At 48.3% G+C, this 70,977-nt stretch overlaps 2 protein-coding genes across 2 annotated transcripts in view; one reads left to right on the top strand and one right to left on the bottom strand.

Moving 5' to 3' along the window:
• Hspb1 (heat shock protein family B (small) member 1) overlaps window positions 1–1,668 on the top strand; it is a 1,757-nt gene extending 89 nt beyond the window's left edge. The window contains exons 1-3 of the mRNA XM_036172150.1: window positions 1–481; window positions 1,170–1,233; window positions 1,357–1,668. The exon at window positions 1–481 is cut by the window's left edge and continues 89 nt beyond it. Coding sequence (XP_036028043.1) covers window positions 82–481; window positions 1,170–1,233; window positions 1,357–1,546 — 654 coding nt within the window. The 5' untranslated portion in view covers window positions 1–81 and the 3' untranslated portion in view covers window positions 1,547–1,668. The remainder of the gene's footprint in view (window positions 482–1,169; window positions 1,234–1,356) is intronic.
• Window positions 1,669–25,676: 24,008 nt separating this feature from the next.
• Window positions 25,677–49,115, bottom strand: Ywhag (tyrosine 3-monooxygenase/tryptophan 5-monooxygenase activation protein gamma). The gene is made up of 2 exons (XM_036172217.1): window positions 48,788–49,115; window positions 25,677–28,994 (listed from the first exon to the last, which is right to left on the bottom strand). The coding sequence occupies exons 1-2, from the start codon at window positions 48,872–48,874 to the stop codon at window positions 28,338–28,340; spliced, it is 744 nt and encodes a 247-aa protein (XP_036028110.1). The 5' UTR covers window positions 48,875–49,115; the 3' UTR covers window positions 25,677–28,337.
• Window positions 49,116–70,977: the final 21,862 nt, after the last annotated feature.

Raw genomic sequence — 70,977 nt, 5'->3', positions numbered from 1 at the left:
CCGGCTCCAGCTCGGCACTTCTCGGATCCTCCTCAGCCCTGTGCTTCTTGATCCTCAACCCTGACCAGCACAGCCAAGAACATGACCGAGCGCCGCGTGCCCTTCTCGCTGCTGCGGAGTCCCAGCTGGGAACCATTCCGGGACTGGTACCCGGCCCACAGCCGCCTCTTCGATCAAGCCTTTGGGGTGCCTCGCTTGCCGGATGAGTGGTCGCAGTGGTTCAGCTCCACCGGTTGGCCCGGCTACATGCGCCCGCTGCCCGCCGCGGCCGCCGAGGCCCCCGCTGCCGTGGCCCTGGCTGCGCCCCTGGCCGCGCCCCTGGCCGCGACCCCCTTCACTCGTGTGCTCAGCCGGCAGCTGAGTAGCGGCGTCTCGGAGATCCGGCAGACGGCCGATCGCTGGCGTGTGTCCCTGGACGTCAACCACTTCGCTCCGGAGGAGCTCACGGTCAAGACCAAGGAAGGCGTGGTGGAGATCACCGGTGAGTCTCCCTTGCTCCCCACAGGGGAAGAAGCTAGCGGGCTGAGCGCCATGGTGGCTGTAGGACCGGGTGGGTGAGGCGGGGGGCGCGGGGGAGGCTGAAACCAAGAGGGATGGGAGCCTGGAAAGTTAGGAATGAGCTCAAGGACCCGCAGGCCAGCGTCGTTCTTCCTAGCCAGCTTCCCTTGCTCCGGGAACCCAGGGCGCAGGTTGCTCCTAAGAGCCCTGTCATCCTGGATGACAAGGACCAACAGCTGGAGATGCCTCGCCTGGCCAACGGGAGGCCCTGGGTTCTACCCATAGCACAGAAAAAAAAAAAAAAAAAAAAAAAAAAAAAAAAAGAAGACGCAATGCACCTCCTGGAAGACCCCATTCCCAAATAAGGAAGTGCTGGGACTCCTGCCAGGGCCCCTAGTCCCAGCAGCGGAGGGGGTGTGCACACAGCTCTGAGTGCGCCTGCGCTGGTGTCCAGCCTGGGCCAGAGCCAAGCCCAACGCCGCGCGGCCCCTCGCATCCCAAATCCCAGAAACGAACTTTCCGGGAAGTTTTAAGATTCCAGACTGTCAGGCATCTCACCGCACTCTGATGTGTGTACTGTCTTAAGAGCCCCAGCCTCTCTTTTATCAGGTGGTGGGGCCTGCTAAGGCAGCAGAGGGTTGCCTCTGACCTCCTTCTGTCCCCACCCATAGGCAAGCACGAAGAAAGGCAGGATGAACATGGCTACATCTCTCGGTGCTTTACCCGGAAATACACGTGAGTTCTGATGCCTTACATGGACGGGTGGGGGAAAGCGGATCCAGGGAGGTGAGCAGAGGGCCGAGGGGCTGGAGGGATGGATGTGTGTGTAACCTTTATCCTGTTTTCCTTTGTGTCCAGGCTGCCTCCCGGTGTGGACCCCACCCTGGTGTCCTCTTCCCTATCCCCCGAGGGCACACTTACCGTGGAGGCTCCGCTGCCCAAAGCAGCCACACAATCAGCGGAGATCACCATTCCGGTCACTTTCGAGGCCCGTGCCCAAATTGGGGGCTCCGAAGCTGGGAAGTCGGAACAGTCTGCAGCCAAGTAGAAGCCATCAGCCTGCTGCCCATCCCCAATAATCCGCACTAGACACCCCACCCCTCAATCTGTATGCTCTTTTGATACATGTACTTTCTGTTTTTCTCAAATAAAAGTTGGAAGCCACTGCTTGCCAGTCTCAGACCCCCGTGTTTATGGCGGGCTAGGGATGAACGCTCTAAACTGGAGCGTCCTTTGGTGTCTTTGCGTTGGGCTCGGCCCCTTCCTGGGTCCAGCCTAACATTTCCCTAGGAAGAGGAGGAAAAAATGGTAATGTGGAGATCAAAAATTTACCAGGGTGGGGCTGGGCATGATGGCTTGTGGCTGTAATTCCAGCACCCAGAAGCTGATGCAGGAGCATGGTGAAGTTGAGGCCAGCTTGGGCTTCAGAGTGAGTTCCAGGAGTGCCTGGGCCACATACTTGCTGTCTCCAAAGCAAAACAAAACAGAGAAACAGGAGCTCGGGATGTATTTCGGTAGTGTGACTGTATATCGCTCATGAAGCACCCAGTTTGATCCCCCACATCGAATAAACTGGTCATAGTGGTGCACACCTGTAAGTCCAGCACTCCAGAAGTGGAGGATCAGAAGTTCAAGGTTATCCTTGACAACATAGCTAGTTTGAGGCTAGCCTGGGACACATGAAAACTATGTCTCAAAAGTAAAATAATAAGGAGCTGGAGAGATGGCTCAGCTGTTAAGAGCACTGGCTGCTCTTCCAGAGGACCCAGGTTCAATTCCCAGCACCCACATGGCAGCTCACAACTGTCTATAACCCCAGTTCCAGGGGACCTGGCACCCTCACACAGACATACATGCAGGCAAAACACTAACGTTCATAAAATAAAAAATAAATAAAAATTTTAAAAGTAAAATAATAAAGAGCCAGGCAGACCTACCACATGTCAGGTCCAAAGGGAAACGCCTCTCCCGCAAATTCTGGCACCATACCCCTATATTAAAGGAGCAATTTCCTTCTATCAGCATATCAAAGTGCATGCTGGCCTCTAGTCTCCCTCACTGTGACAAGTACCTGTGAGTACCTGTGGTTCTTTTTCAGCTCTTCTCATCCCACCCCTACCCTAAACTTCTCCAACTCATGGACACCCCCCCCCCCCACCCCTCCACCCGAGCTTCTCATTCCCCTATGTCTCTTTCTCTCTCTCTCTCTCTCTCTCTCTCTCTCTCTCTCTCTCTCTCTCTCTCTCCCTCTCTTCCTCTCCCTGCCCCCTCCTCTCAGGCTGGGTCCAGTGTGCTGACCATTTTCAATCTGTACTTGCCCTCTCTGCTCTAGACTCTTCCACATGCCTGGGCTTACTCTCCCTCATACCTACAACAAAAAACCTTCCCTTGAGTCATGCCGTCAACACCTTGCGTCGGTCATGCTCCCCACCCCACCCCCCACACAATCTGCTGCCAAAATCCTTAGTTTATGCACTAGTTCACACCTATGATCGCAGCACTTAGGAGGCATAGGCAAGAGGATCAGGAGTTCAAAGTCAGCCTCGGCAATCGGGCACGTTCAAAACCAGCCTGTTTGTCAGAGGCTCTGTCAATACAGAAACAACAACAACAAATAAAAATTAAAAATACTATTGAAAGCAACAATCTCCAAGGGCCAAGTGTAGAGGAGGAGGGTCATAAAGAAGGTACAGGAGGTTGGCAGATCCAGGCAGCTTTCTGAGGTGTTGGCCTAGTCAACCCCACCCCTGTGCAGATGCCTATAGAACGGAAACCGGGCTGTCAGCTCTGAGCAGAGAACGTGGATTGTGTTTGACATTTTGGTCATGACTGACCGTGATCCTGGCATCCGCTTGCTCTGGAGTGCTTGACTTGACTAGCCCAGATCAAAGTAATTACACAGGCTTTAGCTCTCCCCGAACCCCCCCCCCTTTTTTTGGCTTGGCTCTATCCATCCATCATCCTCCAGGAGGTCCGGGGAGAGATTTGAGGGACCTGAGGGGGATTTGGAGCCCAATGCCACACAATCTAAGGAACAGGGACTGGAGGGTTGCTCACTGTCTGCTCTTTCAGAGGATCTGAGTTCAGGTCTCAGACCCACTTCCCATGGTTCACATTCTCCTGTAGCTCCAGTTCCGGAAAACGTATGCCTCTGGCCTCTGAAGGCATCCACACACACTTATGCACACGCACACATATGCATGGAATTTTTAAAAAGCCTTTTAAAAAAAGAAGGAGGAAGAGGAAGAAGAAGAAGAATTCCAGGGACGCAGCCAGGTGTGGTGGTACAGGTCTGTAATCGTAGCACTCAGGAGTCAGAGGCAAGAGGATGTAATACTCCAGACTAATCTGAGCTACATGGTAAGACCTGTCTCAAAAAAGCCAAACGTGATGACCTGAATTCAGTCCTCTAAATCCCACATAGTAGAAGAGAACCTACCTCCAAAAACTGTCCTCTAGGGCTGGAGAGATGGCTCAGGTAAAAAACACTGACTGCTCTTCCAGAGGTCCTGAGTTCAATTCCCAGCACCCACATGGTGGCTCACAACCATCTGTAATGAGATCTGGCACCCTTTTCTGTGTACATAATAAATAAATAAATCTTTAAAAAAAAAACAACTGTCCTCTAACCTTCACATGCCCACCAAGGCACACTCACACTCATGTCCATGCATACACAAGCATTCAAAGTAAGTAAACAAACAATAAGAAGAAAAAAAGCCGGGCAGTGGTGGCACATGACTTTAATCCCAGCCCTCGGGAGGCAGAGGCAGGTGGATCTCTGTGAGTTCGAGGCCAGCCTGGTTTACAGAGCAAGATCCAGGACAGGCACCAAAACTACGTTAAGAAACCCTGTCTTGAAAACAAAAAGAAGGAGGAGGAGAAGGAGAAGCAGAAGGAGAAGGAAAAAGCCAAACTAGGTTTAGTATGTAGGTTGGTGGCTGAGTGCTTGCCCTGGGTTCTATCCTCAGCACCACATCAACTGAGTGTGATGGTGTATATATGTATATCTGGAATCAGCACTGCCAGCCCAGGTATTAGATTCTGGAGTTCAATGCCAGCCTGAGCTACAAATCAAGTTAGAGGCCATCTTGAGCTATATAAAATTGTCTCAAAAAAAATAAATAAATAAACAAGAGCTCTATGTGATGGTGCATGCCTGGAATCCTAGTGCCTAGAAGCCAAAGACAGGAGGACCTTGAGTTCAAGGCTAGTCTGGGAAACATAATGAAGGGCAGGGGGGATGGCTCAGTGGTTAAACTTGGCTGTGCAAGTTTAAGGACCAGAGTTCAGATCTCCAGAATCCACACAATGCCTGAGTCCACATGTAATCCCAGCCTTGGAAGGTGGGGACTTTCATGGCTAGGGCAATCTGGCTTAGAAGACCAGCCACATCCAGAGCTCTGGGTTTGATTAAGCTATGTCTCAATGATTAAGGTAGAAAAGCAATGGAGACTGATTCCCAGCCTCAATCTCAGGCCTCCACATATGCACACAACTACATGCATTCACACCAACACATACAATCGCCCTCAAATGTGCAACACACACACACACACACACACACACACACACACACACACACACTCCTTCCTAAACCCACAGCCCTGCTTTCCCAGGGTCCATGGGAGGAGCAGGTTCCTACAGAGACCTATCTGACACACCCTGTCCCTGCCACCACCAACTCCCCAACTCTCTCAGCTTCTTGACATGTAAGCTCCTTGCCGGGCAGCCTCAGGATCGGAACACCTGGAGCAGGCACGAAGCCAGGGCAGGTCCTAGCAGAAGGAATCATTCTGGTCCAGCTGGTAGTACTAGTCTGAGCCTGTCATTCAGAGCTCCGCCACACCTTACTGCTTCCACTCACTGGCCAGGGCTGCTTAGTCCAGGTCCATCTTGAGATCCTAAGCGGCCTCACTTTGTGTAAGACATCTCTCCGCCTGTCGTCTCCTGGTTGACTCCATGCCCGTGGCAGAACCTGGAGAATCAGGCTGGCAGGGTCCCAGGCTGGATCTGTGGGCCAGCTGTCTTGTGGCTGGCAGGGAGGCTGTCTGGCTTGCAGAGGTGGGACTCCATCCGAGATGGTTACAGCAAGGCTGCCCTGAGGTGCCCTTGGAGTGTCTCCTCAGATTAACTCTGCAGCGAGGTATAGTCACTCCCACTTAACAACGGGGTACACAGAGAGAAACAACTGGGTACAGCAAGACTCCAAATGACAGGCTTGCTGACAAGAAGACAGATTAGCCCAGGTTCAGAAGCAGAGGAACTCAAGAACAGGCCCTGCAATTTGAAATGCAAATGTACACACACACACACACACACACACACACACTATCGGGGACTATGGAGGTCCAGCCCCTCAATAGTCCCCACCCAGGGTCCAGCAAGAATCTACAACCAGGTGATAATTAATCTTTGAAGAAAGGAAATGAATCTATGTACACGAAACTCCTTAGTCCACACACTTTATTATTCTGTGTCGGTTCTCTCTCTACAAGCTTACACTCTGCTCTGGATTTTAGCTCCTTTCTTGCCCAATTTCTCTTTACATTTATCTGCTGTCCCCTCTAGGTTCTATCTTAATTCCTTCATCTGAGTTCTGTCCCTTCTAGGTTCTCATCCATCTAGTTCTTTCCCCTATCAGCTCTTCTCTCTCATCTTGTTCTTCCCCATCTGGCTCTTCCTCATCTTCATCTCGTTCTTCTAGTACTCTCTTCTTGCCCTTCAATCTAGTTCTTCCCCATCTCAGTTTGTTCCTCTCCAGTTCTTACCCATCTAGTTCTTCCATTCTCTTTTCTCCTCTCTGTCCTCCATGTGCCCTGGGGAGTCCTGGTATATATACACTTACAAGGAGTATTCCCTTGGCGGTGCAAAGCCAGGCTTCCAGGGCAAACGGAGGGGTGATAAGAATCACATAGAGGGGCAATAACCGTTAATTATCATTTGCAACCCCAAAGGGAAGTGACCAATGGGGAAATTAATTAACTAAAGGCTAAATTTGGATAATATCTAAGAGGGATCTTATGTGCTCCACTATAGTCATAAATGTGATTGGTAAAAAATGTTAATCTATAAGTTGCTGGGTCAATTGGGAGAAAATAAAACTGCCTTCTTTTTTCCTGTGGCTCCGATCTGTCCAGGCTATCTGCCGTTTATCTGCAGGGTGGGGCAAAGTGTGCTCGGTCGCTAGGCAACCTGTGTACAGGCAGATGCCTCTGGTGATAGAGGAAGATCTGGAACTAGAGGTAAGGTTTGGGAAAGGAGGAAGTTAAGCTTAATTGGCACATCCGCCAGTGCTGCGGGCCGCAGGAATATATCATAAGAACTCAGCTGGTTATGGCAAAGTCACTACCTAGAGGGATCAAGGATTTTTTTCCAGAGGAAGCCAAATTCCAAGGAGTTTTTGGTGTTATTTGGCTTGTTATATATCAGCTGTATTCTGTTATGAAAATCATTTATTGGGCACCATTGTCCCTCATAGGTCAGAAGAGGGCATCACATTCCCTGGAACTGGAGCTAGAGATGGTGGTGAGCCACTATGTGTGTGCTGGGAATCAAACCCAGGTCCTCTGGAAGAATGACAAGCACTTTTTTATTTTCAAGACAGGGTTTCTCTGTGTAGCCCTGGCTGTCCTGGAACTCACTCTGTAGACCAGGCTGATCTCGAACTCAGAGATCCACCTGCCTCTGCCTCCTGAGTGCTGGGATTAAAGATGTGTGCCACTACTGATGGTCTGGCTGCAACAACACTCTTAATCACCTCTCCAGGCCCTGGATATATTCTTTAAAATGTTTTCACTTGGGCCGAGTGGTGGTGGCACACGCCTTTAATCCCAGCACTCGGGAGGCAGAGGTGGACAGATCTCTGTGAGTTCAAGGCCAGCCTGGTCTCCAAAGCGAGTTCCAGGAAAGGCGCAAAGCTACACAGAGAAACCCTGTCTCGAAAAACAAAACAAAACAAAAACAAAAACAAAGACAAAAATAAAAAATGTTTTTACATGGCACACAAGTTTTCCAAATGGACAAGAGGAGTTAGTCTCACATATAGCATCTTATCATCTGCTGTCTTTGGGCGGCAGCTTCAGTGATTCCAGCTCAGCTCCCTTGAGACATTCATCCAGAAAATGTGCTACAGTGGAGATGAAAGCTTAGATGGGATGTGGGAGCGAGGTTAGGCTTTCTTGGAGATTAATTGGTGTACCGCTGTCTTCCCGAGGCTCTCGAAGGATGACCTTGGACCTTGATGCTGTGGGGAAGATGGCGGACATTCAGACTATGTGCTTCCCAAAAGATCTTTCAAAACAAGAGGTGGATTCTGCTGAAACTGATAAGGAGAAACTCCCATGGTACAAAAAACATTAGTCTAGGTTTCAAGATGCCCAAGGAGGCCATCGAGGGCACCTACATAGACAAGAAACGCCCCTTCACTGGTGACACCTCCGTCCGAGGTCAGATCCTGTCTGGACCAAGATGAAGATGCCAAGGACCACTGTCATTCTCCGGGACTGTCTCTACTACATCCCAGAGTCCAATTGCTCTGAGAAGTGCCACAAGAACCTATCTCCGGGGCTGGAGAGATGGCTCAGTGGTTAAGAGCACTGGATGTTCTTCCATTGGACCTGGTTTCAATTCTCCAGAACCTGCATAGCAGCTCACATCTGTCTGTAACTCCAGTTCCAGGGACCCCAGAGACACATGCCTACAGAACACCAATGCACATAAAATAAAAAAATGAATCACTTAAAAAAAAGAAAGAAAGAATATAGCTCCTGTCTCCCTGTTTCAGGGATGTACAGATCGGTGACCTTGTCACCCTGGGAGAGTGCCTGCCCCTGAGCAAGACGCTTCGATGTGCACAAGGTCACCAAGACTGTTGGCAGCAAGAAGTTCCAGAAGTTCTGGGGGACTCTGGACGACTCCCTAGAACAAATAAAGTTATTTTCCAACTTAAAAAAAAAAAAAAGAAAGAAAAGAAACACTGTCTCGATTCACATTACTTCTTGTAACAAATCTAACAGAGGAGAGGGCAGCTTCTGTACATTTAGACCCAGCTTTTTTTAAGTTTCATAGAATGGAACTTGATTAAGCAAATGACGATAATAAAGGTGAAATGGTGGGGGAGGGGAGATCCCTCCTCTGTATCCAGTGGCTGCTAGGGACACAGCCACTGGCCGCCACAGCCATAAAAACTACTTCGTAGTCAACTGCTTGTGACCAGGGTCAATCAGAGACAAGGCCAAGGTTACCTCTTGATTTTTTGCCTCAACTTCTAACATTCTTAGAATGTGCATAGTCCAGGGTTCAGTCCCCCACACCAGAGATAAATAAATTATAATTCAGCTTGTTAGCCTGGATGGATGGAAAAAGTAAGAGATATCATCTCCAAGTCCTGGCTGGGCATCCAAACGGGGAGAGAGAGCTCCCTTCCCAAACCTCAGTGAGATCCCTGGATTTCATGCCCAGAGGCTTTGTCCCATCAAAGAAGTAGGGTTTGTGTCAGGGGGACCCAATGGCCTCTCCAGAGTGCAGCATGAGGATCTTGAGAGGAGAATCTAGAGATGGTAAGATCTCCAACATCTGCTGTTTCCCTTGCACCTGGAGTCGGGACTGCTGGGATGTCTCTGTGGCTTCAGGAGGCCTTGCTTAGCACCACATAGTCACATCAGCTATACGAAGCTGTTGGGTCCTAGGGGTGGCCGAAGGGGACAGCTCAGTCTCTCTAAAAAGCAAAAGAATCCTGCTTGGGGACACCCTAAGATCAGCTCCATTCTGAAGGGGCTCCCATATTCCAACAGGCAAGCTGACCAGGTCGAGAGGAAAAAGCCAAGGTCTCTGAGGCAAGCCAGCTCCCTCCACCAGGCCCACCTCATCATCTAGGTGCTGAGGGGCTGGGTGCTGGTACTGTCCCCAGCCCAGGTTGGATCAGAAACCTTGTAGGCACTTACGCCCTCACTTCTGCTAACCTGCTGGTCACTGTCGCCCACAAATCCATCAGCACCATGTTGAAAATTCTCTGCAGGCAACCCAAGCCCCTGCACCTCAGGATCTTGGGCCCCGACTCTTTCCAGGTTCCACCATCTCTCACGAGGTGTCCGCACACACCCTAGGACTACATTCTGTTTGGAGGCGGTATACCGTGCTTCCCTACCTTGTTCTAGGACCCCAATTATGGTCCCGTCCATCTTGTCTGTGTCAAGCTTTGTCATCCTCTAGACCCAGGGACCTGAGCAGGAGCGCTTTTCAATGTTCCCAGCTTTCAAGTTCCAGGGACCTCTACTCCTGAGCCTGTGGTGGCTGCCATCTTGAGTCTCCATGACCCCAAAGCCAGCTCCTTCTTCATCCCCTTGGGTACACAGGCCCATATGGCCTTATTTGGGTATTGTTGTTATCGTTATTGGTTGGTTGGTTTTCTGTCTTTTTGAGACAGGGTCTTTCTGTGTAGTCCAGGCTGGCCTTGAACTCATAGACATCCTTTTACCTCTGCCTCCCAAGTGCTAGGGTTAAAGTAAATGCATGCAGCATCTTAACTGAGCTGTTGTTTGAAATTATGATATGCATTTGCCTCCTTAGCCCAGTAGGTAGTCTGTCAGTCTTATAATTATTATGTATATATATGGGGAGGGAATAGATGCATGTGAGTGCAGTACCCACAGATTCCAGAAGATGGCATTGAATTCCCAGCCACTCAAAATAGGTGCTGGGAACTCGACTGGGGTTCTCTCCAAGATCAGCACACGCTTTTAACTACGGAGCCATCTCACCAGCCCCCTTTATAATGGCTTGCTTATTTGATGTATGTATGTAGGTGGGTGAGCATGTGCCACGGTACATTTATAAACACCAGAGGAAAACTATCAGAAATCAGTTCTCTCCTTCCACCATGGGTTGCCAGGCGTGGCAGCAAACCCCCTTACCTACTGAGTCATCTCACCCTAGCTTCAGGTTTTTGTTTTGAGACAGAGGCCCGTGTACCCAGGGTGGCCTCGAACTCACAATGTATCACAGGATGATCTTGAACTTCTGATTCTCTTACCTCCGCTTCTTGATTTTTTGGGATTATAGGCATGTGCTACTATGCCTGGTTTATGCAGGGCTGGGGTAGGACTCTAGGCAAGCACTCTACCAGCTGAGTATGGCTTTAACGTGTGTGTGTGTGTGTGTGTGTGTGTGTGTGTGTGTGTGTGTGTGTCTGTGTGTCTGTGTGTCTGTGTCTGTGTGTGTCTGTATGTGTATGCATGTGCCTACACACAGGCATATTACAACACATTCATATTTAGGTCAGAGGACAATTGTGGAGGTTGGTTCTCTCCTTCCATCATGTGGATCCTAGGCATCCAAACTCAGGTCCTTGGGTCAGCAGAAAGCACCCAGAAGTGCCATCTCTCTGCCCGCCCCAGCCTGTATCTCTTGTTTTCTTTTCTTTTAAGATTTATTTATTATTATTATGTATACAGAAGAGGGCACCCAATCTCATTACAGATGGTTGTGAGCCACATTGTGGTTGCTGGGAATTGAACTCAGGACCTCTGGAAGAGCAGTCGGTGCTCTTATCCTCTGAGCCATCTCTCCAGCCCATCTCTTGTTTTTTTTTTTTTTTTTTTTTTTCCCGAGACAGGGTTTCTCTGTGTAGCTTTGTGCCTTGATTTGCTTTTTAAAAAAATATTTATTTTATATATATGAATGCTTTATTTTCATTTATACCAGAAGAGGGCATCAGATCCCATTACAGATGGTTGGGAGCCACCATGTGGTTGCTGGAAATTGAACTCAGGACCTCTGGAAGAACAGCCAGTGCTCTTAACTGCTGAGCCATCTCTCCAGCCCCCTGTTCCTTTGTTTTTTAAAACCAGTTCTCATGTAGCCCACGCTGACTTTGAACTCACTGTGCTGAGGAGAATGGAGTACGATTCCCGATATTTCTGTCTCTTCCTCTTGAATGCTGGGATCACAAGCTTGTTTTGACACTGTTTTGAAGGTCATGTGTAGCTGGAGTTATCTCCAGTCCTGCCCAGCCCCAAAGCCACTCAGACCCAAATAAACACACCGACGCTTATATTATTTAAACTGTTTGGCCTAATGACCCAGGCTTCTTGCTATCTAGTTCTTACACCTTAAATTAACCCATTTCTATTCATCTATACCTTGCCACGTGGCTCGTGGCTTACTGGTATCTTTACATGTTGTTTCTCATGGCAGCGGCTGAGTCTCCTGACTCAGCCTTCCACTTCCCAGAATTCTCTTCTCTGCTTATCCCACCTATACAATACTTCCTGCCTGGCTGCTGACCAATCAGCGTTTTATTATCAATCAAACAGAGCAACACATTCACAGCATACAGACATCCACAGCAGTCGTGGGGCCTTTAGGAAGCAGAGCCTAGCTGGAGGGCCTTTGAAGGTCATAGCCCATTCTGAGCTCCATCCATACTCTCTCTTCTCCTTGGTCTGGCAACAGGTGAACAGCAGCTACCACACACCCCCACAAGCGTGCTGGGAAGGCTACGGTGGGCCACAAGGTCCAGAAACCTTGAGTTAAAGTCACTCTTTCTTCCTTAAGTTGTATTTTCAAGTGTTTTTTGTCACAACGACATGAAAGTCGCTAATGCAGTGTCCTCTGGTCCCTGGGAAAGGGTGGCAGGCCTAGCTTCCTTGTGGTTTCATGTTCCTGTGGCTGTTGCTCAAATGTCACTGGTTCTGGGTCTCCCTGGGACTCATGGGGCACCCAAGTCATCCTCAGTCCCAGCTGATCCATGGTATTATACTTTTCTTTTCCTTTTTTTTTTTTTCTTTTCTTTTGTTTGTTTTGGTTTTTTTGAGACAGGGTTTCTCTGTGTAGTCCTGACTGTCCTGGATCTCACTTTGTAAATCAGGCTGTTCTCGAACTCACGGAGTTCCCCCTGCCTCTGCCTCCTGAGTGCTGCAATTTAAGGTGTGCGCCACCACTGCCTGGCAGGTCCTGTACTTTTCTATGCCTCTCCTAGTGGTGACTTCTGCCTTCCAAGCCGGTATCTCCTCTGCACCTAGCACCCACCTGCTGTCCAAATCCATGCTCTTGCTGGAGCAGCTGAAGGACACCACTGAAGACAGGCATTATGGGAGGCTGGGGATAATTGGTAGAGTGCTTGTCCAGCATGCATGAAGTCCTGGGATCCAGGCCCAGACTTGTGATCCCTAAGGGTGCATAGACTGAGTCATCCTAGCACTCACTAGGTGGGGGCAGGAAGATCAGAAATCCAAGGCTGTCCTTTGGCTACATACAGGGTTTGAATCCAGTTTGGGCTGTGTGGGACCCCATTTCAAAAGGTACCTCCTCTTAGGTTTCAAACCTGGGGCAAATGGCTGAGATGTCTACTTCACATGTCAGAGTGAACCTGGCCTCCAGGTTCTCCCAGCATCCCTCAGTCTCTGCCTGTTACAGGGCCCTCCTGGCTGGCATGCCCTACCCCCTACCTTAAACATCTCCAGCACAGGAGCTGGGCTGCCCTTCCCCCAGCTGCCCTTCCCGATATAATCCAACCATTTTGTCTATCTAGCCTTTTCCTCTACTCTCTTCTTTTCTTCCTCCTGGCTGCTGCACCTGTTCCAGTCTCTCCCTTACCCTCCCCCTCTCCTCACATAGGGTCACGTCCACTCCGGACTCTCCCAGACGTCCCTGCCTCTGGCTGTGCTCTCCCTCATCTCTATAATAAGCCCTCTCCTCAACCACACCCAGCAGCTGTCATGGCCTCCATTTTTATTTCTTTTTTCATTCATTTGGTGCTGGAACCTGAGACCAGCCATGTTCCTTGTTCCCCCTCTCCCCTCGCCCCCCCCCCCCACTTTTTTGTGGTTTTTCGAGACAGGGTTTCTCTGTGTAGCCTTGGCTGTCCTGGAACTCTGTAACCCAGGCTGGTCTTGAACTCACAGAGATACACCTGCCTCTGCCTCCCGAGTGCTGGGATTAAAGTCGTGTGCCACCACTGCCTGGCCCCTTTTCCTTTTTATTTATTTACTTTTTTCTCCCAAACCTTTCTGTACCCATCCTGGCCATGGTTTGAATGGGAAAGGTCTCCGGTAGGCAAATGTGTTTAAACACTTGGTCCTCAGCAGGTGGCGCTATTTTGGCATCTTTTAGGAGCGGGGACCTTGCTGGAGGAGACATGCCCCAGAGTTCAGGCCTACCCTGAGTTCAGTTTTCTGACCTCTGATTGTCAGACTTGTCAGTCCCTTGCAAAGGCAGAAATGAGGCCGGTCGGAGTCTACACAGACCTCCCCTCTAAATTCGTCCCTTCTCTGGGTTCTCTTGGGCTCACTTCAGCTCTTGGTGAAGCCCGGACCTCCTCTGAACGCTGGTTCATCTCCCTCTGTCCCTCTCTGAGGTCCACCCACCTACTTAACTCTGTGCCAGCTCATGACATCAAGCTCCCGATGTTTTGCTGTTGTTGTTCTCTTGTTTGTTTATTGGACTTTTAAAAACTAACAGACTTGGCCCGGCAGTGGCGGCACACGCCTTTAATCCCAGCACTCGGGAGGCAGAGCCAGGCAGATCTCTGTGAGTTCGAGGCCAGCCTGGTCTACCAAGCGAGCTCCAGGAGAGGCGCAAAGCTACACAGAGAAACCTTGTCTCAAAAAACCAAGACCAAAACCAATAATAATAATAATAATAATAATAATAATAATAATAAAAACAAAGAAAAAAACTAACAGACTTAATGTATTCATTTATAGCTGGACAGATGGATGGATGGATGGATGGATGGATGGATGGATAGATAGATAGATAGATAGATAGATAGATAGATAGGATTTCTGTAGCCCAGGCTGCCCTCCAATTTGCTGTATAGCCAGGAGTATGACCCTGAACTTCTGACCCTCCCGCTTCCACCTGCTGAGCACAGGAATTAAAAGTTCCTGTCATTGTCCCTGATTTATCCAGTGCTGACGACAGGAGCTAGGGCTTTGTGCGTGCTGGGCCCTGTTTCTGCCTCCCAAGGGATTACAGGTGTGTGCCACCTTCCAAGACCAACCACCCTTTTAGCATCCCAGCCTTGGGCCTTGAATCCTGCTAGTATCTGAATTCAAGGGGCACAGGCCACGAAACCAAGATAAACAGGACAGTGGTGGTGCACCTCTTTAATCCCAGCATTCAGCAGGCAGAGGCAGGAGAATCTCTGTGAGTTCGAGGCCAGGTTGGTCTATAGAGCGAGATCCAGGACAGCCGAGGCTACCCAGAGAAACCCTGTCTGGAAAAACAATGAAAAGAAACCAAGATAGCCACTCTGTGGGTGGAAAGGGGAAAAGTTTATTCCAAACTGTCAAGGCTGTATCTCAGAAAAGCAGAGAGAATCTGCGGGGGTGGGGATGGGGGGGGGGGAGGATCTTCATGGTTATAAGAGAATGAGAGGAAGGGGAGCCTGTGAGCTGGGGCGGGGTACACTGAAGTATATAACAAGGTCTTGTAAGTGAGGACTGGGGGAGTCTGTAGGCTAGCATGGACCTTGTTATGCTGATAGGCACTGTGGGCATGTGCTAATGGAAGAGCAATGCGTCCCTCGGTTCTTTTGGACCAGACAGGATCCACATAGATTGATCTCTCAGGGGAGAGTCCTGAAGCCCGAGGGCCGGGGCCTCAGGGGAGGAGGAAGCTCTGGAGGAAAAGTCCCTGATCCTCAGACGGTAGGCTGAATGTCCCAGGGCTGAGCGAGTGGTACCCAGAGAAGACGTCTGCCTTCACCAGGCTTTGTGACTGCCCTGAATGATGTTCATATCCCTAGCTCTGCCACCACAAGTCTCCAGATACTCTACAGGGGAATCTCTGCTCAGCTTCTAGGTCTACCAGACTAGAGAGGAAATGGGGACAAGGGCCCAGTTTTAGGGTCTGGGAAGATAACCTAGCTGGTAAAGTGGTTGCATCGTAGCAAGCATGGGGACCTGAGTTCGATCCCTTTTAGGAGATTGTACCCATGGGAAAATTATGTTTTTTAAAGATTTATTTATTTATTATGTATACAGTGCTCTGCTTGCATGTACGCCGGTAAGCCAGAAGAGGGCACCAGATCTCATTACAGATGGTTGTGAGCCACCATGTGGTTACTGGGAATTGAACTCAGGACATCTGGAAGAGTAGCCAGTGCTCTTAACCTCTGAGCCATCTCTCCAGCCCTCCCATGGGAAAATTCTGGGCAAGGTGGAGCATGCTTGTAACCCTGTACCAGTGAGGCAGAAATTGGAGATTCTAGAAGCTCGCTGGCAGTCAACCTAGCTTAGTCATTAAGTTCTAGACCAATGAGGGAAGCAAAGGGTGCCATTTATGGACACTGACACTGTCCTCTGGCCTCCACATACAGGCAGACACCCGCACGGGAGGAAAAGAGGAGGGGAGAGAGAGAGGGAGGGAGGGAGAGAGAGAGAGAGAGAGAGAGAGAGAGAGAGGGAGAGAGATTGAAAAGGAGTTAAAGGAGTTTCTGGAAGGCAGATCTCTGTGAGTTCGAGGTCAGCCTGGTCTACAGAGTGAGTTCCAAGACAGTCAGGCCTACACAGACAAACCCTGTCTGGTCTTGAAAATGTCCCTGCTAAGAGACTGGCTGTGCTCAAGCCTCTTGGCTGTCAGCCCATTCTGTTATTGCAGGGCTAGCAGCCACATCTGGATTCTAGGCATTTGGCCACCCCTGGTGCCCCTTCTGGACAGGAATTGTTGATTACTGTGTCTAATGCTGTTCAGAGCAGGCACCTGCTAACTGTCACTCATTCATCAGCAACTCTAGGCCACTAAGAGGCAGCAAAGGACCATTCATGTACTTGTGGGACATTTGAGATAAGCTGCCTGGACTCAGATCTCTGAAACCCAGCCACTTTAGGTGTATGTTTAAAAAAACTCACAGATCACCTGTCTCTTCCTCCTGAGGGTCATTTACTCATTTTTTTTCCCATCTTTTTTTTTTTGAGCTAAGGATCGAACCCAGAGCCTTGTGCTTGCTAGGCAAGCGCTCCACCACTGAGCTAAATCCCCAACCCCATTTACTCATTTTTAATTATGTGTGTATGTGTCTGTGTATGTGTACAAGTACGTGCATGTGAGTGCAGGGACCTGAGGAACCAGAGACTCTGCACTCCCTAGAGCTGGAGTTACAGATGATTGTGAGCCATCCAACATGGAAGCTGGGACTGAGCTCAGGACTTCTGCAACAGTAGGACACATTCTTAACACTGGGCCAACTCCTCGGCCAGCCCTAGTGTTTTGTTTGTTTGTTTTTGTTTTTGCTTTTGCTTTTTGTTTTTTCAAGACAAGGTTTCTCTGTGTAGCCATGGCTGTCCTAGAACTCACTATTAGACCAGGCTGGCCTCAAACTCAGTAATCCACCTGCCTCTGCCTCCTGAGTGCTGTGATTAAAGACGTGTGCCACCACCAACATCCACCTCCTTTAAAAAAATATTTTTAAGGGGTTGGGGATTTAGCTCAGTGGTAGAGCACTTGCCTAGCAAGCACAAGGCCCTGGGTTCGATCCTCAGCTCCAAAAAAAAAATTTTTTTTAAATAATATCTATGGGGGTTGGGGATTTATCTCAGTGGTAGAGCGATTGCCTAGCAAGCACAAGGCCCTGGGTTTGGTCCTCAGCTCTGGAAAAAAAAAACAATAGCTATGTGTGGCTATATGCATATGAATGCAGGCACCTGCAGAGGCCAGAGGAGGGCGCTGGATCCCCTGGAGCTGGAGTTATGAGCAATTTTTGTTGTTGTTGTTTGCCAGAGCTGAGGACGAACCCAGGGCCTTGCACTTGCTAGGCAAGTGCTCTACCACTGAGCTAAATCCCCAACCCGTTATGAGCAGTTTTGAGCCACCAGAGGCAGGTGCTGGAAACTGAATTTTACTGGAGTAATACAAACGTTTAACTATTGAGCCATCCAGCATCCCCCTGCCTCCCCCTCTTTGGTTGGTTGGTTATTGTTTTTTGTTTTGTTTTGTTTTTTGTTTTTGTTTTTGTTTTTGAGACAGAGTCTCTCTATGTAGTCTTAGGAGTCCTGGAACTCACTCTATAGACCAGGCTGGCCTTGAACTCAGAGATCCATCTGCTTCTGCCTCCCAGATACTGGGATTAAAGGCATGCGCCACCACATCTAGCTTCAGCTGCTCTCCTCCCCTCCCCCTTTTAAAAACAGAGACTCAGCCAGTGGTGGTGGTACAGCCTGGAGGCAGAGGCAGGCAAATCTCCGAGTTCAAGGCCAGCCCCAGTCTATAGACTGAGTTCCAGGACAGCCAGGGCTACACAGAGAAACCCTGTCTCAAAACAAAACAAAAAGCCAAACACAGCAGGGTCTCTTGCAGGCCAGTCTTGAACTTGGTATGTAACCTAGAACGATTCTGTATTCCTAATCTTCCTGTCTCCTCTCTCACTCACATGTTTCCCAGGAGACTTATGTGGGGTGGCAGAACCAAAGGCTTTTTGAATGCCAGGCAAGCACTCTACCAACTGAGATACCTGTTTTTGTTTCAGGCTGGACTTGAACTCCTGATCCTCCTGCCACAGCCTCCCAAATGCTGGAATTAGAAGTGTATATGATCTGTGGGGCAGTGGTAGTGTATGCCTTTAGTCTTTCATCCCAGCACTCGGGAAGCAAAGGCAAGAGGATCTCTGAGTTTGAGGCCAGCCTGTTCTACAGAGTGAGTTCTAGGACAGCCAGGGCTACACAGAGAAACACACACACACACACACCCTGTATCAAACACACACACACACACTGTATCAAACACACACACACACACACACACACACACACACACAAAACCAAATAAATAAATAAATAACCAAAATTTATCTTTTTGTGGGGCTGGAGGTTGAACCCATGTTAGTGTGTGCACTACAAGCAAGCTGTGTCCCTGGACTAACAGCAGGAAGCCAGTGAGTTCCAGGTATTTGTTTGGTTCTGTGGCGTTGGGACAGGAACCTAGAACTTTACTTATGCTAGGTGAGCATTCTACCACTGAGCCACACCCCAGCCCCTCACTGGGGGATTCTAGGCAGGTGCTCTACCACTGAGCCACACCCCAGCCCCTCACTGGGGGATTCTAGGCAGGTGCTCTACCACTGAGCCACACCCCAGCCCCTCACTGGGGGATTCTAGGCAGGAGGTCTACTTACCACTGGCATTTCCCCTACCCACCCGTTTTTGTTTTGAACGAGGATCTCACTAAGTTGCCCAGGCTGGACTTCAATTTGCCATCCTCCTGTCTCAGCACCCATGAGGCCCAGTTTGCTAGACAGTTTTTGTTTGTTTGTTTTGAGACAGGGTTTCTCCGTGTTGCCTGGCTGTCCTGGAACTAGCTATGTAGACTGGGCAGGCCTTAAACTCAGAGATCCGCCTGCCTCTGCCTCCCGAGTGCTGGGATTAAAAGCGTGCACCACCACCGCCTGGGCATTTTATGATGTCGATGGGTTAAAGGTTGTGTCCTGCATACCTAGGACACAGTGAGGTGTGAATGTGATTTCAAACCCTGTTCTTTCTTCCCTGACAGAGGATGGGGCATGCATGGCTAAGTGGTAGGCTCAAACTGATCTTCGAGTCTCTGAGATTGTTTAGTGAGTAAAGGAGCCTGCTGCTGAGTCTGAGGAAAGGCTTGAGTTTGATATCTAAGACTCACGTGGCTGAAGGAGAACGTCTGAAAGTTGTCCTCTGACAACAGGTGCATCCTGGCATGCACATGCCTACACACACATGCAAACGTACACAGCCAAATAATAAGTGTAAATGAATAATTTAAACACCTGATCTTCTACTCATTGGCAAACACGTCTATTCTCATTCTCTCTCTCTCTCTCTCTCTCTCTCTCTCTCTCTCTCTCTCTCTCTCTCTCCAGGGTTTCAGTATGCAGCTCTGGCTGTCCCGGACTTTGCTGTGTAAACCAGGCTGGCCTCGAACTCACTGAGATCTGCCTGCCTGCCTCTGCTTCCTGAGTCCTGGGATAAAAGGTATGGGCCACCAATACCTAGACTCATCTCCCTAATTCTGAAATGACAAGGAAGGGGCCTTCATCCTTTCTTCTTCTGACCTCGTTGCAAGCTGATTCCTAACGGGCCGCCATTCATTTAAAGCTGCCAGTGCTGGCCAGGTAGAACCGGGAACCTTGAGTACTGGAGAGACAAGGGACTCCGGTCCTCAGGACTTCGGCTGTGCGGCCCACGCCCACCTTAGTGCACTGCCAAAGGGCCAGCGTGGGAAGGAATGAAAGTGGACTGATTCTCCACCCACCTTTGAGCAAAGATACTGAGCCCTGGTTCCCCAGTTTGTGACAGATACAATGTAGGCGTCTTGGGGTGGTTTCCGGAAGGTAACCTGGAGATGAGAGACAGCGGGAAGCTTTTAGAGGCCAGAGAGAGGTTCCTATGGCAACCCTGACGGCAAGGACCACCTGGAGCCTGATGCTCCAACCTCCAAGATCACGTCCTTCCAGGGACAACCCCCGTGGAGGTTTTTACGCCCTAAAAAAAAACAAAAACAAACAAACAAACAAACAAAAAAAAAAAACAGAGCAGATTATTCGATAAAGACTGCAAAGGCGGAGACAGAGGGGAGAAAAGAGGACCCGAAAGCCGGGATAAGCTCCCGCATTAGCGCTTCGGCCCGGCTCAGCAGGCAGATCCCAAAGCAGGGTTGCGAGTCCCAGCAACAGGCCGGCCATTGGCACAGAGGCAAAACGCTGGCTCATGATTGGCTCTTGCCACGCGCAGGATGGAAGTAGCTCTCCTGGAAGGGTGGGGCGGGGCTGAGCTGCCGCCCTGCCTAGCTCACATCCGGGTACCTGGGCATCCCGAAATGGCCAGAGGTGGGGGAGTGGTCACTCTAGGATGCCTGGCAGCACAATTCTTCGTCTGAAGTCTAGGTGTATGTGGAGGGAGGGGGGTTCTCAGACACCCAGAAATGGAGATCTCAGATTGGGTGGGCTGGGGGTCGCTACTGCCATCTGGGTCTGGAGCTCCCTGAAGCAGATTCCCGCACTTAACAGGGACAGCTGCAGCACCCGCAGTGTGCGCCAGGAGGAGACAGAGGACGGCGGTGCTGGAGTCCCTGAGGGTTATGGGGAACAGATGCCAGACTTGGGCCAACAAGACTCCTGAATCCCAGCACCCCCAACTCCAGGGCCTTGCTTTCAGCCTCATTCCGTTTTGTAACAAGGTTCAGGGTCAGGCCAGTTAACACTGTTGCTTCCTTAGCGCGCGCGCGTGAGTGTCAGAGACAGATTGATTCTAATTGTATAGCCCTGGGTGACCTGGCTTCGAACTCACAGCACTTCTTCCCACCTCTTCCTTCGGAGATTACAGATGAATGACTGTACTCCCAGGGGCTGACAGGGCTTGCTTTTTTTTTTTTTTTAGACCAGGTCCCATGCAGCCCAGACTAATCTCAAATTTACAGACGCTGACCTTGAACTCCAGATCCTCCTGTCGATACCCCCAAGTGCTGTTACTTTTTGTGCCCCATCTTTCAATTTTATTCCCGAGACTGGCTTCATGTAACCCAGGCTAGTCTTCTATTTAACCTTGCAATGTTAAAAAAGATTTTGTGTGGGCGCCTGGACACATATGCAGAAGCCAGAGGAGGGGTCTTTGAATTTGAATTTGTGCAGCTAGGCTGGAAGGCAGCAAGCACCAGCTGATGGTCCTGTGGAGGAGCACAGGTCGCCTGGTTTGCCAAGTGGGTGCTGGGTCCTGGTGAATGCACATGGAGCACTTTTCACAGCAGAGCCATGGCTCCACCCTCAACCTTGAACTGATCCTCAGACCTCAGGACCTGAGTACTGGGATTTCAGGTCTGCCCCGCCATACCTGGTTCATGTTCTGAGGATGGAATGCAGGGCTCCATGCATGTTAGACAAACCCTCTACCAATTGAGGTACATCCCATATTGTTATTTTATACTCACCGAGCTTCCTTTTGTCCATGACCTCTAGGTTAGAGGTCTTTGGCTCATGCTTTTAGATAGATTCTCTCTCTCTCTTAAAGATTTAGTAGGTATAATATTCTATCTGCATGTATGCCTGCAGGCCAGAAGAGGGCACCAGATCTCATTACTGGCTGCCATCTAGGTCTGGAGGCTCCCTGAAGCAGATCCCTGCACTTAATAGGGTTGCTGGGAATTGAACCCTGCTCCTCTGGAAGAGCAGCCTGTGCTCTTAACCTCTGAACCATCTCTTCAGCCCATTTGCTCATGCTTTTAATCCCAGCATTTAGGAGGTGGTTTGGGGAGGGGGGTGGAGGTGGTGGTGTAAGTTTCCAGGCCAGCATGGTCTACATAGTGAGATCCTGTCTTTCACGGCTTCTCTAGCTTCTACCCCAGCAGTAAGATATGGCATGGTAGGAATTTGGACATTTAGGATGATTCACATTCAAGGACTGACCTAAAATGCTTACAGTCAGTTAGAACCAGCTGGATCCTTCATATGGGTTTACCCAGCTGTTAGCTGCTAAATCTGTCTGGACTCTCATTTCCTGATTTAGGTTAGGATTTTTCACTCTTCCAACATCCCTCCCTTACTCCCCCTAGACTGAGAACCCAGAACTGAGGAGGGGGGCTGAGTTCTCAGCACTCAGTGTTGTAAGACGAGGCAGGCTGTCTTCAACCACAGGCAAAACTCCTTCTTCATTTGAGACAGGGTATCTCTGTAGCCCTGGCTGACCTGCTCTGTAGCCCAGGCTGGCCTCGAACTCAAGAGACCCACCTGCCTCTGCCTCCCGAGTGCTGGATTAAAGGCGTGTACCACCACTCAGCTGGCAAAATTCCTTCTAACCAACATGGAAAAAGCACCTTGGAAAAGCACTATTGTGCTGATAAACCACATGGGATCCAAACAGTTCTATCACCGGAAGAACTAACAACCAGAGCTAGGGCAGAGCTTGGTGACTTACGTATACAGCATTCTGCCTGCATGTATGTCTGCAGGCCAGAAGAGGGCGCCAGATCTCATTACAGGTGGTTGTGAGCCACCATGTGGTTGCTGGGAATTGAACTTAGGGCCTCTGAAAGAGCAGCCAGTGCTCTTAACCTCTGAGCCATTACTTTTTTTAAAAAAAGATTTATTTATTATGCATACACTATTCTGCTTGCATATGCACCTGTAAGCCAGAAGAGGGCACCAGATCTCATTATAGATGGTTGTGAGCCACCATGTGGTTGCTGGGAATTGAACTCAGAACCTCTGGAAGAACAGCCAGTGCTCTTAACCTCTGAGCCATTCTTAAAGTGATTTTTAAAGAGTGTCTGAAACATTGGGTTCCATCGTCAGAACTACAAAAACAACCTAAAAACAATCTAAAAACCTGTGACAACCATCCATAAAATCCCCTCCCAAAAATCAGGCTATACGTGGTTGAGGAATAAAGGTGGACTAGAAAGATGGCTCAGTGGTTAAGAGCACTGGCTGTTCTTCCAGAGGTCCTGGGTTCACTTCCCAGCAACTACAGGGTGACTCACAACTGTCTGTGACTCCAGTTCCAGTTCCAGGGGCCCTGGCACCCTGACATAGACATACATGTAGGCAAAACACCAATGCACATAAAAGTAAATAAATCATTAAAAAAAAAAAAAAAAAGCCAACCCAGTTATGTCCATCACAATGGGAAAGAACCGATGTAGCTGTATGGTGGTCAGAGTCAGAAAAAAGGTGTCTCTCAGACATGCTTTCCTGCTCAGAGGTCCCTATTAAGTATGGATTGCCACAGTTTCCTGACCTTGTCTTTGGGGTAGGACAACTTCAGACCAGGCCAGGCAAGCACTTGTGGGAGATGAGGCACTGAGCCCCTACCTAGAGGTCAGGTCAGAAACCTGGTGCCTTTTCTGGGTGCTGGCAATATCCAGCGCTGCAGGTTAGACCTTGAACAACGTAGGTAATGGGCACCACCGCTGAAGACCCAGCAAAGGCTGGAGGGGCAAGGCAAACTCTTCAGCCATTGGGCGGGGTGTGGTGACCAACACCTGTCACCGCTGAATGTGGGAGGTGGAGGCAGAATTAGGACTCTGGGGCCAACCTGGGCTACGTAAGACCCCAACTCTCACACACAAATCAGTTTGATTTGTGTGTGCGTGGGGAAGGTAGGATGGGGGTCAACTTGGTTTTTTGAAACAGGATCTTACCATGTAGCCCAGGCTGGCCATCAACTCGGCAATCTGCCTGCCTCTGGGCCACCACTCCCAGATGTTTTGGGTGGGTTGTTTGTTTATTTTTGAGTCAGGGTCTCTCTGACCTAGCAGTTCTCAACCTGTGGATAGAAATCCCTTTTTGGGTTCGATAACAGATATCTTGAATATCAGATACTACAATTCATAACAGTAGCAAAATTAGTTATAAAGTAGCGATGAAATGTTAGGGTTAGGGTCACCACAACATAAAGAACTACATTAAAGGGTCGAGAACCTCTGTGCTACGCCTAGCTGGCTTTTCCCTGGGAAGGCTGTCTTGCTTGTTGATGTGAGCCAGCTCCCCCTTGCCCTGCCCACAGATAGCCTGTTTATGACAAGGCCAAACTTGTGGTCATTCAGATTTAACTGTAGGCTCTCCCACAGCAGAATTGGAACAGCAGCAAGCAGCAGGCACACTGAACAAGCTGTCTGTCCCACCTCAGGGTTCTGATTAGTCTGCTGGTTACTGAATGTCAACTCCCAGAAATAGAGACCGGTGTTATCTGGTTAGTTTTCAGAGGCCATATCCCCTCGCTTGCTCTGAGGCCCCGGGTTGTCATTCTTAGCCACTCAGAACACCCTGTGAGTCAACACGCAGACTCAGCTGACCAGAGTCAAGGCCAACACATGTGGTAATCACGCATAAATAGAGTGAGGAAAACAGAACCTCACACAGAGATGTTATCTGCCGGGGAGAAAGGTCCCCACCATGATCCCACCTTCCACCTTCTTGGATGGAGCTCTTCTTGGGTGGGGAGGGGTCCCAAGCACATGGGGAGGTCACTCCTTTAGGGCCACCCCCCATTCCTGCCCACCACCTTTTTCTCATTGCTATGTCTCTTTTTTTGAGACAGGCTCTCCCTGTGTTGGTTGCCCAGCCTGGCTTTGAACTTGAGACACGATGTCAGCATCCAGGGTGCTATGCGCCTCTTGGTCATTATATTCTAAAAAAGCTAGAGGCGGGGTTGGGGATTTAGCTCAGCAGTAAAGCGCTTGCCTAGCAAGCGTAAGGCCCTGGGTTCGGTCCTTAGCTCTGGTTAAAAAAAAAAAAAAGATAGAGGCAGAGGTGCCAGCTTGTATTGCCAACGCTCAGGTGGTTGCTGAAGCCAGATGGTCTTCATTTTAAACAGCCTGAGTGACAGAGACTAGACTCCATCTCAAAAATAAAACCTAAAGCCGGGCAGTGGTGGTGCACACCTGTAATCTCAGCACTCGGGAGGCAGAGTCAGGCAGATCTCTGTGAGTTCAAGGCCAGCCTGGGCTACCAAGTGAGTTCTAGGAAAGGTGCAAAGCTACACAGAGAAACCCTGTCTCAAATAAATAATAAAAAATAAAATAAAACCCAGAGCCCTACCCTCGGGACCCAGCATCTGCCACTGAGCCTCAACTCAGGCCCATCCATCTCTCTTAGACACGTTTGATATGGAAACATCAATGGAACCATCAAAAGGGAGATGTGCACCCCAGTCCAGAGGACCCAGATACTACGTAAGGGACCCTCAAGGTGAATAGAATACCGCTTTGGTTTTTCTTAAGTGCTAGGACTGAACCTGGCTTTGAGCATGGTAGGCCAATGCTCTATCCATCCCCAGAACTACATGTATCCCCCTCCTTGTGTCTGTTTTTAGTCTCACTAGCCTGGGAACTTGCTCTGTACACTTGCTAGCCTCAGACTCACAAGAGCTCCCCCAGCCTCTCCTGGGACTAAAGACGTATGCCACCACACTTGGTTCACTTCTTGGGTTCTTGAGACAAGGGTCTCACTCTGTAATACAGGCTGCCCACTGTACTCAATTTGCTTTGTCGTGTGTGTGTGTGTGTGTGTGTGTGTGTGTGTGTGTGTGTGTGTGTGTGTTGCTGAGACAAGTGCTCTACCCCCAGCGACACCCCCGCCCTTGATTTCTATGTACTGTCATGGCCCCCATAGCACCACCCAGCCTCATTCCGGAGTGGGGGTGGAGGACGCCCACTTCCAATCAAACCTTTAAAAACAAAGCAGTTAAACCCCATTAAATGAAGCTAGGTAGCGCTGACATCAGATCTGTACGTTTATTTTGCTCAATGTACGACGGCTACATAATGACTCACATTCATGAATATTCCATCACTGAGGAAAACTGCTAACAATGATCCGTGTGCGAAATAATTCCTTAGCGAAACACGGAGTTGGGGGGGAAATCACTTGATTAGACCTTAAAAATAGCTCACTGCATAACATGACAAGGAAGCACAGAGGCGCATTCAGAGAACGTCCATGGCGTTCTCCTACACTGTAAGAGTTATTAATTTCACCGTGACGAACACCAGACATTAAGAGTAAGCTAACACTGGTGTTTCTTTTGTCCCCTCCCCCCTGAAAAACAAAATATAGAACTGCATGTCACTATAGCAACATCCAAAACAGATCAATTTGTTACAATCACTATTTGGTAAAGCAAACTTTACCCCTGAAAGGAAAAAAATTAAATTAAAAAAAAAAAGTTTAAAAAATTTTGAAGTCTTAGTTTTTTTTTTTGTCATAGGGATACATAACACCTACAGTATAAGTTAATAAATGTCAAGCTACCGTATAGAAATACAACACCAGCATGCACAATACTGTATCAATAGGGTGGAGGGCAGCCGTGGGGCTGGAGGCGGCATCCTAGGCAGGTGCGCTTCGCAACAGGAAAGGAAAGGAGAAGAAACCATCCACGCTCACACATCAGCTCTCCCCTCTTCAGTTCTACCCTCTCACGTGATTTTTCTAGAACACAGCCAGGGTCAAGGCTGAAATTTCAAGAGAAACTAGGTTTTGCAATTCCAGTAGGTCATTTCCGAACAGGACAAGCGGGACAAGGACATGCTCACTGCGGACACAGAGACAAGCTAAGCGAAGCCCCACCGACCCCTCTGGCCATGGCTCTGGCGGCCAAGCTTCCTCGAAGGGCCTCGGTTACTGGGTACTTACACACTGGCAAGAGGGGCCTCTGAGGAAAGGCATGCTGGGACTGGGCAGAGGGCAGAGTCACTCGCCAGCCATACTACCAGCATCCTGTCAGGAGGACTGACTCACTTAAGTGGGAGCTTGGTTTTGGTGTGAGAGACGGTGGCTGGCCAGGTCTTTGAACACGAGGAAAGCAAGTCTGGGGTGTGACCCATCTTGGGAAACCACCCGACCATAGATCCTCTAGAAGACAGAAACTGTACACTCTGCATGCAACAAGGCATGCTTATGGATAGATTTACCCACAGTGAGCACGAGGGACCTAGGGCTAAGTGAGACGGACCGTGTAGGACATAGCAGCACAGGTTCCTTCCACATTGCGTGTGTAGTGACCTCACAGAGATGTCAATCTCCAGCATCTACGCTTTCAGTCAAGAGGAAAAACCAGGACCGCTTGGGCTAAACAGGCGGGGAACACTGCCTCCTCCTGCTAAACCTCAGTTAACATCCCTAAGCACTTGGGAAAGGTGCTGGGCGGTGGTGGGACAGGGGACAACGGACTTGGGACCAGGCTCCCACACTGGACAGGCTGGAGAGGAGCTGACTCCTCCTAGTGGGTTGCTGTTGACTCAGCTGCTCGCACCCGATGCTCCACTTTCTTGATGACCACCCACCTGTAGAATCCAATCCAGTGGCCTCCAGACACCCGCACAAGGTGCCGGGGAGACTCAGAGCTGAGAAGTATTCATTCCACCGGCAGTGACTGAGGAGGGAGCCCCGGCTGCTGGGGAGCAGGGGGCTCTGAAAATACCAACATGAGAAACGACATACAGACCTGAATTTTCTCCGTTTTGTGTGTGTGTGTGTGTGTGTGTGTGTGTGGTGCTTAGCAGTTTCTACTTTTGTGATGGGCTGAAAGAGTAAAGAAGAAGAAAAAAAAAAGTATCCCACGGCCAGCCACCTGTCAAACATCCATTAACCAAAACCTAAAAGAAAGTTCTGATTCTCAACCAGGAGAGCTGAAGAACAACAGCCAGACCAACCTGGATAAAGCGGGATACGGATGCAAAGCTGAGCTGATCAGGGAAAACTCAGAACCAATGGCTTGATGTCATGTATGGCTGTCATGGAGAGACTGTAAACTAGAATTTAGTGTTAATACTGTCAACCCGTCCGAGACTCCGAACACAGGGCCAGGCCCGAGCCAGCGATCAAGGTTGTGTCTTCCACTCTAAGCCTGTCCACTTGGGTAACTGACGCTAGGCCTTCTCTGGCAGAGATCGCCCTGGGGGAAGGAGAAGGGAAAGAAAACAAAACAAAACAAAAAACCCAGCACAGTCACAACAGGGAGAAACCAGCCACAGAACTGAGGACGAGAGCGCACGCACGGACAGGGGAGTCCTTACTGGAACCACAGAACACACTGAAGGAGGGCCATCCATCCCCGCTTTTTCTTCTCCTCTTTAAACCCTACCGCCTAGCAATAAGTTAAACTACAGGCAGACAGCCCCACCCGCACGCGCCTGCACCACAGCCCGGGTGCCTGTGTGCGGCTGCTACTCCCAACCAGCATGGATAGCAAGCCTGACTTTCCACTAGTGATAGTTTGGCAAAAATGTCAAAGACAGGACAGTCGTGGGTTTCTCCCTGGGAAGGTCAGCCCTCCCGTCCCCCTCCCCCACCCGACCCCCAACTCATGGGAAAAAAAATAAAGACTGCAGTAGTTAGCATCGGCGTGCCGTGCGCGGCCAGTCCGCCCGGGGCCCTAATTGGTGCCTTCGCCACCCTCGTCGTCCTGCTGGTCGCTCGTCCAGAGCGTTAGGTTGTCTCGGAGCAGCTGCATGATCAGCGTGGAGTCTTTGTAGGAGTCCTCGTTCAGGGTGTCAAGCTCGGCGATGGCGTCGTCGAAGGCGGTCTTGGCCAGGTGGCACGCTTGCTCCGGGGCGTTCTGGATCTCGTAGTAGAAAACGGAGTAGTTAAGCGCCAGGCCCAGGCGGATGGGGTGGGTGGGCTGCATGTGCTCCTTGCTGATCTCGTGGGCTTCGCTGTAGGCCTTCTCGGACGACTCCACCACGGTCGCCCTTTTCTCCCCGGTGGCCACTTCCGCCAGGTAGCGGTAATAGTCCCCCTTCATCTTCAGGTAGAACACTTTGCTCTCGTACTGGGTCTCACTGCAATTCTTGATCAGGTAGTTGTCGAGCAGGCTCAGCACGTCCTGGCACACGGCCTCCAGCTCCTTCTCGATCTTCTCCCGGTAGGCTCGGACCATCTCTATCTTCTTCTCATTGCCGTCCGCAGAGGTCTTCTGCTCAATGCTGCTGATGACCCTCCAGGAGGAGCGGCGAGCCCCGACCACGTTCTTGTAGGCCACAGACAGGAGGTTCCGTTCCTCATTGGACAGTGGTTCGTTCAGCTCCGTCACCTGGGGGAAGAAGGATCCAAGCTTCGTTACGACACAGATGACAACGGGGACGTGCACATCCTCACATCTACCCATGGGAGGTCCTCCAGCCATCCAGGTCGGCAGAAAGGCAGACTGTGCTCTGCCTGGGCGGAAGGGGAAGTGAGGGAGAAGGGTGGATGGAGTCCGAGGCAGTAAGCACCAGAGTCTGCCACAGGGGAGTGCCTGTCAGTCCAGGTCTTACAAGTCAAATGTCCCCAAGTGCAAATGTCAAGAGTGCTCATGTAACACGGACACACTGCAATGTTAGCATGAGATGGCTGTGTACGTACTCAGCAGTTCTCAGGGAGGGAGCTCATTTCCTCACCCTGCCCTGTTCCCTTATTTGAGTCCTGGTCCCTCTGGGAAAGAATGAGTCACTCTCAAGTCGACGTTTGAGATAAAAGGACATTTTTTTCCTACTTCTAAGCTAACAGCAAACAAATGACACATCACAGAAGGAAGTCAATGGTGGGTGATTGGGCCAGGCAAGACAGATCAGAGTGTGAAGTTGCCCACTGTCAAGCCTCACAACTCGGGTTTGTCCCTGGGATCCATAGTGGTGAGAACTGATTCTCCCAAGTTGACCTATGATCTTCACGTGCCATACAAATGCCCTCCCCCGACACACATAAAAATAAATGGAATAGCTGGGTAGTGGTGACGCACACCTTTAATCCCAGCACTCAGGAGGCAGAGGCAGGCAGATCTCTGTGAGTTCGAGGCCAGCCTGGTCTACAGAGTGAGATCCAGGATAGTCTCCAAAGCCACACAGAGAGACCCTGCCTCTAAAAAGCAAAAACAAACAAACAAAAAAAGGAACTTAAAAATGGTGCCAGGGAGTGATAGCGCACACCTTTAATCTCAGTGCTCAGAAGTCAGAGGCAGGTGGATCTCTGTTCGAAGCCACCATGGTCTATAGAGTGAGTTCCAGGACAGCCATGGCTACAGAGAGAAACCCTGTCTCAAAACAACCAAAAAGAATTTAAAAAGGGGGGCAGGCAGCTGGAGAGATGGCTCAAAGGTTAAGAGCGCTGCTTGCTCTTCCAAAGGTCCTGAGTTCAATTCCCAGCACCCACATGGTGCCTCACAACCACCTGTAATAAGATCTGGTGCCCTCTTCTGGCCTGCAGGTGTACATGCAGACAGAACACTGTATGCATAATAAATAAATAAATAAATAAATAAATAAATAAATAAATAAATAAATCTTTTTTTGGTTTTTTGAGACAGGGTTTCCCTGTGTAGCTTTGCTCCTTTTCCTGGAACTCACTTGGGAGCCCAGGCTGGCCTCGAACTCACAGAGATCCGCCTGCCTCTGCCTCCCGAGTGCTGGGACTAAAGGCGCGCGCCACCACCGCCTGGCCATAAATCTTAAAAAAGAACACATGTTGCTCTTCCAGAGGACCTGGGGTTTGACTCCTAGCACCCACATGGCGGCTCAGAACCATTTATATAACTATAAGTCCAGGGGATCCAATGCCTTCTTCTGGCCTCTGCACATACTAGGCACACATGTGCAGATACATGGCAGCCATTTGGGACTGGAACCCACGGCCACGCACAAACACATTTTGACTACTTTATCTGTGTGGCCTCATCATTACACTTTAGACACTGTTGGGGAGTGAACCAAGGGCCTCTGGCATGCTAGGCCAGCCCTCTATCCCAACTGACTATTATTGTAGAAAGCATATTTCTACATGGTCATGGGCTAACCTCAGGTGTTTGAGATTTTGGAGACAAGGTCTCACTACAACAAAGGCCTTAGCCAGGCAGTGGTGGCACACACCTTTAACCCCAGCACTCCAGAAGCAGAGGCAGTTGGAACTCTTGAGTTAGAGAGCACCCTGGTCTACAGAAAGAGTTCCAGGCCAGCCAGGGCTACCCAGAGAAACCCTGTCTCAAAACACAGAGAGACTGCAACATAGCCCTAGGTGGTCTATGCCTCATCCACGTCTCTGGGTCTAGACTGCTGGAACTAAAGGCTTGAGTGCTTAAAGCACCCGCGGTAGAGACAGTTCATCTACAGGTGTGGGATGACGCCTTTGAGAAGCCTCGAACACTCTTCATTCAGCACCAGCATCCCACAGAGCCGCCTGCATTTCCCATCAACAGCCACCTCTGCGGTCTTCCTGGGTGGAGTGCCTCTTTGGCCTGACACATCTTAGCTCTTTATATTCCTTCCATGAACCCCAACAGCCTCCTGCAAAGGAACTCAGACAGACTGGGACACGGGCCCTGGAAACTCTCGGGCCACCAGCCCCTGGCCTGTTCTCAGGTCTTGCAGAAACTGAAGCCCGACTGCGGTGCAACCCAATCGGTGTCTGCGACGCCAGAGGAGCTCAAGTGCCTGCAGCCATGGAGATCCAGTTCTGGCCTTTGCCCTACATCATGCTGTCCTTATTTCAAGAGCCTGGCGCTATTTAAAGCTCCGGTGACCTCATCACGCACTACACCGCTGGCTGGACTCTGGCTGCAGAGCCCAGAAGCAGCAGTGGACGATTATGGAGACAGGGCTTGTCTCCTTGCCGTCCACCACAACATGGAGATTGTGCAAGGCCACCAGCAACCTTTAGCTAGAGTAACTCAGCCACATCTGGAAGAGTCTCCATGGTCTCTGCCAGTGAGAACTAAGTTAGAGGGAAACCTTAGGCTCTAAGAAGCCTGCTAAAAGCAAAGGAGGAGCTGGGGGGGGGGGGGCACAGATCTGCCATCTGGGCCACTAGGGAGGCAAAGGATGGAGGGCAGAAAGGTCAGGGCCGGCTGCCTGAGCTACAGAGCAGGTTCAACACAAGCCTGAGAAACTCGGAGAGGCCCTGTCTGAAAATATATAAAAAGTACAAAGAATACCACAGCATCCATGACACCAGGCATGCTCGTGTATGTGTATGTGTGTGTGTGTGTATGTGTATGTATGTGTGTGTGTGTGTGTGTGTGTGTGTGTGTGTGTGTGTGTGTGTATGTTCAGTGTCTGTGGAGATCAGAGGATGACTTTGTCCAAGTTAGTCCTGGTTTCAGGGATTAAACTCAGATCCTCAGGTCTGGAGGCAGGAACCCTCTGAGGTAAGCCATTTACGTGACCACAAAGCCTTTTTGTTATGCTTTGTTTAAGGGGGGGGGGGAATCTAGTAGTGTTCAAGAGGCTCAACCAGAGCTGGAGAGATGGCTCAGTGGTTAAGTAACTGCTCTTCCAGAAGACCTGGGTTCAGTTCCCACATGGTGGCTCACAGCTGTCTGTAATTCCAGTTAACTCCAGTTCCAGGGGACCTGACACCCTCACCTAGACATATATGAAATGAAGGCAAAACACCAATGTACATAAAATAAAGATAAATAAACAAAATATTTAAAAGGTCTTAACTGAGAGAGAATGGCTATTCACAAAGAGACGTACAGAGCCTGACCATGGGGAAGGAGGTGAATTCTTACCACTGAATTGTTTCCCACCCGCCCGCTCCTTCTGAACACATCTCACTGTGTTTAGCCTTGGCTGGATGGGAACCTGAGAGATCTGTCTGGCTCTGCCTCCTGGGTGCTAGGATTAATCCTCCACAGGCCGGCTTTTTCTACCATGTGAATGTGGGCGAAGGCTACCTTCTCAGTAACCAGAAAGCGTAGCAAGTGTTAGTCCCTGTCCTTCAGAGCTGTGTGTTCTGCTGAAAAACAAGGAAGGTGGTAGAGATGGAGCAGAGGGGACATGCTGGCTTCCCCTGCAGCCGTGTGTGTGTGTGTGTGTTAGTGGAGGGAGGAGCTTCCTGAACTCCTAACTCAAGTTCAAGTTTCTGTTAGTGACTGAAAGATGGCAGAAACAGACAATGATGAGTAAGAAGCGTTGGTAATCTGTAATTCTCACCTATGTCAAAAGGAGCCCCTGGCCACGGCAGCTGCTCGGAAGGAGTCAGGTATTAGTTGGGTCAACCGCTCTCCCCTCGAGTTCTTAGAACAGAGCGGATTCTTTCCTAAAATCAGCAACTGTGGAGACCCTTGGGAAGCTCCTGGAGGACAGGGTCATTCACAACATACCTGGAATGCCAACACCGAGGTCCAGTACTGGGACAGCTAAGGATAAGGCCAGCCATAAAGGCACATGCCTTTAATCCAAGCACCCAGAAGCAGAGGCAGGAAGATCTGAGAATCTGAGGCTAGACTGCTCTAGTGAGACACACATATATTGAAAAAGACCTTGATGAACACCCCCAGTAAGTTTTCAATATGCTGTCCAGGCAGGCGTGGATGGAACTCCCGCCTCAGCTTCTTGGTTAACAGGGCTTACCTTACAAAAGTACACCACTGCACCTGGTTCAAGTTGTGTGTGTGTGTGTGTGTGTGTGTGTGTGTGTGTGTGTGTGTGTGTGTTGTGTGTGTCTTCTGCCTAGCTCTACAGCGAGGACTCTGAACTGAACTGAGTTCCCACATGCAAAGATATCAAAGATAATTTGGCAATTTATTTAAAAACTGTTTTCCTATAAGACATGATGGAGCATGCCTGGAATCTCCACACTCAGGGGGCTTAGGGAGGAGCACTGCCTAAGGACAGCCTGGGCTACACAGTACCAGGCCACCCAGTGCCACATACAAAGACTGTCTCAGAAAAACCCAAACCAGTGGTGCAGATGCAGCTTGGCTGGTAGAGTTTTTGTCTAACACGTTAAGCCCGAGGTTTGAATCTCCTAAATCCATGCACACGCCTGTGATGTGAGCACTGGTGGGGTGGAGACAAGGGGATCAAAAGTCCTTAGCTGGGATAGCTGGATACATAAGACTGTCTCTCAAAAGGAGGTGTGGAGGGGAAAAGTGTTTCTGTCCTGCACAATCTTGGGTGAAAGTCACAAAGTAATGGTGTGGTACTGTCAGGGTAAACATGGATACTTTTGCAAACTTCCCCACACCACCAAGCGAGCCCTCGAGTAACCTGCAGAGCTGCACAGCAAAGACAAGACTTCAGCAGAATGCAGTGGTACACACCCACAATCCCTGCCCCAGGAGGCTAAGAGCAGTGTCTGAAGCTAGCCTGAGCTACATGACAAGGTGCAGGCTCCCAACCCCGAAGATCTAACAATGGAGGTTCATGAACCACAGCAAAAATCACTCTGGTGAGGACACTGGCAGGGAGAGTGGCCCTGCTTGTGTCGAGGCAAGGGACACATGGGGACTCTGCTCAGTTTTCCTTAAACCTTGTACACGATTTGAAGAAACGAGATGGCAAAGTGCAAGGCATACACATGAACAGGCACCTATGGAATGTTCCAGAATGTGCATTCTGCTTGGGCAACAGAATAAAACACCAAAAAGATTAACCAGACACAGTTCTGCTTAGTTACGATTATGTGTGCATCCTACAGATGACCCATACTTACTAAATAATAAACGGAAACTTGAGAAATGTTATACCTTGTATAACTGAAGAACCTTAAACTTGAATGGCATCTGTACAGAAAGGGTTATTAACACAGCAGCTTCCCCACTGCTATCTTTAGAAAGGCCTGTTAGTAAGGCCGATTGATCCTTGACTGGCATCTGAGCACTGTAAGAAGGATTCGAGGTCTCTAAGATGTCCGCACAAACTATATGGTTTAGGCCGAACTCTTGTGTCTTGGGTGCTGGAACAGGTCCCCTAAACACCGAGGGTACTAGGTCTTCAGGACTTACTTCCCTGGTGGGCATTAGTCAGCCACCACCTGTCCAGCTGAACCGCACCCCATGCGACGTCCCTGGAAGCCTGTGCCTGGCCTTTCCTCTGTGGACTGGGCTGGCCAACTTTCACCACAATGGAAATTTACCACGAGCAGACAGACTGGCCCTGATAAATCAATGAATCCATGGGTAACCTTGGGGACCCCCAACATAACTTTATCCTAGAAATCTTGAGGCAGCACACCTTTTAACATCTGATGAGCTAGCACTCAGCAGCCTGAGGGAGGGAGATCAGGGGCTATGCAGTGAGACCCTGTCTCAAACAGTATGACAACAAGGGAGTGCATGCTCAAGGGGACATCACTTATCAAGTACTTCATCGAGCCTCATGGAGCACCTGCAGTGAGCCACACCATGCTGTGCAGCTTGAGGACACCCAGTCTCTTCAGGAGTGTGGCCGGTTTTGTCCTTTTTGCTGTTGTATGAGGCAGGATCTCAGGTAGCCCAGGCTGCCCCATAATTCACTATAAAAGTGAAGCTGATCTTGATCCTCCAACCTCCCCCTCCAGAGTGCTAGTTAGTGTGGGCCACCAGGCTTGGCTCAAGAAAGCACGCCTTTAATTCCAGCACTCGGGAGGCAGAGGCAGGCGGATCTTTGTGAGTTCGAGGCCTGCCTGGTCTACAGAGAGAGAGCCAGGAAAGGTGCAAAGCTACACAGAGAAACCAAAAAAAAAGACTGCCTGGGAAGCTGGCGGTTTTGCTAACAGCTATTAGAGTAGGTAAGATAGACAAAAGGGAACTATCCCAGAAAAAAAAATCCTACAAGAGTCACGAGACATCCAGGCCATATTCAGTGGCTGAAGCAGGGGGATCAAAGTTCCAAACCATCCTAGGATTACATAAAAAAAAAATCCCTGCCTTAAAGGTTTTTTTTTTTTTCTAACCAGAGTTGGTAGTTTAAAGCAGTCACTAGGGACTGGAGAGATGGCTCAGGGTTTAAGAATGCTGCCTGCTCTTCCAGAGGTCCTGAGTTCAATTCCCAGCAACCACATGGTGACTCACAGCCATCTGTAATAAGATTTGATGTATACACTGTATGTGATAAATAAATCTTAAAATAAAGTAGTCACTATTGCAGAGGACCTGAATTTGGTTCCCAGCTGACATCAGGAGGCTCAGACCCATCTATATAATCCAGCTGTAAAGGATCTAATTCCCTTCTGGCCTCCAAGGGCTCCTGTATATACACAGTGCAGCACACATATACTCGCTCTCTTTTAATCCCAGCACATGAGTATGAAGCTAGTCTGGTTTGCACAGGTTGTAGGCAGCCAAGGCTACATAGTGAGATCCTGTCTCAAATAATAATAGTAACATTAAAAAAAAAAAAATCACAATTTTTTTTAAAGTCTGTGACGTTCAGCCAGTAGACAGAGCGAGGGCTGCCTTCCCTAGCATGTATGAAGCCTTGTGTGTTCCCCCCATGCCCCCAATAAAACTATGATAGCACTGATGCTGGTAGACAGGCAGCTCAGAAATCCAAGGTCATCCTGAACTACAAAGTCAATCTGAGGACAGCTTGGGCTACATGAAACCCAGTCTCATAAAAACGTGTCTGTAAGTAAAGCCTCCACTGAAGAGAAAGTCTGACTTAGAGCCAAAAAACAGAACTCAGATCACCTGGCTCCAAACCCAAATGCTCTCCACTATACAACGAAATCTTCTCAACAGGCGGTGGTGACACAGCCCTTTAATCCCAGCACTCAAGAAGCTGAGGCAGGAGGATGTCTGAGTTCGAGGCCAGCCTGGGCCACAGTGAGTCCCAGGACAGCCAGGGCTACACAGAGAGACCCAACTGCAAAGTAAAAAATGAAAGCAAAAAGAACAGAACTGCCACTCATAAACTGGTGGTGATCCAAGCCGGGAAGCTCAGCACACAAATTCTAGAGCAGCCTGGAATATGAGAACTTGTCTTTAAGGGAGAGGCAGGCAGATCTCTGGGAGTTTAAGGCCAGCCTGGTCTACGGAAAAAAAACCCTGTTTCAAAAAAAGCAGCAGGGGGCACAACACTTTGAAAGATGGCTCAGTAGTGAAAAGCACTTTATGCTCTTCCAGAAGGTCAGTCGGGTTCCCAGCACCCACGTCAGTTAGCTCACAGTCTTCGAACTCCAGCTGCAGGGGATTCAACGCCTCTGGCCTCCAAGGCTGTATATCTACATGTAGACACACATAATTTAAAATAATAACAATAAATCTTAAATTTAAAATATAAAAAACCTCCAAAACACCTGCATTTTGTGTTCATGTTAACATGTGTAATGGAGGCCAGGACCAGCTTTGGATGTCTTTCATGATTTCAGTGTCTGTGGAGTGACACATCTACACTGGATCAATCCGGAAATGGCCCTGAACCCACCCCCTTCCTTCCAGCCATGCAGTACTTCCCTAAAGACATAAGACTCTGGAGCTCAAGACGGCTCAGTGCTCAAGAGGAGACAGGCTGCTCTTCCATAGGACCCAGGTCCCATTTCCAGCACCCACACAGCAGGGGCCTGACTCCCCCTTCTGGCCTCCACGGGCAATGAACACACATGGGCCACAAATACATGAAGGCAAAACACCCACACGTATAAAGCAACCATTTTTCTTGGGTTTTTTGTTGTTGTTGTTTTTTGTTTTCAAGACAGGGTTTCTCTGTGTAGCTTTGCGCCTTTCCTGGAACTTGCTTTGTAGCCCAGGCTGGCCTTGAACTCAGAGATCCGCCTCCCTCTGCCTCCCGAGTACTGGGATTAAAGGCATGCACCACCACCGCCCGGCTCATTTTTCTTGTTTTAAATAAAAAGGCCACCAAGGAAGTAGCAACCTGCTGCCACAGGGAGAAGCTTGCACAAACCTGGAAAGGACCTCAGGGAGGCTGCCCAACCAGCTACTTGAGTACTCACAACAATGAGAAAGATCCAGATATGCATGTCCAGGAATCCTGTTGGCTTGGTTATCAAAATAACAATCTCCCCAAAACTAGGTAAACCCAAGTTGGTTAAAATGTCTAAACTGCAGCTGCACCGATCGTAATAAGGACCTCTCTCCCCTCCCCTTTCCAGCCTTTGCTCTGCGCTCCTTCCATCTCCTAAAGACAACAACCTTTCCTTAAATCTCTGCCCCCCCCTTCATGATTTATTTTTATTGTATGTGAGCTGGTGTTTTTCCCATATGTATGTCTGTGTGAGGGTGTCGGATCCCCCAGAGGTAGTTACAGACAGTTGTGAGCTGCCATGTGGGAGCTGGGAATTGAACCCAGGTACTCTGGAAGAACAGCCAGTGCTCTTAAATGCTGAGCCATCTCACCAGTCCCGCTCTGGTCCTTTTGTACTTTGCTTTTGGGGAGTTTGTCTTGTCACCCCCAAACAGAAATAAAATAAAAAATGTAGTAAGAACTTTGTAATGGATTATGTATTATGGAGTGAGTTCCGGGCCAGCCAAGGCTGTTACATAGTGAAACTATCTCCCATAAACACACACAAAAAGATTTGTGTGTTGTATTTGTGTCTGTCTATGTGATATGCATGAGGCCAGAGGAGAGTACCCTGGAGATGGGGTCACAGGCAGTTGTGGGCTTCCGGCCAGATGACATGGGTGCTGGGAACTGAACCTGGGTCCTCTACAAGAACAGGAAATGCTCTTAACTGCAGAGATAGTTCTCCAGAAGTTTCTGTATTTAAAGTAGGGTCCCTCTCTTCTCTAGCCAGGCGATGATGGCACTTGCCTTTAATCCCAGCACCGGGAGGCAGACAAGTGGATCTCTGTGAGTTCAAGGCCAGCCTGGTCTACAGAGTTCTAGGAAAGGCTTCAAAGAAAGCTACACAGAGATACCCTGTCTTGGGGAGAAAAACAAACAAACAAACAAAAAACAAAACAAAACAAGGGTCCCTCTCATGTACAGTCAAGGATGACAATGAACTCTTGAGCGGCCTCCAGCTCCCGGTGCTGAAGGTACAGGCAGGTACCACCACACTCGGCGTCAGTCCATCTTTACTCTTCCAGCCAAGATGTGGACAAGAGAAGGAGAGCTGGAGCTAGGGTTTGGAGTGACTGCAGACTACCTGGAGGCCCTTCCTTACTGCCTTTTCTGAGGAATGTGATCCCCAATTAGGACTGACTCTATCAGCACCCCAAACACCCTGTGCCTGGGAAGATTCTTCCTCCTCTAAGAGCTCCTTTCTGGCCTCCATAGCACATGCACACACAAGCTCTCACCAGCACACACATGCACACACAAAGACACCAGAGGACTAAGACACCCAACACTGACCTCTGACCTCCACACACATCCTCCCTCTTTCCCCCTTCCCCACTAATACAGTCCAAATTCAGGTTTCAAGTAAATAAATGGGGCCAGAGAGATGGCTCAGAGGGTAACCTGATGAAAGTTACCCCGACCTGTACAAGCTCTAATCCCAGCACTAGGGAACAGGGTAGAGACAGGGCAAGCCAGAGCTACACAGTAAGACGTCTCCAAACAAAACACCCTAGCTGGGTGCGGTGGCACACTTCTGATCCCAGTACCAGCTCCGGGCTGGCCAGGGATACGTAGTGTCGCCCTATTTCAGACAATAAGTAACTGAGACTACAGGGAAGGAAGCCGCTGGAAGCCAGTCAGCCCACAGTATCACCACCCCACCCTCCTTCCTGCGTCTTGTCTGCCTACCAGCACTGCAGGCACGCTGCTGTCACTAAACAGCTTGTTTATACCTACTGGCTTTTTGGGGGAAGAGGCGTCTCCTTCATCTTCCATTTTAATTCACTGGGACTAAAGGTGTGCACCATCAATGCTCAGCTCCCCAAACATGCTTTGGTATCCTCTCCTACCTTATTTGAAATGGAGTCTTTCCATTTTTCTCCACAGCATACACCAGGCTGTGATTTTGGGGGACCCACCTCGATTTATGAGCACTGGGGTTACAAACGGGCACTCCCACTTCAGGCCTTCGGTGGTCTAGAAATTCTGAATTCAAGCCTCTCCACACTGAACATCTTCCCAGCCCATCTGTTGTTCTGTTAAAGACCAGGCCTCACTCACTAGGTCCCCGGGCTGGCCTTAACCAGAGCCCAAGCAATCCTTTTACACAGGCTTCCAAGAGCTGGATACGGGAATGCCAACCGCAGCTGGCTAAAACCGCAACATTTCTGGTGTCAAAAAGGTTCCACCTTCCTCCCAGATCTACTTTCCATGAGACGCCTCCATTCAGGCTTCCACCCTTTCCTTCTTGGCAATATCTCCAGGCCTGAGGGCCGATCTACAGCACTCATCTCCTGGTGCTAAAAAGTGCAAGTCCCCCTTTGTTAAAGGACACTAACGCACACTGAATCAGGGGGTCAGCGACAGTTAATAATAGAAGAATCCTGGAGTTCCCCAAACCGAACAGTCCTTAACTGGACAACAGTCATAAGGTCAAGGGGGCTAAGTCAATCAATAAAATATGAAGACTCTTCCACGCATCTGCAATGGAATACATACTAACAAATCCATCAACTAAGCCAAGTGAGGATATCTATAACCCCAACACTTAGGAGGCTGGGGTAGAAAGATGAAATTTATGGCCAGCCTACGCTACCTACCTAGTGAGACCCCGTTGGAAGAAAAACATAAGCCTAGTGTGGTGCTGAAAGCCTGAAATCCCAGCACCAAGAGGCAAAGGAAGACCAGATACAAGTTCAAGGTCAACCTGGTCTATCTAGGGAGTTCCACCCAAAGCTACATAGGAAAAGAAACAGGCACCTGTGTGAGCGCGCGCGCGCGCGCACACACGCACACGCACACACACACACACACACACACACACACACACACACGCCAGGCAGGCAACAGTGCCCAAGAGAAGCAAAATGGACTTCAGACGTGCAGCTGCCAAGAAATCAGCCAGGTGGTAACTATTCTAGCGGGGGTTAAAAGAATTGCCCCTTAAGAAAAAGCAGCAAACCAACATGGTGGTGCAAACTTTTAATCCCAGTTCTCAGGAGGCTGAGGCAGGTAGATCTCCTGAGTTCAAGACTAGCCTGGTCTACATAGCGAGTTTCAGGACAGCCAAAGCTGCACAGTGAGAGCCTGTCTCAAAATGACAGAAAAGAAAAAGCAACAAGAACAGGGAACAGAGGAGCCCACCCCATTCAGAGCAGAGAGCTTACCTACAGGCTCAGCACTCAGCATCACTCACCCTCTCTTCCCACTCCCAAGCCACCCAGGGTTTCAGGTCCCTCATGGGAGCAGGAGCTGAGGGTAAGCATCTCTTTAACACCAAGGGGGAAAGGAAATTGCCTACCACACTACACTCTGAGGTTGCTAAATTTGAATGTAAAGATATTGCTGGTAATTTGAGCATCTGTGGCAAATAAGGGGTAATTTTAAGTAGTCAAGAAGCCATCTTCTGAAATGGTAAATAATCCCAAAGGGGCCAGGAGAGCAGCAAAGTATTTAGACACAGATTGCCAATATGTTGCAAACTGGAATACTGTGTGAGTTGTGTGTGTGTAAGTTTCGGTTTATAATACCATCAGACCTGACTTTGTTTGAAAGTTTCCATTAAAGAAAACAAGTTGTTCCATCCCCAAGAAAGTAACAAACTATGAGCTCTCTGATGATGAGTGCTCCTGAAAAGCCACACATACTCTAACTAAAATTCAAAAGAAAATTCTGTTCATCACAGTGCCTATATACTCTGGAGGAAGGAAGACCCTTGAAGTCTGGGGCCAGCCTCAGCATCACAAGGAGGATCTAGTCTAGGTGAGCGGGGAGGTGGGTTGGGCTCATTAGCTCATTAGTAGAGTAGGTGAGTAGCAGGTAACTGTCTCACTTCAAGTGCTAACAAAAAACAACAACACCTTGGCTTGGGCTTTCACACCCTCCAAGTACAAGCCCCACAGGCACATCTCCTAGATAAATATGGCACCCCAAGTACCACATCACATCAGCTTTCAGAAAGCTGAGGATGCCAAAATGATTTCCATGCCTTCCAAAGAAATGTTCACAGAGGGCCCCCTTAGCATGCAGGAGTCCTGACTCCATTCACAGCACTGCATAAAACCAGGCATGGTTACACACTCCCATAATCCCAGAATTCGGGAGGTAGGGGCAGGAGAAATCCTAAATTCAGGATTACCCTCAGCTACACAGCAGATATGAGATCAGCCTGGGTTTCATGAGGCCATCTCCAAAAAAAAAAAAAAAAGCCAGTACTACTTACCTGGCAGGGGAGATACCATGTTCACAAAAACGCCAGTAACAGAGCTGGAAAGATGGCTCAGCAATTTAAGAGCACCGGCTGCTCTTGCATGAGTCCCTGAAGGCATATATGCAAGCATGTGCTGCACATATATACATTCCAGAACACACACACACACACACACACACACATTTAAAAAAAAAAAAAAAAAAAAAGCCAACCAAAATCTATCTAAAATCACCCTGAGCCTGTCTTGGTGGTACCTGTAACCCAGTAGTAGGGAAGTGGAAGCAGGAGGATCAGATGTTCAAGATCAGGTTACATGGTGAGTACAAACTAGCCTGGCCTTTTTCCTCCATATGCGAGACCATGTTTACAAATGGAAAAAAAGGGCATGACGCTTTTTCCTCTTTGCCATTTTGCAAAGCTAATGCTACGTGGCTAGCCCATCAGAGGCATTAGGATCAGGTGAAAGGCTGGTGGCAACCTACTCACCCTCCACCAGTCTCTTAACAAAGGAGAGCTGGACATGTTGGCTTCTGTCTGTAATCCCACCAGCCAGCCAGCCTGGGCTACACAGTATCAGGCCAGCAGTGCTACTCAGCAAGTATCTGCCTCAATCCATCATCAATCGATTGATCAATTGATCAATCAAGTCAAGCAGCTACTGCCTAGTCTACTGCTCCCTTGCAAACTAATTAGAAAAGAAAAGAAAAGAAAAAAAAAGGCAGGGCAACACACACCAGTGGTACACTACTCTGGAGGCAGAGGCAGGAAGATCTCTGGTAGTTCAAGGCCACCCTGGTCTACAAAGTGAACTCCAAGATAGCCAAGACTAGAGACCCTGCTTCAAAAAGGAGTAGGGTGGGGGAGTTCTGGTGGCACAGGTCATAATCCCAGTTCAATCACAATTTCAAGGCCTGCTGATAATACAGTTCAGGGCCAGCCTGGGCAACCTAGTGAGAACCATCTCAAAAGCAAGAGGGGCTGAGCATGTGCTTGGCATGCAAAGGTCCTGGCTTCAATCTCCAGCCCAACAAGAAAAAGGTGGCTCAAGTCTACATGCAAATTATGTTTAAAGACCACATTTGTGTTGCTTTTGGAAAATTACAGGACCTACTGAGTGCAAGGAGACAGGTCAGCCAGGGCAGCACTCCAGATATCTGAGGATCTTGAGTTCAAGGCCAGTCTCTACTTCAATGAGTTTTAAACCAGTATAAACGGCACGATTATGAGATCTGTCTCAAAAACAAAACACCTCCCCAACACAAACACACAAACACACACACACACACACACACACACCAAGAGGCTGGAGAGATGGCTTAGTGGTTAAGAGTATTTGGGCTCGCAACTCCAGATTCTGAAGGATCCAATGGTTCTGCCCTCTGTGGGCACCTACACTCACATGCACATACCCACATACATATAAATAACTAAAAATAAAAATAAATCTTTTTTAAAAGTCAACCAGATGATAGTTTCATAATCAAAATTATAACTGACACCTAAAATGGAATTTGAGAACAGAAAAATGACTACTAAAGGCCGTAAGGTAGCTGTATATAGCCTAAAATGGTGGGAAAGGTGCCACCTCCATTTAGAGATGTGGTATCCAGTAAAGCAGGAACACCAAAAGCAGTCGGTTACACGAACAAGGTAGGCATCAGTTTGAGGGCAGCCTTAGCTACATAGGCAGACCCTGTCTCAAACTAACATTGACTGAGGGCTTGCCTAACATGCATGATGCCCTGGGTTTCACTGTTAGCACTTGAATGGTGGAGGCAGAAGGATCAGGAATGCAAAACCATCCTGAGCTCCGTACCAAGTCTGAAGCTACAGGAGACCCTACCTCTGAACTAATTAAAAACTAAAAGGGCCAGAAAGATGTGTGGTGGTTAAGAGCAAATGCTGCTCTTGAACAGGGCCTGGGTCGGTTCTCAGCACCTACATGGCAGCTCACAGCCATATGTAACTCCAGTTCCAGGGGATCAGACGCCCTCTTCTGATCTTTGAAGGCACTGCAAGCACCTGGCACATTTACTCAAAGACAAAGCACTCATACCGATAAATCCTTTGCTTTCTTTCTTCCCTGTTTCTCATGAATCTGGCAGAAATACAGCCTATCGGATGCCCAGCCAGATAAAGGGCTATGGTCAGTCGGTAGAACTGCAGGTGTGTGAGAAGACAGCACACTCCCCTGAGCCTGACAAGCCACAGATCATGTTAGTAACACTCACCATCTCCCAAGGTAGCCTGCAGGCTTCAACAGCTCCCCAGGCTCAGGCACTGCCTGGGAAGTGATCATGAGAGACCTACTATCACACAGCAGGGAAGTCATTCACAACAGCCAGCCTTGGGCTTGTAAGAACACCAGCCATGTTTCCACAACCTCCCAAGGCTGAACAGTTGGCTCGGTTTTCAGATGAATTACTTTTGTTTGTTTAGGTGAATGTCATAGGGCTTTTACAAGTCCTGTGACTCTTTAAATGGAAATACAAACCTAACTAAAAGCTAGGTCCCTTCCTCTGCTTTATCAGAGTCAGACATTCGAAAATAAAGACCAAGGGACAACCAATTAATTACCAATGGTGGGGAATGGTGGGAGTGGCGGGTGCACATTCCAGAGTGGGTAATCATTTAAATCCGGAGAGCTGGAGTCCAGGCCAGTATCTCTTTTGAAACAGATGGTCTCGTCTTTCTCCTCTTTGGCAGGTTCTCCTGTGGTCTGTATTCTCCTGCCTCCACTTTCCAAGCCATACCGAGCTTCCATTTTTCAACTAAATAAGGGTGATGGTTATTAAGTACCACTAAATTGTACTGTTAAATTTGGTTACTGGACTGAGATTAGCATGCTATGTGACTTTTACAAAAAAATAAAAGAGACCAAAACCACATACATGTCAGTTAGGTGTGGTTATCTCAGCCCTGTAATTCCAGCACTTGGGAGACAAAGGGGCTGAAACAGGTAGATCTCTTGGAGTTCAAGGCCAGCCTGGTCTACATAGTGAGAATCTGAGTCAAACAAACACAAAAACCAACATTTTCTTCCTTTTTTTCTGTTTAGCCCTAGCTGTCCTCGAACTCAGAAAGACCCACCTCCTGCTCTGCCTCCAGAGTGCTGGGATTAAAGGTGTGCACCACCACTGCCCAGCCCTTCTTTTCAGTAATAGAGAATTAGTCTTCATAAATGACAGCTCAAGTATTAAGACTTGGGATCCAGCTGCTGGGGTAACCTTTAAAAACGTAATGACCACAGATATTCAAACACACCTCTTAAAGAATTCTCGAAGCACGTGGAGGTTTTGACTTTTTGTTTTTGTTTCTTTTCCTTCAATTATTTGGGAGAAAAAAGTACTTAAGGGCTGGTTAGATGGCTCAGCAGGTAAGGATAATTGCTGCCAAGCCTCATGACCCGAGTTCAATCCCCCAGACCTATGTGGTAGAAAGAGAACTGACTGCTGTAAGCTGTCCCTCTGGCTGCTAAATTTTAGAGAAAGGGAAAAGAGAATTTAACCTTCACTTCGGCACTGTGAAGGATAACCCGAGAAACAAAGTTATATGCTCTTTCCATTCCCAAGGCAGCAAGCAGCCTAAACCACGTGACTCAGAACAGCTGGCAGAGCTCCACCTCAGAGGAATCTGCAAAGGCGTCATTACTCCATTAGGGATAATAGCTATTGATCTGGCTCCTGAAGAACTAGCAGAGTAAGGATTTTAAAAACCCATTGATCCCACCAGGAAGATGTTTATGTAACTGTGGCAGCCTTCAGCCAGTGTGACTCCCGAGTAACTTCAAGGAAGTGAGTAGTCCAGAACTTCCTCTCCCCCTGGAGGCATGTACCAGAGGCCTACTTAAAATATTAACTTCTCAAGAGGATACTGAAAGCCAAAGGCAGGGTAGCCCAGTGGTGTCCCCCTCACCCAAAGGGATGTTGCAAGATCCCTAGCAGATACCTGAAATTGCAGCTAATCCCAAACACTAACTCTCCTACATACCTGTGATAAATTTAATCTCTAAGACAGGCACAGTGAGAGAGTAAGAACTGATAATAAAACAACAATTATAACAATAGACTGTAACGGAGATTCAGGCTTTATTACGTTTTAATAAGTTTGGACTGTGATTAGCCACAGCAAGTGAGATGTCAGGACTGAAAATTGGGTAAGGGGGAGCTGTGACATTACCTCACAAGTCGGAACCATCTAGGCATTCTGCTCAAGTGCAAGATTACACATTTATCTTAAATGACCTAACTCTCCTCTCCCAATTCAGAATACTGCCCCATAACTATTTCTAACCTAGTCACCTACATACATGGCCATGCACAGATCCCAACCATGGCATTCCCAGAATCATTTCCCTACATGCAACTAAACCTAATGTCCTTCATCATCAAAAGTTAACGCTTACAGGAGAGCTCCACTGGGGCGGTAAGACTAATTGTTTCTTTCTTCACGCCAAGTTCTTAAATGAGGACTGTTCACTGTTCCTGGGGCTGGGGGAGACACACACAATGAAGACACAGTTGGATGAGTTACCACACCAGGGAACCAACTGTTTCTCACTGTTTCAAATAAGCAGTGTGTGGAAACTGAGGGTGAGAGCTGGCCTGATGTCCTTAAGACCACAGAAAATAGGTTTGGGAAAAAACTTTTTAAAAGGCCTCTATTTTACCAGCCGCTCTTCCTTCCAGTCTTGTCAGGAAGCAAAAGCCAACACAAATGGGGCGGGGCACAACCCGCCCACCTTTAGATGGGAACTGGGTAGGGTTCTCAGCTCCCAACAGCTCCTGCAGATGGCCACCCATCCGTTTTTCAAACCTTTTTATGAAAACCTGTCTCGTTAACACTAAATGCACACCCCTCCTATTCACTATGACCACAGAGATATTCTTATTTAGAAATCCCTTCACTTCCTCGTTGCTGGGTCTTTCTAGTAAGTGAGATCAAAAATATGAAAGGCTCCTATAGTCTCATCGAGGGACGTTTGAGGTGAATGGGCTTATCTGAAAGCCACTGCCCTTGCTGTGTGCCTAAAGGGAAATAAATATTTTATTTTGGGGACCAAGGCCTATATGGTAGAAGGTGAAGTGTTCCGTGCCACCTGGCTTATCAGCTCATTTCTGCATTACCTTGGACAAATGCCATCTGAAAACTCCCTACCAGCCCTCAGGTGCATTGCAGCCTCTGTGTCATTGTGTGTGACATCACTGGGTTGCTATGGATATAGGTGCGAGGTCACTCGCTCTCCTGTGGAACTAGAAATAGGGGAGAATTAGAGTCTAAACATCATGAACCAAAGACATTTCCAACATTAGTGATGTGCTGACGTCCAACTTGTATCCTTTCATCGTTAAACCATTATAAAAGAGGCAACGGTGTTTCTGATTTTAAAACTAAGTATTTTTTCATAAAATGAAAAAAAAAAGCGTCGTTCATTTAATTAGGAAAGGATGAGCACCTGGCCTTTGGAAAAGCCTAGGAAAAAATTTAGCTGAAAATTAATACTATTTCTCTATTCTTTCACTTGAAAGGTTTACCATGCAAGGCACACTCCAACATCCACTTCACACCAGAGATGCATTTAACAACCTTTGTTACATAAGGTAGGAAGTTAAATATTAAGGGTGTGGGAAACCCAATTATTAATTTTTTTCTACCTAATTTTGCGATATTCAGTACTGCCCCCTCCTCTGCTGGCAAACTGGTCCCCAGCTCATTAATAAGTGAGTGTTACTGAAAAAAATATGGTGCAAATAGGTAGGATTATTTTGCATCTCAGACAAAAATGTGACAACCTGTGATCAGTATTCTCTTCTCATCGGTATGAGGATGCATTAGGTCAGAAGAAAAAAGCTTCAGATACATTTAACAACAACAAAAAAAAATTATAAGACTTTTTCCCCTTTAAAATAACTCCTCCCAGCCTCCACCCAGTCCAGGCTCTCTGCAATATGACAAATGCAGAATCTTCTGGAATGACTGGATACTGCCTCCCACCATCGCTTTGTTTGCAATATCAGATCAGACAGAATTATTTTTTTACACTTATAGGAATTTTGGAAGACCCTTGCCTTCATTCAAAAGAGAAACTGCCTATGTCACAAATTCAGTCAGTCAGTTACCATCCAAAGGCATTACATTTAACCCTTTTCAATGAAAAAAAAAAGAAAGGAATGTGAGGATGGCATATTGAGGGCCATGAACGGAAATGCCAGGGACACACTTAGCCCTCCCTCCGTAAAAGCCAGAGGACTTGCCTTGGGGAACGAGTAAAAGGAAGCCTTTTGTTAAGAAAAACGTGAGCAAGGTGGTTTCGATTTTACACCATTAAGCCCGGGTTTTTTTTTTTTTTTTTTTTTTTTTGGGAGGGGAGGAGATCTACATTTCTTTTTCCTTCCCGAGATGTTCTTTAAAGGATGTGTCAGTGGGGAAGATGATGGGGGGGGGGGTATTGGAGTGGAGAAGCGGAAAACTGGGAGACCTGCTGAGTGAATGGGAAAGGCGCCGCCCAGACACCAGGGAGAGAAAGAGGAACCGCATCCATGCGGTCCCCCCGCCCCCACGCCTAAGCTGGGAGGAGGGGAAGTGGGGCACAAAGGATGCGCACGGCCCCCAACGCAGATCCCTGGACACTGAGGGTCACACAGAGACCCCCACCCACCCACAGCAGAGACCAGCCACGCAAGACCCCGCCCCAGCCCCGAGCTCGGAGAGGCTGGGAAAGAGGCCGCGTCACCACTCGGGTGCCGGAGACACTCGTTAGGACCCGTCCCTAATCCCTCCAAAGGAGGGAGATGGAGAGGTGACCTTACAGTCCCGAGAAGGCGACATGCCCCTGGGCATGCCTTCCACGCCTAGGCTCGCGGTGTCGGGAGCGGCTGGGGCGAGGCAGGGGGGAGGGGAGGAGACACTCACGTTCTTCATGGCCGCGGCCATATCGTCGTAGCGCTCCGCCTGCTCGGCCAGCCGGGCTTTCTGCACCAGTTGCTCGCGGTCCACCATCTTCGCAAGGCTGGAGCGGATCGGCTGGAAAGAAGGAAACCGAAGACCGCCTTGAAGGGCTTTAGGGAGAGAGAGAAGGGGGTGGCTTGGAGCTCGTGTGTCGGAGGGCCGACCCACGAAGCAAGCTGCTCAGGCGAGGGCGAGCAGAAGGCGGCACGAGCTGCGACCGCGGGACCCGGCGCAAGGAGGCTGCGGCTCCAATGCGTGCCGCGGGCGGACAACCCCCTGCGGTCCCGCCCACACGGGTGACGTAAAGTCACCGCCCACTCGCGCATGCGCGGGGCCCCCCTCCGCCCGAGCCTGCCTTGCCTGGGTTTCTCCCCTGTTGGAACACTCCTTGCGGCTCCTCGCGATTTTCTCAGCGTCTCCCCAATTCTCCACTGCTCTCTAATGTACCCCCCTTTCCTCACCCCAAATCCTTCACCTCAGCTTCTTCAAATCCCCCTCTCCCCGCCCCCCTGAGCGCCCCCACCGTTCGCCCAGCCACTGGCGCGTGGACTCCTGGGAGTAGTAGTTCGATCCACTGCGAACTGACCGGCCGAGGAGACCAAGGACAAAGGGGCGGTGGAGACTACATCTCCCAGCGGGCGTAGCTCAGGCCGAGGCAGACCGGGTGGGGGTAGGGTCTAAGCCCGCAGTCGCTGGGGACCCCTGGCGGGCGTGCAGCCTGCACTAGTCCAAACGAGTGCTGATTCACGGCCCCGCCCCATGGCCTCTGGGCAGTTGAGAGAAGAAGGCCAGGGCCTCAGTTATGGACTCTGTGAAACACAGCATCCTCCGATCATGGTCGGAGGATCCGGGAGGAACACAGGTTTACAGTAGGCAAGCGAAGTGCAGATACCGTAAATCCAAACTGCCCAACCACCACCATCGAAAGGGTGAGCCTGCCCGAGAAAGAGATGGCTGCATAAATGATGCAACAACCCTTAGAGGACTGTCTCACACACACGCCAAGGTTGCAGTTTTCAGAGATGCACTTTGACATGGGGCTTCACTGGGTGAAATCATGGGATGACACATATCCGCCCTGTACATTTGTTAATTTCCCTAAGTGATGTAGTTGTCTGCAGGCTGACCCTGGGGAACTCCCTTCTTCCTCTCCGGTGAAGAGTACCTAGGATTCAATTCCCTGGACCAACACCTGCCTGAGCTCACCACCACCCCTCTCCTCCCTCACACTCCTCCCCACCCCGACCGCTGGCGCTTGGTTTTGACTGCCTATTTTATTTTCGTTGTGGTTTTATTGGTTGTCTTGTTTGATACAGGGTCCCACTGCTCTCAAGGTGGCCTAGAACTCCTTATGTAACTAAAGCTGGCCTTGAATTCCTTCCTCCACACTATTTCCTGGAATTATAGGCATGTACCAGCACCTTGGCGCTGACTGCATATTATATTTGCTTCATCTATCCAACATGTTAAGCACCTACCGTGTTCCAATGATTATGTACCACAGGACACAACAATAAATAAAACAGACAAAACACTCTGATCAAGAAAATAAGACAGGTCAGGCAGTGGTGGCACACGCCTTTAATCCCAGCACTCGGGAGGCAGAGCCAGGCGGAATCTCTGTGAGTTCCAGGCCAGCCTGGTCTATAAAGTGAGTTCCAGGAAAAGGTGCAAAGCTACACAGAGAAACCCTGTCTCGAAAAACCAAAAAGAAAAAAAGAAAAATAAGAAAAGAAAAGACAGGTTGTGCTATGTGGTACACACCTTTAATCCCAGCACTGGGGAGGCAGGCGCAGGGAGAGCTACCTGAGTTGGAGGCCCAGCCTGATCTACAGAGTGAGTTCCAGGACAGCCAGGGCTACACAGAGAAACCCTGTTTCAAAAAAAAAAAAAAAAAAAAAAAGTAAAAAAGAAAGACAACCAGAGACAAACAGGTGTGCTGGTGGCAATCGTTTTTAATCCCAGCATTTGGAGAGGCAGAAGCAGATTGTTGTGAGTTCCAAAGGCATGCCACCACCGCCTTTAATCCCAGCACTCAGGAGACAGAGGCCTCTGAGTTCGAGGCCAGCCTGGTCTACAGGGTGAGTTTCAGAACAGTCAGGGCTACATAGGGAAATCCTGTCGCAAAAACAAAACAAAAACATTTTATAAGGGGGTCAGCAACATTTCCAGCTGAGCTCCCCCCATACCCCCAGGGCTGAAGAAGCTGAGGACACAATATATAAAGTGCTTGCCTTGCAAACATGAGGGCTGGAGCTTGAACCCCAATACCTAAAAAGAAAAAAGCTGGGTGTGGTGCCAATCCCAGCACTGGGAAGGCAGAGAAAGATTTGTGGGGCTTCCTGGCCAGCAAGACTAATTTACTTAGCAAGTTCCAGATGAAGTGAGAGACCCTGTGAACACCTGAGATCTGGCTTGTGTGAGTGTGCACACGCATGTACATTTGAGGGTTAGTTCTCTCTCTCTCTCTCTCTCTCTCTCTGTCACACACACACACACACACACACACACACACACACACACACACCCCACATGTGATTGAAGGGTTTAGAAGTAGAGTTCCTTTGAGAACATGTGGAATGTGGGGACCGCTGTTATTCTTGGTTTTTTTGGTTTGGTTTGGTTTGGTTTGGTTTTTTTTGTTTTTTGTTTTTTGTTGTTTTTTTTTTTGTTTTTTGTTTTGTTTTGTTTTTGTAGACTGAGGATTGAACCTAAGACCTGAAACATGTTAACTATCACTCTGTGCCTGGATTATATCTCTAGTCCATCTGTCTCTTCCTTCCTTCCTACTTTCTCTCTTTCTTTCTTTCCTTCTTTTTTTCCTTTTATTTTAAGACAGGATTTTTCTGTGTAGCCCTGGCTGTCCTGGAACTCACTCTGTAGACCAGGCTGGCCTTGAACTCACAGATCATCCCATCCTGCCTCTGCCTTCCAAGTGCTGGGATCAAAGGTATGTGCTGTCACTCCTAGACGGGACATATTTATCGACAGGCTGTCTGGTGTTCCATGAAATTCTAATGGGGTCATTAATTAATTAATTTTTTTTTTTTTTTTGAGACAGGGTTTCTCTGTGTAGCTTTGCACCTTTCCTGGAACTCACTTGGTAGCCCAGGCTGGCCTCAAACTCACAGAGATCCGTCTGGCTCTGCCTCCCGAGTGCTGGGATGAAAGGCATGCGCCACCACTGCCCGGCTGGTCATTAATTTCTAAGGGACATTGAATGACAGGCTGATTCAAGAGTTAGAAGATGGGGTTGGGGTTTTTTTACTTTCTCTTTTTAGTTTTAGGGTACTGAGACTACAACCCAGAGACCTACATGAATGCTCCTGCATCTGAATCATATTCCCTAGCCTGGGAATAGTTTTCACCTAGCCCCTCCCCAGGCCAGGAATTAAGTAGTTGTTAAATAATAAACAAAGCCTCTATGTTATTTTATTGATCGATTTTGTTTGTCTAGTTGGTGGTGGTTCATTTGTTTTTCCAACTTTCCCTTTTATTTTATAAAATGCCCATCGTTTTCTGTTTTGAGACCTGGCCTCATATAGTTCAGACAAACTTCTACCTTGGTAGCCAAGGAGAACCTTGACCACCTAACCCTCCTGCCCTCACCTCCCAAGTATGAGAATTACAAGCACCAAAGGTGTATCAGGTGTTTGGTTTTGGTTTTATTTGTTCATTTTTTTTTTCTTTTCAAATAGCCTTACTCTGTAGACAGGCTAGCCTGAAACTCACTATGTAACTCAGGCTAGCCTTAAACTGCTGGCCATCTATGTGCCTCAGCCTTCAGAGGACAGGGTTGACAGGTGTGAGCCCCCAGGCCCTTCACAAGATGTTAACAATGGTAGAAAATGGTCAGATCTGTATTTTGTCTTCATCACTATTGAAGGATCAGAAATCATCACAGGACCTGGTCTACAACAAGTATACAGAACACATAACATCAAACAATAAAGGAAGGGCCTGGAGAGATGTCTCAGAAGTTAAGAGCACTGGCTGCTCTTGCAGAGGACCTGGGTTCAATTCCCAGCAACCACACGGCAGCTCACAACTGTCTGTAACTCCAGTTCCAGGGGATCTGACACCCTCACACAGACATACATGAAGGCAAAACATCAATAAATAAATAAATCCTGAGTGAGATGAGTAAGTGAATGAATACAGTTTGGGGGGACCACTCCAGCAAGTGTGTACAAGACAGATGGAGTGGAGAGAAATTCTAGAAATAGTTCTGCTCTCCACCTTCTCCTGCACAGGATCTGGCCTTGCCTCTTCTCTTACAACAACATCAGGCAATATTCAGACCCCTGGTGTTAAAAAAAAAAAAAAAAATCCTTCCCACTTCCTTCTGGCTCAGCAGAAACTGCCTCAGAGTTAGTCCTCCTCCATGTAAATCATGATCCAGTCTGTACTGGTTCATCACCATTGCTGCCTGAGAGTCATTAAACGTGCCAGTAAATGGTGTGTGGTGGTACAGAGCACACAAGTAAGTCCAGGAGTTGGGAAGTGGAGGACAGAAGATCGGGAGTTTGAGGCTATCCTGGGCTACACGATCAGACCTTGTCTCCAAAAAGACAGAGAAGTAATTTGTTTATTTGTTTGCTTGCTTGCTTGTTTGTTTGTTTAAGGACTTGTAGACTGACTTGGAATTTATCTCAAAGTAAAAAAAAATTTTTTATAGGTTTTTTTTTTTTTTTTTGTCTATCCTTCAACCCTCTTTGTTGCCCCAAGCTAGCCTTCAGCTCCTTGAACTGATCCTCCTCATCAGTCCATCTTGCAAACACTGGATTATAGACTTTTACCACTAAGATAGGCTACAAAGAAAAAAAAAAAAATGGGGGCCAGGATGGAGGGGAGAGTGGGTGAGACAGCTGAGTGGGTCAGGGCACTTGCAGAGAAAAGCTTGGCAATCCGAGTCCACCCAGAACTCACTTGCAGATGGAAAGAGAGAACCAACTCCAGAAAAGTGTCTTCTGATCTCCACATGACACACACACACACACACACACACACACACACACACTCACACATACACTATCAAATAAATAAAAGTTAAAAGTTAAAAAAAAAAAAAAAAAAAAAAAAGATGAACATGGCCAGGTGATGGTGGCGCACACCTTTAGTCCCTACTCAGAAGGCAGAGGCAGGCAGATCTCTGAGTTTGAGGCCAGCTGGTCTATAGAGCAAGTTCCAGGACAGGATCAAGGCTACTCGGAGAATCCCTGTCTTGAAAAAATAACAAACAAAGAACAGCTGTGAGTGGTGGCACAGGTTTTTAATGGGAGGAGGCAGGATCTCTATGAGTTCAAGGCCAGCTTGCTCTACACAGGGAGTTCCAGACCAGCTAAGACTACACTATGAGAACCTGCGTTTAAAACAAAACAAAACAAAACAAAACAAAAACAAAAACAAAAACAAAAACAAAAAAAACACAAACAACACCACCAACAACAAAAAACAGAAAACCATAACCAAAACATGTAGGTGAGAAGGACCTTAGACTCCTGATCCTCCTGCCTCCACCTCCCACGTTCAAGGATTACAGATGTGAGCCTCCATATCTATCTGGTTTAAGCAGTGCTAGGGCTTAAACCCAGGGCCTCACACATGCTAGGCAAGCACTCCAAGGCTGAGCTCCATCCTGCTGAGCTATGCCCCCAGCCCTATCCTTGTTGTTCAGGCACAAGGCAGTTATGTGACAAGCTGAAGTTCACACAGGCATTGACTAGCTGAGTAGGAAATGAAAGGCAGGCCTTCTGTACACCACCACCACCACCACCACCACCCACCCCCACCCCGCCTCACCCCACCTCCCTGGCAGCAGAGTCACCTACTCCTGCTCCAGCTGTGAAGTCTGATCTATCCTGCCTGGCACTAGCTCAGAAAAAGAGGGAGGGGCCTTGGCTGTGTAGACCGATCTGACGCAAGAGCATCCTCCATGCTTCTCCGGCTCTGGAGGACATGACCTTCTAACTGCATCTTCTCCGGCTCAGTTGGCAGACAAGCGGGCCTGCCGTGGAAATCAGTGCCCTTCAGTTTCTATGCAGTCATCAATCATTATGGCTCTGTTGCCTGGCTGCTAGCTTTCTTGTGAAGCTGGAGACCTCCCCTCATTAGGTGACAGCTGCAGCAGCAGCCACATCCTACCAACAATGTATCCATCCTGTGCTCTGGGACCTGCTTTCACCATCACTTCCTTAGCATGGACAGTTTGCAGAAAACACCATGGTTCAGATGCAAAGGATGATGGGAGAATTCCATTGGACAGCCTCTGTTGTGGAATATTACTTTTAACTAGGCAACTATGTGTTACATTTGTTTATGCTGTGGCATACTACTTTAACTGTGTAAAGGTGTGTTACTTTTGTTTATGCTGCATTTGTTTAACAGTGGAAGGATGTGTGCTTAATGATGTAAAGATGTGCTGCATCTGTTTCACCTTGCCTGCCTAAGGCACCTGATTGCTCTCGTAAAGACCTGAAAGGCCAACAGGTAGGCAGGAGAAAGGATAGGTGGGGCTGGCAGGGAGAGAGAATAAATAGGAGAACTCTAGACTTAAGGGATGAAGAGAAGAAGGAGAGGAGAGAAACCAGGCAGTTCCAGCCAGCCAGACATAGAGACAGCAAGAAAGTAAGAAAACGTAAAAAGTCCTGAGGCAAAAGGTAGCTAAAAAGAAACAGGTTAATTTAAGTTAAAAGAGCTAGCCAGAAACAAGCCTAAGCTAGGCAGAGCTTTCAAAATTAGTAATGTTTCTGTGTCATTATTTGGGAGCTGGGTGGTAGCCCAAAAAGAAAAATCCTGTTACAAGTCTCTTCAGTAGGTCCTTGACCAGCAGAAAAGGCCTGTGCTGAGAGGCTGGACTCATCTGTTAAAACCTTGACTTTGTCATTGAACTTGCTGGATGTCCTCGGGCAAGTACATTCTTTCTCTCTCTAGGTCTCAGATCATGAAGTTATAAAAGAAAGAAATTGGATGTATAATTATTTTTTATTCCAGCATATGTCTGTGTATCTGTTTTTATGTGTGTACAGGTTCATGTGTATAGGCCAGAGGACAACCTTGGGTGGCATCCTCAAGAATGCCATTCACCTTCTTTAAAACAGCATTGGCCTAGAGCCCACAGGTAAGGCTAAGCTGGCTGGACAGCAGGCTCCAGGGATCCCCCTGTCTCCATCTCTCCTTGCTGGTATTGCAAGCACATACCACCACACACAGCATTTCCACACGGGTGCTGGGGATTGAACTCATGTCCTCATGCTTGCCAGGAAGCTCTTCACCAAATGAGTCATCTACCCAAGCCAAGTGAATGCTTCTGACGATACTACATTAGAGTGGGGCATGGTGATGCATGCCTTTAACCCCAGCACTCAGGAAGCCAGTGAGTTCGAAGCCAGCCAGGATGACATAGTGAGACTCTTGTCTTTTTTTTTTTTTTAATCCATTTTAGGGTTTGGAAAGATGATTCAGTGTTGGCTGCTCTTTAAGATTACTGAGCATAGGTTCTCAGCACCCACTTGGCTACTCACAAGTGGCTGCTCAAGGTTTATAACTCCAGTTCCAGAAGATTGGACAGCCTCTTCTGGCCTCTGAGGGTAGTGCACACTTGTGCACAGACACACATGTAGATAAAACACCTATGCACATAAAATAAACTAAAATAAAAAGATATTCCCTTCTAGTCAGGTGTGATGGAGCACACCTTCAATCCCAGCACTGAGGAGGCAGAGGCAGACAGACCTGTGAGGTCTGGTTAGCCAAGGCTATATAATGAGACTCTGTCTGAAAACTAAAAAGGCATTCTATTCTTGGGCCAAAGTATGGTCCCCAGAAGCCATCATGGGTGTCACACATTGTGGCTCATAAACACACACACACACACACACACACACACACACACACACACACCAAGCACAAGAATAATTACAAATACAACTAAAATTTAAAAAGAGGGTGGAACATGGTATGTACACGTTTAATCTCAGCACTCAGGAGGCAGAGGCAGGCAGAACTCTGGAAATACAAGGCCAGCCTGGTCTACATATCAGATTCTAGGTCAGTCAGGGCTATATAATGAGACCCTGTCTCAAAAAAAATCTTTTCAATCTAAAATTAGGTATTGGGCTCACAAAAGTAATCCCTAGACTCAGAAGACTGAAGCAGGTGGATTGCTCCAAGTTCAAGACTATGAACTAACTACATAGTTAGTTCAAAGCCAGGCTGGGCTACAGAGTGATTCCCTGTTTCATGCAACAATAACAACAAAATCTTCCAGTCTAAGCTGTAGTTCACATCTATAGTTTTAGCTACCAAGGAGGCTTGAGCAGGAGGATGCCTTGAGCCCACAAGGTCCAGACCAGCTGATGATATAGCAAGGCCCATCTGGAAAAGAAGAGGCATGGAGGGGAGAGGAGGAGAGGGGAGGGGAGGGGAAGGGAGGGGAGGGGAGGGGAGGGGAGAAGAGTTTTGCATTTTGTAGCAGCAAGGCTTGCAGCTAAGGCCTCTGTATCAGTATCTTTCCATCTGCCTTAGTAGAATATCTGAAAGGTCTTTGAAAATGTCCGTCATAGCTTCTCCATCTGTTGCTTTGGCTGTATCAGGAATGCCACACCCACTGTGTGAGGGCCAAACACTCTACTCTGTCATCTAGGGGAACAATTAGGTGCCTGTCTTGGTGACACATACCTGTAATCTCAGCACTGGGGAGGTGTAGGCAGAAGGATGGGAGTTCAAAGATATCCTTGGCTTACATAGTGAACTTGAGACCAACCCTATCTACATGAGACATTGCCTTAATGGGGGAGAGCTGGAGAGATGGCTGCTCTTCCAGAGGTCCTGAGTTCAGTTCCCAGCAACCACATGGTGGCTCACAACCATCTGTAATGAGATCTGATGCCCTCTTCTGGATCTGATGCCCTCTTCTGTCTGATGACCTCTTCTGTCTGATGACCTCTTCTGTCCTGAAGGCATGCATGCAAACAGAGTATTCATAGATACAAAATGCATAAATGTTTTTAAAAAATGACTAAATACAAAATGGGTGTGTTGACTTATGCCTATAGTCCTGTACTTGAGGGGTAGAGACAGGGAGATTTAAAGGGGTTTAAGGCCGCCCTAGGTTCCTTGGCTACATAGCAACACACACACACACACACACAGAAGGGCATAGAAGAGCCTACCTGTATTCCCAGCAATCAGGAAAAGGCAAGACCAAAACTAGTTTGAGGGCAGAGTATGGTATGTATTTTATTACGTACATTTATTTTTATTTTATTTAGTGGGGTGGCACATATGGGCCACAGTGAGTGTGTGTGGGGGGTGTCTGTCTGTTGGTCTGTGTCTCTGTGTAGATCAAAAGAGAGCCTGCAGGAACTGGTTCTGTCCTTCTGCCAAGTCTGGAGAATTGAACTCAAGTCCTTGATCTTGGTGGCAAGCACTTTTACCATCTCACAGGCCCCCCCAGCCTAGTATCTAAATGGCAAATTTCAGGCCAACTAGGACTACAAATTAGGATTCTGTATAGGGGGAAAAAAAATGAAAAAGGAGAAAAAGATCCACTACCTTAAATAAAGAGACAAATTACTTATTTGCAGGAGGCAGAGCAGCAAAGTAGCCTGAGCTAGAAACTTCTTAGCAACCTGAACTGTTTGCGTGTGGGCCAAGGGCTTTACCAATTTGGATCTTTGGTTTCTGACAACATGTAAGCCAAAATGTGTAACTAGCTCTCAGAATTACACTGTGGATAAAAATAGAGGCCCAACCTCTTTTTTCTCTCCCTCCCTGTCTCCCCCTCCTTCTCTCTCTCTCCCTCTCTCTGTGTGTGTGATTTTGAGACTATGTATTGCTATGTAACTTAGGATGGCCTTAAACCCCTTTCCGTCCCCCTTTCTCCATCTGTCAAGGTGCATGTGAGCTGGAGTCTGAAGTTAAGTATTTTCTTCTAGCACTCTCCACTGTATTTTTCAAGGCAAGGTCTCTTACTGAACCTGGAGTTCACTGACTGGCTAGTCCAACTGACAATCAAACTTCAGTGCTCCTGTTCCCACCTTCCCAAGGGCTGGGGCTACAGTTCTGTGGAGCCTGGGGATCTGAACTCAGGTCCTCATGCTTGTGCAGCAGGCACTTTCCCCACTGAGACCTCTCCTCAGTCCAGTCCCTAGAATGGCAGGATGGAACTTGGCGTCTGAAGTATTTGGTTCCCTACTTGGAACTCCAGCAGAGTGCCAAAGACTCATGGGAGAGTTGCAGTGTTGGGAACAGGGCATAGCCTGATGACAAGCAGAGAAACCAGTGCTTTGGTGTGTTTAGAGGACTCCTAACTGCTGTGGGCTGGCCAGTTTCAGTCCAATCCAAGCAATCTTCATTCATTCATATATATATAAAAACAATTGATAAGTTAGGCATGCAGCCAGCCAGGCTAGAGCTCATGGGTTGAGTTTCCCTATCATGCAAGAAGCCCCAGGGTTCACATAAACTGGATGTGGAAAGACAATCCCAACACTAGAGAGATGGAAAAACAAGGATGAGAAGAAGTTCAGTGTCATCTTCCACTACACAGTTCAAGGCCAGCCTGGGCTACTGGAGACATAACTAATAGTACAATGGAGGGCTGGATGTGGTAACACCCACCTGTAATCCCACTGCTTGCTGGGGTGAGGGAGGTCTGTGAGCTGGAGGATAGTGTTGTAGAATTGTAGACTATTATTTTAAGGGGTGTTACTTTTGTTTATGTTGCATTTGTTGAACTCTGTGAAGCTGTGTTACTGTGCCTGTCTAAAACACCTGATGGTCTAATAAAGAGCTGAACGGCCAACAGCGAGACAGAAGAAAGGATAGGCGGGGCTGGCAGACAGAGAGAATATATAGAAGGAGAAATCTGGAAGGGAAAAGGAAGTAACCAGAGAAGGAGGAGGACTCCAGGGGCCAGCCACCCAGCTACACAGCAAGCCATGGAGTAAGAGTAAGATTTACTGAAGTTAGAGAACAGGAAAAGCCCAGAGGTAAAAGACAGAGATAATTTAAAGTTAAGAAAAGCTGGCTAGAAACAAGCCAAGCTAAGGCTGGGCATTTATAATTAAGAATAAATCTCCGTGTGTGATTTATTTGGGAAGTGGGTGGCGGGCCCCCGCCAAAAAATTCAAAAGAGTAAAAAAACTAATAACTACAGGATAGCCTGGGCTATATGAGCAAAACATTTTTTTTTCCGAGACAAGGTTTCTCTGTGTAACTTTGCACAGAGTTCCTGGAACTCATTTGGTAGCCCAGGCTGGCCTCGAACTCACAGAGATCCGCCTGGCTCTACATCCCTAGTGCTGGGATTAAAGTTGTGAGCCACCACCGCCCGGCGCAAAATAATTTTTTAAAACATCAATAAAAGATGAAGAAGAAAGAAAGGGAGGGAGGGAACAGTCTATAACTTTCAAAGGTCTACATACTCACAAAGACCTGACTTCTTCAGCTAGGTCCCATCTAAAAGTACCACAGCCCCCCAAAATAGCAACGCCACCCCCGGGGGTGGGGGACAAATGTTCAAAACATGAGCCTGTGGGGGATGTTTCTGCTTCAAATCATAGCAGGGGGTGTCCCTGAAAGGAGGCCAGGCGGAGTGGCCTGAAAAGGAAGCCAAGTGGTCACAGAACCTCCTGGAAAGGGTGAGAGACCTGGCATTGGCCGGTTCTGCAGAGTCAGCCCAGCGCTAATGCTTGGAGAGTACAAATCCCACTTGGTCATGTAATAGGAACCCTGGCGCTGACGCAGCATGCAGATGGGAGCCCAGCCTTGCCGCAGGCTGGAGGGAGGCCTGGGCGCCCAGCACCAACTCCTTGCTCTGAACATGGGGACCGGCAAGGACAAAAGGAACCCATTCCAGCCTGAGCCTTCTGTGAGTCAACATGACTCAGGGGCATGGCGCTTGCCTCAGCAGCTAGTCTCTGAGCCAGGCAGGTGTCTTCTCTGTCCTGTTGGGGGTTGGCAGACTGGATGGGACACAAGAGGGAGGGACTTGTTCATCCAGACTAGGATCCCTCATGCAGTATAGCAGCCCATTCCTTTCTTGTCAACCCCTGCCGGCAGACTTCCAGCCACAGGCAATTTGCCATGTTGGGGGTCTTTCTTGCTTGGTGGAAACAGCCGGCAATGGCCACACCCTAATGAGATCTTCATTGTTATGAGAGAAAGGATTACCCTTCTTCCCATCAAGGCCAGAATGTATGAAACCCTCCTTCTTCCTCTCTCTCTTTTTTTTTTTTTTTTTTTTTTTGGTTGTTGTTGTTGTTTGTTTGTTTTTGGAGACAGGGTTTCTGTGTGTAGCACTGACTGTCCTGGAATTAGTTCTATAGACCAGGCTGGCCTTAAACTCACAGACATCCACCTGCTTCTGCCTCCCGAGTACTGGGATTAAAGATGTTTGCTGCCTCCACCACCACCACCTGGCTTTCTTCTAAACCGCATCTCCCATCTCTTCTTCCTTTTTTCTGTTAGACAGGATTTCTCCTGACTGACTCTCAAACTCAAGGAGATCTGTCTGCCTCTACCTCCCAAGTGCTGGGATTAAAGGTGTGTGCTGGGTTGGGGATTTAGCTCAGTGGTAGAGTGCTTGCCTAGCAAGTGCAAGGCCCTACGTTCATCCTCAGACATGCTAAGAAAGCACTGAGGGAATCTAGGCAGGTGCTCTCTACTAATGAGCTGGCCCCGGGCCCTATGTGAAGCCTACTGTCTCCACACTAGACAACTGGACAGTCCCCAAGAGGGAAGTATAAAGTCTTACCATTTTCTCTTCACCTTAAAACAGGTCTCATGTGGCATAGGCTAGTCTCAGACCTGCTGTGTAGCAGAGGCTGATCTTGAATTCCCGATCTCTCACCTCAGCGAGGGTACGCACCACACCTGGCCTGGCCGAGTGTCGCTCTCTATCCACAATGCCTACTGCATAATGAGAAAGATGACCAGGACATGGGAACTAAGCTGGTGACCCTCATACACTCCTCTATCTACATCTACATTTTAATGCAGTCTTAATGTCTCAGACAAATGAGTATGCCACCTTGGATGGCTCCTTCTCCTCTTTCTCCTCTGTTCCCCCTTATTGTTATTATTATGTGCTGTTTTGAGACAGGGTCTGGCTCCATAGCCTAGGCTGGTCCTGACTGTTCCCAGAGTACTGGGATTCCAGGTGTGGCTTCTCCTCCTATAATACCACGGAAGCCAGCATTATAACATCACCTGCTCCTAACTCTCTCCTTGAAGACCCCACTACCAAACATTATCCACATATGGATTAGAGGGCTAAGTTTCCATACTTGATTATAGCCAGAAAGCCTGGTTAACCAAAGGGCTTGAGTCTCTGATCTTTGCCCCTCTCTTTTGAAAATGACAGGCCAGTGATGGAGGGGCTCAGAACAACCATCAGGCTAATACTAAAAATGTCCATGTTTTCTTGCCTTCCCCCAAGATCCTTTGAACTCCAACTGTCCCATCCAGATCAGAAGAACAGAGTGATATCCTGGGGATTTTCTGACTCTCAATTGCCTCATGGGAGATTTCCTGGGGTCCCAGGGTGGAGGAGGAGAGGATTAAATAAAAAGGTCCCAGAAGAACATTAAAGGCTGCAGCCTCCAGGTTGGTGCCATGACTGATGGAACCATGTCACCAGCCCTAAAACTTTATTATTTTGAGAGGGGCATGAGATGTGAGCCTAGAGTTGGCCAGTGGCTGGTCCTTTCAGGAAGAAACTGGAGTAAGGGTAACGTGGGGTCAGGTTTGCATTTTATTGTTTATTGCCATTATTGTTTTGATTTTTTTTATTTTTTATTTATTTATTTTTATTTTTTGGTTTTTCGAGACAGGGTTTCTCTGTAGCTTTGGAGCCTGTCCTAGACTAGCTCTGTAGACCAGGCTGGCCTCGAACTCACAGAGATCCACCTGCCTCTGCCTCCCGAGTGCTGGGAATAAAGGCCTGAGCCACCACCGCCCAGCTTTGTTTTGATTTTTAATTTAGACTACTTACCTTATTTTGGGTTTGTGTGTGTGACATGTACAAAAGTCAGAGGTTGACTTATGGGTTCTCTTCTTCTACCATGTAAGGTCCTGAAACCAAACTCAGATCAGGAGCTTTAACTGACTCACCTGTGTTGCTGGCCCTAAAACTTTATTTGTGTGTGTGTGTGATCATAGTGTGTGTCCATGGAATGTTCACAAGTTTATAGAGTCAATCCTCTTTCCATCTTTCTATGGGTTCCTGGGATAGAACTCATCAGGTTTGCATGGTAAGTGCTTTGCCCACTGAGAAATCCCACCAGCCCCCACACTTTCTCTGAGACCAGGTTTCATGTGTCCCTGGTTAGCTTTGAACTCACTCTGCATCCAGGGTAACCTTGAACTCCTGATCCTCCTGCCTCAGTCTCCCAAGTCTTGAGATTACATGTGTATACCACCAGCCACTTTTTACGTTCATTTGTTTGGATTTCATCTTGGACTTGGTGTATCACTCAGGCTGGCATTGATCCTGTGATCCTCTTGCCTCCTCGGCCTCCACAGTGCTGACAAGATGGCTCAGCTTGGTAAATGTGCTGGGTATAAGGCCTGATGACCTGAATTTGATCCTTGGGACCCATATGGTAGGAAGAACCAACTTCTGCAAATGTCCTCTGACCTCCGCATGTGCTCACTAACATGAGCACAGCCAGATATATAGACACAATAAAGAAATAAATGCAAACAAAACAAAAACCAATCAATAAATAAAAAAATAAAGGTAGCCGGGCGGTAGTGGTGCATGTCTTTAATCCCAGCACTCGGGAGGCAGAGCCAGGCAGATCTCTGTGAGTTTGAGGCCAGCCTGGTCTATAGAGCAAGATCCAGGATGGGCACCAAAACTACACAGAGAAACCCTTTCTCAAAACACACACACACACACACACACACAAAAGAAAAGAAAGTAAAGATTTGAAGATAACCTAGTGTGGACCATGCTTGTAATCCCAGCATTCAAGATGCTGAGGCAAGAGGATCAAGAGTTCGAGGCCAGTCTGGGCTACATAGTGAGACCTGATCCTAAATAAAATAATAGTCAAGAATTGAGGTCAGGTGTAATGTCACAGGCCTTTATCCCAGCACTTGGTAGTCAGAGGCAGGTGGATCTTGAGTTCAAGGCCAGCCTGGGCTACAGAGTGAGTGCCAGGACAGCCAGAGCTGTATAGTGAGACCCTGTCTCAAAACAAACAAAGATTTAAAAATAAATATAGGAGCCTGAGGATAATCAGGCTGGAGGGTTGGGGTGACTGGGAGGGGACAGGTGGGTCATCTGAGGTGGCTGAGGGGAAGAGCTGTCACTGGAGGAACATCCCGAGAGAGATGGTAGGCGAGTGGGACAGACGTCAGAGTGGACAGCAGGGAGGTTCCTGGGAACCTGCTTCTTAGGAAAGCAGAAGCTGAAGTCATTTGCTGAGTCATGGCAGGAGGAGGGGAGGAGGCTAAGAGAACAGGCTGCTGGTTTCCGGGAGCGCCTGAAGAGGGTGGGGGTGAGGGCTTAGGAAGACCCGGCCATTCCGAAGCCATCTGGGCCTGGAAGCCTTATACTAAGGGGTCAGCCATCGGCCCTACCCTGACGCTTTCTTAACAAGTGTAGACTAGTGTTATGCCCGGATCACAGGGGCCCCCAAAAGACCACCACGGAGACCGAATCCCGCACGTAAAAGCAAAGAGCCTTTATTTCAAGCTCCAGAGCTTGGTCCCTCTGTCTGTCCAACACAGCAGTGACAGCAGAGAGCCCTGAGCTCAGGTGGGGCAGAAGTTTTAATCATAGCGGAGGTTGGGGTGAGGGGATTTCCAGGGTCTAAGACCCTGATTGGCTGACACTTGTCTAGGGGTATCTGTAAGACAAAAAATAGGGTTGGGGATTAGCTCATTGGTAGAGTGCTTTTCTAGCAAGCACAAGGACCTGGGTTTGGTCTTCAGCTCCGGGGTGGGGGTGGAGGGGGTGTTGAGGTGTGTGTGTGTGTGTGTGTGTGTGTGTGTGTGTGTGTGTGCGCGCGTGCTAGACTCAGGGACATCTGTCCACCTTATCTAATGGTTGGAATGTTTGGGATGTCATGTACTTCCTCACCCCTGGGTAGATCCCAGGGTGGTATCAGCTTAAGGCTTTTCCTGGATCTGGGTGTTGCCCACCAGTAAGCCTGTCACAGAAGCTGTGTCTAGGCCCCTAAGCCTGTCATGGCTGCTGTGTGGTCAAGCTATTTCACAACTAGGAGATGAGAAAGTAAAAATCAGACTCCCAGGGTAGACAGGGTTGATGGCCAAGAGATGAGGAAGGGAGCAGAGTACAGGCATGGAGTGGGTGTGGATATTGGCCTTGTCTCTGGGCAGGGAAGGGAAGAGTCATCAGGGGACTTGGAAGCCTTGGGGACACTGAAAGCCAAAGACAGAATAAGAGGAGATGCCCCTAGACAACCAGAGAAGGCTCAGGAAAGTGGGGCTGACCTGGATTGGTGTTGGGAGTGTGTGGCTCAGTGGTAGAGCTGATGGTTATGATGAACAGCGCTGGTTACTGGTGGAAAAGTCACGGGCCATGGCCAAGACTACCAGAGTTACAAAGAGCTTTATTAGAAAGAAGGAGGGGATGGGGGGGGAGGAGAGTCAGGGCTGGAGAGAAAGAAAGATGGAGAAAGAGGGTGGAGGTCCATGTCCCGCTATTATTATTTTTTTTTTCCCGAGACAGGGTTTCTCTGTGTAGCTTTGGGGCCTTTCCTGGAACTCACTTGATAGACCAGGCTGGTCTCAAACTCACAGAGATCGCCTGCCTCTGCCTCCCGAGTGCTGGAATCAAAGGCGTGCGCCACCACCACCCGGCTATTCACGTCCCACTTTTTAAGGCACATAAGTAGCCGCCAATGCCTCCTGATGACATAAGACCCCAAGCTGCACGCGTTTGGGAGTTGAGGGCAGGATCCTAACAAGGGCACCTTCCTAGAATCTCTTAGTGAGAGGGGCTGAGAGCCCAGCAGTAAAGTGGCTGCCTAGAAGTCACCAGGGAGGAGCTGGGAGCATGGCTCTGTGGTAGAGCCTATCATGGGCAAGGCCCAGGTTCCGTGCCCAACAAAGCAAAAACGTTACAGAAGGAAACCATCACCTTGGGTCCCAGAGGGATGATACCCACAATTCAACGTCCTGAGCAAAGGGACAGAAGAGTGATGAGACTTGAACTCCAGATGAACCTCAAGGAACGGGCTTTCTCTGCCTGCTTTGGGAAGAGACTCAGGGCAGTGAGGTGACCTTGAGATCTGCTCAATCTTGCCTTCCAGATCTGTCTCCACAGGAGCCCCAGGACCCACCCATTCTGTTTGGGAACCACATTCTCAGGGCAGCACCTTCCACCTGCACCTGATGGATGCGTCCAACAAGCCTTTGGGGCTTCATCGTAAAGAAGAAGAGGGCTTGAGCTGGGTGATGGCGGCTCACGCTTTTAATCCCAGCACCAGGAGGCAGCGGTAGGCAGATCTCTGAGCTTGAGGCCAGCCTGGTCTACAGAGCAAGTTTCAGGACAGCCCTGGCTACACAGAGAAACCCTGTGTAGAAAAAAAAAAAGTAGAGGGCTTGATCAGATTGCATCTTGACTAGAGTTATGTGATTTTTTCCCCCCTGAGCAGATGTAAAGAAACAGCTATTTGACCTAGGCTTAGGGTCCTGTACTTATAATTCCTACAGTGAGGAAGTGGAGTCTGGAGGATCAAGAGTGCAAGGTCAGCCTCAGCCATATCATAGGTTTGAGGATAGCCAATGATATGTGACTCTGGAGGAGGAGGGAGGAAGAGGGGGTTGCGGGGAGAGGATGTGGGGAGAGAGAGAGAGAGAGAGAGAGAGAGAGAGAGAGAGAGAGAGAGAGAGAGTTCTAACAGAAGAGCAAGCAGGAAGCCAGATTGATGGAGACAGAGACCGGGAGAGAGAGAGAAGGTGCTGAGCAAGCTGGTCAGATGCCAGGGCCATCCTGGAAGCTGCTGGGTTGGACCCAATCAGGGCAAGATGGATGGCTGCTTTGAGAAGGCAGAAGTCACCAGACTAGGCAATTGGACTGACTCTTCTCTCAGATGATCTGCAAAAAAAAAAAAAAAAAAAAAAAAGCCCAAAAGCCCAGCCTGGAGCGGGGGGGGTGGTACTGGTACAAGCCTGGAGCAGGCCTGGTAGTACTGGTACAAGCCTGGAACAGGCCTGGTGGTACTGGTACAAGCCTGGAGCAGGCCTGGTGGTACTGGTACAAGCCTGGAGCAGGCCTGGTGGTACTGGTACAAGCCTGGAGCAGGCCTGGTGGTACTGGTACAAGCCTGGAGCAGGCCTGGTGGTACTGGTACAAGCCTGGAGCAGGCCTGGTGGTACTGGTACAAGCCTGGAGCAGGCCTGGTGGTACTGGTACAAGCCTGGAGCAGGCCTGGTGGTACTGGTACAAGCCTGGAGCAGGCCTGGTGGTACTGGTACAAGCCTGGAGCAGGCCTGGTGGTACTGGTACAAGCCTGGAGCAGGCCTGGTGGTACTGGTACAAGCCTGTAATCGAAGCACTAGGGAGTAGAAACCAGAGGACCAGCAGTTCAAGGTCATCTTCAGCTACATAGAAAGTCCAAGGACAACCTGGGCTACATGAGACTCTTCTGAAAGAAAAAAAAAGTAAGGGGCTGGGCTGGAGAAATGGCTCAGTCTTTGAGACTCTTAGAGAGCAGAGGGCCTGGTTTTGGTTCCTAGCACCCACATAGTAGTTCACAAGCATCTGCAACTTTCCAGTTCCAGAGGATCTGACACATCTTCAGACCTCCAAGGGCTCCTGCACACACATGGTACACATACATACACTCAGGCACGCACACACACATAGATCAAATTAAATATTTTTAAAATTTTGTTTTATGTGCATTGGTGTTCTGCCTGCATGTGTGTCTATGTGAGGGTGTTGGAGACAGTTGTGAGCTGCCATATGGGTGCTGGGAAATTGAATCCGGATCCTCTGGAAGAGCAGCCAGTGCTCTTAACTGCTCAGCCATCTCTCCAGCCCCCACAAACATTATTTTTTAAAGCTAAAAGAAAGACAAGGAATGCAAAGATTTTTGGTTTTGTCTTGGGATTTATTTCAAGACAGGATCTCATTTTGTGTCTCTGGATATCCTGGAACTCATAAAGATCCTACTGTCTCAGCCTCCCAAGTGCTAGGATCAAAGGCTCAAACCACTATGCTCAGCTAAGATAGTAAGGATTTTGCCAGGCATAGTGGTGCATAGTGGTAAGGGCCTGTAAATACAGTCCCCAAGAGGTGGTAGCAGGGCTAGAGAGATGGCTCAGAGGTTAAGAGCACTGGCTGCTCTTCCAGAGGTCCTGAGTTCAATTCCCAGCAACCACATGGTGGCTCACAACCATCTGTAATGAGATCTGGTGCCCTCTTCTGGCGTGCAGGCACACATGCAGGCAGACCACTGTGTACATAATGAATAAATAAATCTTAAAAAAAAAAAAAAAAGAGGTGGTAGAAGAGGCTCACGAAATTGTGGCCAGCTTCATTGCATAGGAGACCCTGCTTTATGAACAAAATCGAGGGGGAAAAGTTAGGCAAACAGTTTGATTGTGAATCTAGCTCCCATGGATGCTTAATTTCTAAAATTCCTACCAACTGGGACTTGCAGGGTAGCTCAGTTGATAAAGGTGCTTGATGCCACGCCTGAATATTCTCAGCTGGAGCCAAATGATTCGCACATGTTGTCCTCTGACCCCTGGCTTGTGTGTGGTGGCCCAAGCACGCCTGCATTTATACATATACATTATATACACATATGCACAATAATAATAGGAAATGGCAATACATTTTTTTCCTTCAGGTATTTGTCATAGTGACTAAAAGCTACCTTCCAGACACAGAGGAACCCTGAAGCATTAACCTAATTAATATTTATCAATAAAGTAAATTGGGAGTCAAATATTGGTGTAAGAACCTGAAAGATCAGAGAACAGCTGGTTCTTACCTCTTCAGTTCCACAGTCCAAAAGGGCCAAGATCTTCTCTCTGCCCCTCCTAACTACTTCCTGTCTCCTCTCTGTCTGCAATCCTCCAAACCTCTATTGTTAATTTAGGTAAGCTAGTGGCTAGTTTTGCCCTCTGACTCCAAGCAAGCTTTATCAGAACACAGTCAAAATATCACACATTTCCTCCTCTTTGTCTAAATAAAAAGTGAAGGTTTTAGCCAACATAGTAAAACTACATGTGATTTGCATTTGACAAATCAGAGAAAATACTCCATTATCTATCCAATCTTGGTGAGTCCAAAGCATTGGACCTTATTCACTTCCTATCCTAACTTGTATTACCAACCCAAACTATCTTTTTATGTCTCTCAACCTTATACACTTTACACCTCTTTTGTGAGTTTCTTTTCTGAATTTGTTAACAAGGAAAAATGTAACTCTCTAGTTTTCAACTCCATCAAAGACCCGAGAAGGATATATTATCTGAGTAAATAGGAAGTGCAGAGCAAACTTCCAGAACTAAGAAATGACAGAAACAGCTGGCTGCCTGGACAGTCACCTAAGTTTCCTCTGTAACGGTGGGACATCCACCTTCAGCCTGCAGGTCTAGAATAACTGACAGACTTTTCTGCAAAGCAGGATTTTTGAAGGACTGTCCTGCCTTGTCTTGACAAAGTTCTGAAGTCCTTTCTTTTGTGTCCTGCTTGTCCAATTTGGACAGAATACTGTCAGCAGTCTAGGCGAGGGCACTTTCTTGCCCAGTGACTAACATTTGCCACAAAGAAAGTAAACACAATATGGAGTTTCTTTGATGCCCATCATCTTCTCTGAAGTAGATTGGTATGCCAGGAGCAGACATGTCTCATTGTCATTAAAAAAAAAAAAAACCCTATGTTATTAAAACATGTAAATACCATATTCTGTAGATCTCTGAAGTGTTTGAAGACCACCTGTCTATCTAAAATATATCTATTTCACCTTGAAAACATACCTAACATGACTAAAAGTTTGATTGTGATAGGTGACTAACTAATATCATGTATTTCTCTATTATCCTAAATAGTTTGTAACAATAACTTTCAAAGACTAGAAATTTACATTACCTTTTTTTTTTTTTTTTTTTTTTTGGTTTTTCGAGACAGGGTGTCTCTGTAGTTTTGAAGGCTGTCCTGGAACTCGCTTTGTAGACCAGGCTGGCCTCAAACTCACAAAGATCCACCTGCCTCTGCCTCCCGAGTGCTGGGATTAAAGGCATGAGCCACCACCGCCCGCGACATTACATTGTTAAAGAAGCTGTATAGGTACAATACCTTGAATAAGAGTAGAAACATATGTACAGCATGGTCTAACAAAAATAACCTTAAATCTGTAAGTATTTAAGACTAGTAGCTGCTTTTTTGGTTTAAAAGTAGATTCAAGGGCTGGGTGGTGGTGGCACACGCCTTTAATCCCAGCACTCAGGAGGCAGGCAGATCTCTGTGAGTTCGAGGCCAGCCTGGGCTACAGAGGTAGTCCAGGACAGACTCCAAAGCTACAGAGAAACCCTGTCTTGAAAAACAAACAAACAAAAAAACAAAACAAAACAAAAAAAAAAACCCAAAAAAGTAGATTCAATAATCCACCTTTTTATCCTACCATTTCTATATCCCCCTTTTTATTTTCAGAACATCTCTGAGTCTAATCTCCTTTGTTCGGATTTTTTTTTCCTGACCATTACCAATAACAACTTGTAACTAACCAATCTAAATGATGACAAATATCCATAGCCCATGGAACAACCAAAAACCAGCCAGCCCATCTCTTAGGAATGTGTGAGCATTGTGTTATAAATTACTTCCTGTTGTCTGGGGGTAGTGGCATCTTTAGGGACCCTGAAAAAAAATGAGATAATTGTCAAGTCCCAGGAGAGCTAGCAATAGTGGAAATTAATGAGGCAATTCCACGAAGTTTATCTGATACTCAAAACAGGTTTATTTTGGGTAAACTTACAGCAAGCAGAGGAGTCTGTTATGGGGCCCAAGAGAGGGGAGGCACAGTCCAACACTTATCTGGAGAACTCTGACTTGATCTACAGACTAGCATCCAGCATCCAGGATCATGAGGTAGCCAAGAGAGCGAGCATGTCTGCATCTCAGGTCTTAAGGGGTCCTTGTCTTGGCCACACAAAAG

The sequence above is a fragment of the Onychomys torridus genome, chromosome 22 (genome assembly GCF_903995425.1).
Source record: "Onychomys torridus chromosome 22, mOncTor1.1, whole genome shotgun sequence".
Lineage (NCBI taxonomy): Eukaryota > Metazoa > Chordata > Mammalia > Rodentia > Cricetidae > Onychomys > Onychomys torridus.
This window is presented reverse-complemented; position numbering and strand designations above follow the sequence as displayed.

What these genes read in the sequence shown, in the direction of transcription:
- Ywhag (XM_036172217.1), bottom strand. Translation starts at nt 48,874, where the DNA reads ATGGTGGACCGCGAGCAACTGGTGCAGAAAGCCCGGCTGGCCGAGCAG. An exon ending in TGGCCGCGGCCATGAAGAAC is followed by an intron (nt 28,995 to 48,787) that starts GTGAGTGTCTCC and finishes TTCTTCCCCCAG; the next exon opens with GTGACGGAGCTGAACGAACC.